This window comes from Coregonus clupeaformis, chromosome 6, assembly GCF_020615455.1.
Source record: "Coregonus clupeaformis isolate EN_2021a chromosome 6, ASM2061545v1, whole genome shotgun sequence".
NCBI lineage: Eukaryota > Metazoa > Chordata > Actinopteri > Salmoniformes > Salmonidae > Coregonus > Coregonus clupeaformis.
The window spans coordinates 14,819,116-14,891,204 of record NC_059197.1 but is presented as its reverse complement, the minus strand read 5'-3'; the positions used below and the strand labels follow the sequence as shown (position 1 = coordinate 14,891,204).

Here is a 72,089-nt window from a genome sequence, read left to right as displayed (position 1 = left end):
GTGTCTTATGAGGATATAAGAGTGTTGAAAGATAAGATCCTAAAAGTGAGATGTGTTTGTGGCCTATAATTTCCCCTGAGGAGAGTTGAGGCACGGACAGCTGTAGTTGTCAAGTAATTATAGTGGTTAATGTTGGGCTGATTTGAAGTCTGGGCTAACAGCCATTTGCTGTTTGCTGTAATTTATTGGTGAAAGGATGAGAGGAACACCTGGTGTGGAGAAGTAAAAGAGCAGCAGATGTATTCATGGACAGCATACATAGGCAATGAATAGACCGGGAAAGACACTAACTACAGTATGTTCAGAAAGTATTCACACCCCTTGACTTTTTCCACATTTTGTTACGTTACAGCCTTATTCTAAAATGGATTCAAAAAATAATAATCCTAATCAATCTACACACAGTAACCCCATAATGATAATGACAAAGCAAAAACAGGTTTTTAAAAATGCAAATTAATAAAAATAAACGGAAATATCACATTTACATAATTATTCAGACCTTTTACTCAGTACTTTGTTGACACACCTTTGGCAGCGAATACAGCCTCAAGTCTTCTTGGGTATGATGCTTCAAGCTTGGCACACCTGTATTTGGGCAGTTTCTCCTATTCTTCTCTGCAGATACTCTCAAGTTTTGTCAGGTTGGATGGGGAGCGTCGCCGCACAACTATTTTCAGGTCTCTCCAGAGATGTTCGATAGGGTTCAAGTCCGGGCTCTGGCTGGGCCACACCAGGACATTCAGAGACTTGTCCCGAAGCCACTCTTGCATTGTCTTGGCTGTGTGCTTATGGTCGTTGTCCTGTTGGAAGGTGAACCTTCGCCCCAGTCTGAGGTCCTGAGTGTTCTGGAGCAGGTTTTCATCTAGGATCTCTCTGTACTTTGCTCTGTTCATCTTTCCCTCGACCCTGACTAGTGTCCCAATCCCTGCCGCTGAAAAACATCCCCACAGCATGATGCTGCCACCACCATGCTTCACTGTAGGGATGGTGCCAGGTTTCCTCCAGACGTGACGCTTGGCATTCTGGCCAAAGAGTTCAATCTTGGTTTCATCAGACCAGAGAATCTTGTTTCTTAGAGTCTTTAGGTGCCTTTTGGCAAACTCCAAGCGGGCTGTCATGTGCCTTTTACTGAGGAGTGGCTTCCTTCTGGCCACTCTACCATAAAGGCCTGATTGGTGGAGTGCTGCAGAGATGGTTGTCCTTCTGGAAGTTTCTCCCCTCCACAGAGGAACTCTGGAGCTCTGTCAGAGTGACCATCGGGTTCTTGGTCACCTCCCTGACCAAGACCCTTCTCCCCCGATTGCTCAGCTCTAGGAAGAGTCTTGGTGGTTCCAAACTTCTTCCATTTAAGAATGATGGAGGCCACTGTGTTCTTGGGGATCTTCAATGCTGCAGAAATTTTTTGGTAACCTTCTCCAGATCTGTGCCTCGACACAATCCTGTCTCAGAGCTCTACGGACAATTCCTTCGACCTCATGGCTTGGTTTTTGCTCTGACATGCACTGTCAACTGTGGGACCTTATATATACAGGTGTGTGCCTTTCCAAATTATGTCCAATCAATTGAGTTTACCACAGGTGGACTCCAATGAAGTTGTAGAAACATCTCAAGGATGGTGAATGGAAACAGGATGCACCTGAGCTTAATTTCGAGTCTCATAGCAAAGGGTCTGAATACTTATGTAATTAGGTATTTCTGTTAATTTTTTATTTTTAATACATTTTCAAACATTTCTAAAAACCTGTTTTCGCTTTGTCATTATGGGGTATTGTGTGTAGATTGAGGATACAAATTATTTTAAGCAATTTTAGAATAAGGTTTTAACGTAACAAAATGTGGAAAAAGTCAAGGGGTCTGAATACTTTCCGAATGCACTGTAGCACCAATGTAGTAGACTAGACTTATAAACTAAATTAGTACTTAGTTTTAGCCACAGATGCCCACTGCATGCATGGCTTTAGACTGTCCCCTCATCTGTGTTCTAAAAAAGCCAGTCACTCAGGGTGTAGTTGGTGTCTGGGGAGGATGTAGCCTTGTAAATGTGGGATGGGAGGATGGAGGAGGATGATTTCCTGTTGAAATAATTGTTTTTATTAAAAGGGAAACAAATGGGTAGTAAAAGTTCATCCAGTATTGTGAAAACAAAAACCTCATGAAAGATACATACCTTATCTTGGATTTTTGTGAAGCCAGTGAAGGGAAAACAGAAGCATAATACATCTCTTGATCTTGTTTAATAGGGAAATATTTACTCACCGTCATTTGATAGCCGAAATAATTAGAAGAGATCTGCCCTATCTTGTATGATAGGGGGGGACTCAGGCTTTCAGTCAACAAATCCTAAGAAAACACATTCTCTATCACAAACACACACAGAGGCCCGAGTGGCTCAACTGAATACAGGGAAACTGACCTATTTGTATGCAAATCTGATAGATCTTTGCAGAATTATATTTTTTAACCAACCTTTTGATACATTACTCAAATTCGGTACACATTTGCCTGATTAAACATCAGAACCAGTCCTACTGGACTTTTTTCTTCTTCTTTAGATTAATAGAATAAACAGACTCAACCACCACACAAAATGAACAACTCCAGTTGAGTATTCAGAGTTTCTGGGCAGCTTACCACATAATCAGCCTTCATGTTGAAGTATTCCAGATTTCCTTTCTGATTATGCAACATCCCCTGTTACATGAGAACATTCTGGAGCCTTTGCAGGACATCTAGGATTAACATACCTGATAACTCTTCAAACCTTTTACTGCAGTGTGCTAAATCAGGGTCACACAGAATGTTTCTTGGTAGTCTTAAACAAATCTACTTTGAAACAAAAGTATACACCTCACACACATGGTTATGGTCTTAAAAAAAGAAGACACTTTATCTGACATGGAACAGGTATGTATTACATTTTGAGTTTGCATCCCAATATCACACTTTATATACATCACAGAAGACTGAAATATAAAACCGCTTGACATAGAAACAACGGATTTCGGCTGTTTAAAAAATATATGTTTATTAATTATGAAATTATGAAAAATATTAATAACATTCCACCGATGAGGCCACTAGAGGGCAAGTTGGTCATTTGACTGCAGGAAAGCTTGATGTGAGAACCTTCCACAGACTATACCTAACTTTGGCCCACTGCACAAATTAATGATCAATGGCTTTTCTGTTGGGTCATGCTTGGGCATACACCACCTGACCGGTGAATGCTTAACCAGTTGTTATACAACTACAACTGTTAAAGCAGAAATCAGCAGTTGAAACAATATCAAAGCTTTCGCGCCACCACTGTTTTGGTAAAAAGTGGTTGAAATGGGACTAGAGAAATGTTACCATTCTCAAAAGACACAGCTATAGATTCATGGACAGACCATCCATGATATCAAAATTATAGTTTTAACCATGTTTTTAGGCAATACAGTGTTTGTTTACATTTACTTTGTTTACAAACATTGGAGTAAGACAAGTTTATATTTTGTGTTCTGATGGGGTACAACAGTTGAACTAAACTCATGAGGCATTTATAAGTTATATTCTTTAAGTACTCAATGGGTACATTAATTCACAAGTAAAAAAAAAAAAAAATGGATGTAGCAACTGCTGATTGCCCCTTTAACCTTTGTCCAATTTCTATGTGTTGTGTGTGGGTACTCTGCTCTGCTCATTATGACAGTGTTGCTGCCAAGTGCACTAGGAGGTTTAGGAGCAGATCATTTACCTGCCCAAAGGACGCGGGTTAGGTGGGTTCAGGAACAAGTCCTGTGAACCACCAGCCTTCTTCTCAGTTAGATATCTAGCGCTGTGCAGTGAACAAGAAACTAGTGACAACAACAGAAAATAGAGGTATGAAGTGCATTTTCTGTTTTAGTTATTGCTTGGTTATTAAACTTATTTCAATGTTTTCAAGGTTTCTGAAGGAATAATTTAACTATTTTGCCGATGGCATTCCATTATTATTTGTGATACAGTAGTCATCAATGCGTGCCATTTGCCACACAGTACTTAATATGTGAATGTGAACTTTCTAATGGGTAGCTACTGGTGTCTCAGACATCTTAATCCAGAACTGTCTGCTTGGATGAGACCGATGAGGACTCTCCTAAAGACATACACTACCAGTCAAAAGTTTGGACACACCTACTCATTCAAAGGGTTTTCTTTATTTTTACATTGTAGAATAATAGTGAAGACATCAAAACTATGAAATAACACATATGGAATCATGTAGTAACCAAAAAAGTGTTAAACAAATCAAAATATATTTGATATTTGAGATTCTTTGCCTTGATGACAGCTTTGCACACTCTTGGCATTCTCTCAACCAGCTTCATGAGGTAGTCACCTGGAATGCATTTCAATTAACAGTTGTGCCTTCTTAAAAGTTAATTTGTAGAAATTCTTTCCTTCTTAATGCGTTTGAGCCAATCAGTTGTGTTGTGACAAGGTAGGAGGGTAGCCCTATTTGGTAAAAGACCAAGTCCATATTATGGCAAGAACAGCACAAATAAGCAAAGAAAAATTACAGTCCATCATTACTTTAAGACATGAAGGTCAGTCAATCCAGAAAATGTCAAGAACTTTGAAAGTTTCTTCAAGTGCAGTCGCAAAAACCATCAAGCGCTATGATGAAACTGGCTCTCATGAGGACCGCCACAGGAATGGAAGACCCAGAGTTACCTCTATTGCAGAGGATAAGTTCATTAGAGTTACCAGCCTCAGAAATTGCAGTCCAAATAAATGCTTCACAGAGTTCAAGTCACACACACATCTCAACATCAACTGTTCAGAGCGGACTGTGTGAATCAGGCTTTTCATGGTCGAATTGCTGCAAAGAAACCACTACTAAAGGACACCAATAATAAGAAGAGACCTGCTTGGGCCAAGAAACACAAGCAATGGACATTAGACTGGTGGAAATTTGTCCTTTGGTCTGGAGTCCAAATTGGAGATTTTTGGTTCCGACCACTGTGTCTTTGTGAGAAGCGGTGTGGGTGAACAGATGATCTCCGCATGTGTAGTTCCCACCATAAAGCATGGAGGAGGTGGTGTTATGGTGTGGGGGTGCTTTGCTGGTGACACAGTCTGTGATTTATTTAGAATTCAAGGCACACTTAACCAGCATGGTTACCACAGCATTCTGCAGCGATACGCCATCCCATCTGGTTTGGAGACTTAGTGGAACTAACATTTGTTCTTCAACAGGACAATGACCCAACACACCTTCAGGCTGTGTAAGGGCTATTTGACCAAGAAGGAGAGTGATGGAGTTTGGCCGGTGTAGGCCGTCATTGTAAATAAGAATTTGTTCTTAACTGACTTGCCTAGTTAAATAAAGGTAAAATAAAAAATAAAAAATGGGAGTGCTGCATCAGATGACCTGGCCTCCACAATCCCCCGACCTCAACCCAATTGAGTTGATTTGGGATGAGTTGGACCGCAGAGTGAAGGAAAAGCAGCCAACAAGTGCTCAGCATATGTGGGAACTCCTTCAAGACTGTTGGAAAAGCATCACAGGTGTAGCTGGTTGAGAGAATGCCAAGAGTGTAAAAAGCTGTCATCAAGGCAAAGGGTGGCTATTTGAAGAATCTCAAATATAAAATATATTTGGATTTGTTTAACACTTTTTTGGTTACTACAGGATTCCATATGTGTTATTTCATAGTTTTGATGTCTTCACTATTATTATACAATGTAGAAAATAGTAAAAAATAAAGAAAAACCCTTGAATGAGTTGGTGTGTCCAAACCTTTTACTGGTACTATATTTCTTTCTTCCCAGTATAAGCACTTTTAAAGATGAGACACATATTATAAGGACCTTGAGTGATGATGTCTCCACGTGCATCCTCACAACCATGAATAGTTTGTGTTGTAAAGTAAGAAAAAATGTATGAAGAAAATTTGGTCAAATCCATTGGGAGCACAAATAAAAGAGAAATTAGGGCTGTTGGTGTGTTGCAAGGAAAGCTTGAAGTGTTTCCAGAAACAAGAGTAACAAAGACAGCTAAGGGGCATTTTGAAAGGAAAACTATTTATTTGAATTCTAAAACTACATTTATGTCTGTTCCAAGGGTAATCTTTAATGTTAAGTTGTTCAGATAAGTGGCTTGAGTGAAGGAATACAGTTCAAAAACATGAACTGCTAACATGCGTCTACTAAAAAATAAAACATAAATTTAAAAAAAGGCAATTATGGCCACTAACACGTTTGTCATATTTATTTTGTATTTAATGTGTGTGTAGAGATTATGTTTATGCTTGATGTGTTTAACGCTAGCTGTATGCATTTATAGCTCCATAATGTATCCCTGTAATGTAGTGCATATCAATGTGACTCACAGAGCTTATTTACTGCCTGTAGTGTCTATGGAGCCCCGATCTCCTGTAGCTTATCAGGATGTTGCTCTGTTCACTGGATGATGCAGAGTGCTGTTAATGGCCCATATACTGTGTGTTTATTTTGGGTCACTGAGAATGATGTCCAATTAGCTGTACCTTTTCATTTGAAAAAAGGGAAGAAATTCGATTATTAGTCACGTATTCCATGTATCTCTCCATTTACCTTTTCAGATATACACTACATGGCCAAAAGTATCGTAGAACATCTAATTCCAAAATCATGGGCATTAATATGTAGTTGGTCCTCCCTTTGCTGCTATAACTGCCTCCACTCTTCTGGGAAGGCTTTCCAGTAGATGTTGGAACATTGCTGCGGGAACTTGCTTCTATTCAGCCACGAGCATTAGTGAGGTCGTGCACTGATGTTGGGCAATTAGGTCTGGCTCATAGTTGGCGTTCCAATTCATCCCAAAGGTGTTCGATGGCGTTGAGGTCAGGGCTCTGTGCAGGCCAGTCAAGTTCTTCCACACTGATCTCGACAAACCATTTCTGTATGGACCTCGCTTTTTTCTGTCATGCTGAAACAGGAAAGGGCCTTCCCCAAACTGTTGCCACAAAGTTGGAAGCACAGAATTGTCTAGAATGTCATTGTATGCTGTAGCGTTAAGATTACCCTTCACTGGAACTAAGGGGCTTAGCCCGAACCATGAAAAACAGCCCCAGACCAATATTTATCCTCCACCAAACTTTACAGTTGGCACTATGCATTCGGGCAGGAAGCGTTCTCCTGGCATCCGCCAAACCTAGATTAGTCTGTCGGACTGCCAGATGGTGAAGAGGGATTAATCACTCCAGAGAACGCGTTTCCACTGCTCCAGAGTCCAATGGCGGAGATCTTTACACCACTCCAGCCAATGGTGCGCATGGTGATCTTAGGCTTGTGTGTGGCTGCTCTGCCATGGAAACCCATTTCATGAAGCTCCCGACGTAAAGTTATTGTGCTGACGTTACTTCCAGAGGAAGTTTGGAACTCGGTATTGAGTGTTGCAACCGAGGACAGACGATTTTTACGCGCTACGCGCTTCAGCACTCAGCAGTCCCATTCTGTGAGCTTCTGTGGCCTACCACTTGGCGGCTGAGCCATTGTTGCTCCTAGACGTTTCCACTTCACAATAACAGCACTTACAGTTGACCGGGGCAGCTCTAGCAGGGCAGAAATTTGACGAACTGACTTGTTGGAAAGGTGGCATCCTATGACGGTGCCACGTTGAAAGTCACTGAGCTCTTCATTAAGGCCAATGTTTGTTTATGGAGATTGCATGGCGGTGTGCTCAATTTTATGTACCTGTCAGCAACGGGTGTGGCTGAAATAGCCATATCCACTAATTTGAAGGGGTGTCCACATACTTTTAGTGTATCTGAATACATTAGACGTAACATCTTTGTTTTGTATTTGTGTCCCCTCAGAGCATGATGGCGTTCCTCCTGTGTGTTAGCCTGTGGATGCTCCTGGCTGTCCATGGCCAGGCTGGAGCTGTGAAGAACTGCCACCCGGGTTGCCACTGTGAGGTGGAGAGCTTCGGCCTGTTCGACAGCTTCAGCCTGACCAGGGTAGACTGCAGGGGAGTGGGCCCCAGCACCAGCCCCATCTCCATCCCCCTGGACACTGCCCACCTGGACCTGTCCTCCAACTCCATGTCCCTGCTGACCGACACCATGCTCTCTGGGCCTGGCTATACCACCTTGATCAGCCTGGACCTCAGCAACAACCGCATCTCCATGGTCAGCCCAAAGGCCCTGTCCAGGCTGCGCTACCTGGAGTCTCTGGACCTCAGCCACAACTCCCTGGAGGGCCTGGACAAGGGCTGCTTCTCTGGCCTCCCCCTGGCCGAGGTGGACCTCAGCCACAACCGCTTCCAGGAGTTTGACCTGGACATGTTCATCACTAAAGGTCACGGAGAGCCAATCAGCGTGGATCTGTCTCACAACCGGCTGACGGTGATCTCCAGGAGTTCCTCTAGGAGCCCCTTGCTACATGTCCAGAGCCTGACTCTAGCAGCCAACCAGCTGACGGCCGTGCCCAAGCTAAAAGGCATCCCGCTGAGGGACCTAAGCCTGGATGGGAACAGCATCTCCCGCATTGAGGAGGGGGCCTTTGAGGACCTCAAGGACCTGGTTCACCTGTCCCTCAGTGGACTTCCTGAGCTCTCTGACATCCAGCCTAACCGTTTCAGAGGTCTACAGAGCCTTCAGGTCTTGGACCTGTCCAACAACGCCAAGCTAAAGACACTGAACCCAGCTGTGTTCAGTGGACTTGTGTCTCTACAGGAGCTCAATCTGTCCAACTCTGGAGTAACGTCATTGCCAAATAACATGCTAAGTCACTTGCCAAGCATCAAGAGTATTACCCTGGGCCAGAATATCAATTGTTGGAGGACTCAAAAGCAGGGCCAGTTTCACAGGCAGCTTGGACAGGAACAGAACCATGACGAGGTGCTGACCTGTGATGTTGAAGGGATTGTCTTGTGATTGTGTTGGGATCGTTGCCTTCAGTATGGACATCTAGCTAGCACATTAGTGCTAAAACTGTGCCTTATATCACTATATGCAAAGAACACTTTTTGTTATTGCCACCAAACATGATAATTACTATTTGAACAGTTTTGTTTAAATTTAAATTCAAAGATTAGTATTTTACTTTTATTCCAAAGACCTGAGGTATTTATATTAATCCACTGTTGATACTATCACGTCATGCTTGCTATGCATAAAGCATGTCTTTCAACTACAGTAACAAGCCAGCAATAGCATTGATGGATATTGTCTTAACCATTTAGCTTTTCCTCTTCCAATTTTGAAGGTGGTTTTAGGATCTGGAAATAAAAAAAGATACCTCAGCCACTAGGAAAAATATTGTTATATTCCATAACAATCATCAGATCTTTGAAGTATACACTATGCAAGGACCACTCTTATGTCAGACCGAAAGGTAAACATCCTATGTAGAGTATATAGTTACGTATGTCTAGCATAGGAGGCTGGTGGGAGGAGCTATAGGAGGACGGGCTCATTGTAACGGCTGGAATGGAATTAATGGAATGTAGTAAAACGTGGTTTCCATATGTTCCATTTATTCCATTCCAGCCGTTACATTGAGCATGTCCTACTATAACTCCTTCCACCAGCCTCCTCTGGTGTCTCGTTATCATTTCAATCAGATATTAAGTGGACGCATTCTCCTGCTATCTTGCTCAGTCATGTTTACATGGCCTAAGACCTGGAAGCCAACATTGCCTGTTCTGTTTCAAAGAGCAGTTACACAACTGAGGTTGAAATGTAATCTGAACAAATCAATGCAGAAACAAATTCATGAATGTCACCCAGGGGTTTTTCGCTGCTCCGTTATTGAATCAGTTTCCCATGACCGTGACCATTTATTTCAAAACATAAAATGGTCTCCCTGTACTTGTATTAGACACAGACATGTTTTGTACTGTATTTTAATCTCTTCTGACAGAGAAGTAAGTGTGTGTTTTAACTGAAACGCTATACGCCATGTAATTTGATACATTGTATTATTCACCCTACTTTGAAAGGTAAAAAATGTCGCAGCTATTCTACAGCATCAACTTTGGATCTACATTGGCCAAAATCTTTCAGATATTCTGTGCAACAACAACTGCATGTTTGAACACCTGCCTTGGTTGCTGTCCCTGTGGTATAATATGGACCGAAAGAGACAATCAGCCTCATAACTACACATGAGCTGTTTTGAATGTTAAACATCTGCGTAAAGATTTTATATTTCTTTATCAATAGTGTATACACTGAGTGTACAAAACATTAAGAACACCTTCCTAATATTGAGTTGCACCCCTGAACACCCCCCCCTCAGTTCGTCGGGGCATGGACTCTACAAGGTGTCAAGCGTTCCACAGGGATGCTGGCCCATGATGACTCCAGTGCTTCCCACAGTTGTGTCAAGTTGGCTGGATGTCCTTTGGGTGGTGGACCATTCTTGATACACACAGGAAACTGTTGAGCGTGAAAAACCCAGTAGCGTTGCAGTTCTTGCCTGGCACCTACTACCATACCCCATTCAAAGGCACTTACATATTTTGTCTTGCCCATTCACCTTCTAAATGACACATGTACACAATCCATGTCTCAAGGCTTAAAAATCCTTCTTTAACCTGTCTCCTCCCCTTCATCTACACTGATTGAAGTGGATTAACAAGTGACATCAATTAGGGATCATAGCTTTCACCTGGATTCACCTGGTCAGTCTGTCATGGAAAGAGCAGGCGTTCTTAATGTTTTGTACACTCAGTGTATAACTTAATAAATGTAAAATAAATGGATTATTCTCACACTGACAGCTGTCCAAATGGTTTTGTAATGTCTGTGTACTTTACATAAATGTATGACCTTTTTCAGACATTCCTTTTAACTTTGTTTACTAAGTACGGCATCTTACCCTGTCCCCAACACCCTGTGGCATTTCACAATTGTATATGAAAATATAAACATTTTCTGGGTTACAACACACACCACACTTAAAGCCCACTGTCGTCACACCAACAGGGTTTCTCAATTTCACAGAATTCCCTGTATTTCATAGAGCTGGATTCATGTGATTTCATTTTGTTTGCTGTACTGACTCACAGGGTGTCCTGTAACAATAGCACTTATGTCTTCCTCAGTGCCTAGCGCAGCATCTATTTACTTTCACATGCTGCCTAACATCCTTCCTTTATTTACTTTGAACTCTGCCTGTAAACACACACACACACACACACTAGTGGTCTCAAGAGGTCGTTAAACAGAAGCGGTCAGAGACACTAGTTCCAGGCAGGGAACCATGCGACTGTGGACTGATGTCTGAAGCCGATGAGAGGGAAAGAGAAGGGGAGTAGGAGGAGAGTGGCCTGACTTTGTGTAATGGAGGCTGGCTGTTACTCCACAGATCTCTGTGCTCTGAGAATGTTCCATTGTGTGCTCCTCCTCAGAGACACAGAGAGCATTCAGATATCCCCTCAGCCCCTTGCAGTGGTTGCCAAAGCACAGTACTTTGAAATTCTAAGAGACCCGTGTGCCAAAGACCGAGCCAAAAAAAGTCTGACTCCACAAAAGAAGGTTTCCTCCAGATTACACCTCCTATAATACAACATCCTGCTCAGGAAAAGTATGGCTTGCTAGGATCAACTAGACAGGATATTTCCTTAGTGATTTTGCTTCAGTTTATACTCTTAGATATATTTTGGCCAACCAAGGAGCAAAAGAAGTTGTGTGTGTGAGAGAGAGAGTGATAAAGAGAGAGAAGAAGAGCAAAAGGGATTTTCTTAGAGTTTGGCCCTCTGCGGATGGCCCCATTAGTAAACCAGTTCCAGATGTTTGGGCCATTCGTCCATCTTCTGGAGAGCAGGAATTTGGAGGTGGAGAGGTTGGAGGGCTGTCAATCACAGCTACCTCCCTCAGGTCAGCCTGCCAGGATCAACCTGAACGGTGTTAAATTACAAAAAAATCATTCACAATCCAAATACAACTAATGAGCTTAATAACATAAATGTATTTACCTTTTTGTAATCCAGTGACTCAATCTCTATGGTTACTTTATCTGTGGTTTTGGAATAGACTGATATCCACACTTCTCTCCAGGGCAATATAAAAGGTTCAGGTATATGAGGGGTCATGACACTCTCAGAGATACTGTATCAGGGTAGCCCATGAGAACAAAGAGCAGTGAGCCTAAGGCTCAACTCTCCTGAAGTGTTTTAATGCAGCAGTGGTTTGCTTACTGAACCCTCTGGAGACATGTTCAACATCCTCAGGCCACTTCATAATGGATTATAAGATACACTGTTCATTACACACACACACACAGCTGGCCATGGGCTCCATGCATTATGGATTCACTGGCTGAGAAAAATCAATGCTTCCCAGTAAATATAAAGATTTTCATTACACTTTCTCTGACAAAAAGAGTAACACATAATGTGGAATTTACAGAAAATGGTCATACTGTAACCTGGATGGCTAAGAGTGGTTGCTAATGTACAGTAGCTATCTGCATACATACAATATATCGTATCGGCATTTGTATTGCATTGAACTAGTGTCATGTTTTGTCAAACATATTTTAAAGACCACAGCAGCACCCTTATCAATAGCCCAGTTATCTACAGAATCCCTTTGCCTTTGGATCTGGCTTGATGAGGATTTTGATTGGCCGGTCCCCTGAGAGGAGGAAGTAATACCGATACGATATTGCCGATACGATATTGCCAGCAGTAGAGGGGACTCCCTAAAAACACGCCACTTCGAAACAGCTACGACTGGAAGTGACTTTTCCTAACCTTAACTTAATTCTCCTAACCTGCTACAAAAAAGTCACTTCCAGTGGTAGCTGTATCCAAGTGGCATGTTTTTAGGGTACCTCAGCAAGAGAGACCGAGAAGCATTCCCAAAGATTGTGGATGAATGAAGATGTCCCACGCAGGCTGTTTACCATTGAAAAAAATATTGTCCGAGTTCCAGTCTGCTTAAGCGGTGGCTCCAATGCATTAGCAGCTGGGTCTGGTCTGCTTAGTTAATTGACTGTATATGAATCAGATAAAAAAGGAGCGATTGAGATCTCGCTTCCTCTTCTGTCTCTAATATCATGTGAGTAGGAAATGTGATATTGTTAAACCCAGGGGTAGATCAGATCCAAGGAGCTGGCCTATTAATAATCACACATGAAGTGCCTTCTTTGTTCCCCTTTAGCCCGTGTGTTGATGGATGACCCAGTTTTTAATCTCCTCTTAGCCCTACTGTAATGACACAGTATGGTGGTGGGACTTTGTTCATATTCTCACATCTGTGTCAACAGAGATAATACAAAGAGGTTTACCTCATCAAAAACACAGCATGACATCCTTACTCTGTCTTACAGGAGAGCATTTCTTTGGTGTATCTGTACTTATGTTTTTTGGGGTATCTTACTTCACTACATTCCTAAAGAAAATAATGTACTTGTTACTCCATACATTTTCCCTGAGGCCCAAAAAGTACTCGTTACATTTTGAATGCTTAGCAGGACAGAAAAATTGTTCATTCACACACTTATCAAGAGAACATCCCTGGTCATCCCTACTGCCTCTGATCTGGCGGACTCACTAAACACACATGCTTTGTTTGTAAATAATGTCTGAGTGATGGAGTGTGCCCCTGGCTATCCATAAATGACAAAAACAAGAAAATGGTGCTGTCTGTTTGCTTAATATAAGGAATTTGAAATTATTTATACTTTTACTTTTACTTTTGATACTTAAGTATATTTGAGCAATTACATTTATTTTTTATACTTAAGTATATTGAAAACCAAAACTTTTAGACTTTTACTCAAGTAGTATTTTATTGGGTGACTTTCACTTTTACTTCAGTCATTTTCTATTAAAATATCTTTACTTTTACTCAAGTATGATAATTGGGTACTTTTCCCACCACTGGCTGAAGCGAAGAAACCACAAGAATACATTTGCCCTTTTTACGGTTACCTCTGCATGAAAGACCTGAAGGGTTGTTTTCTGTTTCCAGTGAGAGAGCTTGAGCGATACGATCAGAAACACAATCAGCCATCTCAAGACTTCAGATATGGTTACACTGCCCTATTTCATGTAGGATTGTTTATCACCTTTTGCACAATAATACAGCTACAACAAGGGAGGGAAGGATGAAAACAGGAGGGAAGGTCAAATAGAGGGGAGGAGGATTGGCAGACAAGATGCAAAACCATTCTTTCCACTCACACGGACTGTGGAAATGATACAGCACCTGAGCAGGTGTGTGCACAATTCCATCCACCTCTGACCTGCCCATAATACCTTATTATAGGGTAAGGGTTGTTATTATCCATATTGGTAATTTGGGTTGATTGAAATATGCCAGAGAGGTAATCATTTTGTCCTCCACAGGCTCCTGTGCCGCAGTAGTTTGGCTCTGAGATGTAATTACTACAAACGGAGGGAGCTTTTGGAGTGTGTAATTAGTTCAGGTATGCAAGACCAGGGTTTCTTTATTAACTTCTCCACGCTCGCTTGAACCGCTATCAGACAGATGCAATCTGACCTTAAAATGGACAGATCCTCTAGAGCAGAGAGTTATTGAAGCAGCTAATTCATTTTGCTCACATATCCTATTGCTCCATGGTTTTTTGAAAACGACAGGATTTGTATGGCCTCAGGCGATTGCCACAGTTCAAGGGAAAATTATATTTATTTCCTCATAAAGCTGGGTTTTGTTTACAAGTTTGTTTAGACAGCACAGGCCAACCTGATATTGTTTGCTGCCTGGCCGGAAACAGTGGGTGAATGAACACTATGTTTAGGGCTTCTAAGCAGGGTAACAATGGGAGCTGACACACAATGCTACGGGTCGTGAGGAGAGGCCATTGTCGTGTCAGACAACGACGACAGACCTCCTGGACTTCTCACGGGTCACATCGACGTGTGTGTTTTGCTTTCTGGTGTTGAATTCTGTGGCATTAGATACCTGTAGACTATGGTATCCAGTCATGACATGTACATTATGCTGATAATATTTTATTCGAAAATGAATTGTCTGGAGACCAATGCTCCATGTTGGAATGCAGCTCACATTGTTAGATGCCTCCAATCTAATCTTTTATTTTTTTTATATGGCCTTTATACATAGTTTTGCATAAGAGTATGCGGATGAGAATTTGTCTTCCAAATTCTTAGCTGAAGGCCGAAGAGCAGTTCACATGGATTTCAACCACAAATCCCCATGCAAGACACTTCCTTTTGTATAGTTTAAACTCGACTTGCCGTTATAGTAAAAGTGCTACAATAACTATTGTACAATAGCCTATGAAGATCCCTCTGATTTGAGTAACTGAGCCAATGAGACTCACCACTTTGTTAACCTTCTGTTCAGGATATTCTCTGATTGATGTGTCTGCGGCGAACATGCAAAGAACGTCGAATAATGTGTCTTTGAGAGTTTTAGGCCAGTGATTCTCCCTTCGCTGAAGGTTTTCTTTATCAACAGCAGTCACATCAGTAGACTGAACCAAGCTCTAGCTTTCAAACGGAGACGAACAAAAAGTATTGTATGTAGACTGTTTGGGTATGGTGACAAACGTGTTCTGCAGGATGTTATCATTTGCATGACAATGTCAGTAGTGTTATGACTTTGAACATAGGCAATGTTCCTCATGACCCTCTGAGTTTGTTACACAGGTGACTCGTTGCTGCCTGTGATCAGAGAATAATGTATTTGTGCATGATAAAGCAGAACTGATCATGCTAATGCTAATAAGGTAATCCACTTTGCCTCTGTGACTGAGCCATCTGTAACACCCTCTTCAGTTCAAGTCAAAAGTCAAAGCCCTTTTTTGGGGAAAAAATGTAATGTACAACTCACAATGTCTCTTTTCTGGCACTTCTCTATGGGTCTTATTCAGGGACAGCGTTTAAAATTGCGGTTAGAATTTCCCTCCAACTGGCCCCAGAGAGCATGACCTGTCCAGCTGGCTGGGCTGGGCCTGATGGGAAAGAGAGCTATTGGCTCTGTCAGCATCATATTAGAATGAACTATGTGTGAAGTAATCATTTTTTAGAATGGCATTTTATACATTACACCATCAGATATGTGTATTGGAGAATACAGCAGATGATAATCTCATTCAATTTACATGCACATTTACATTTTAGTCATCTAGCAGATGCTCTTATCCAGAGCAAATTAAAGTAGTGAGTGCATAAATGTTTGTACTTCTAATCCGGCTGTCTTTATTCAAATCTATACTGAACAAAAATATAAACGCAACATGCAATAATTTCAACGATTTTACTGAGTTACAGTTCACATAGAGAAATCAGATAGAAATAAATGTATTTGGCCCTAATCTATGGATTTCATATGACTGGGCAGGGACGCATAGGGACGCATAGGCCCACCCACTTGGGAGCCAGGCCCACCCACTGGGGAGCCAGGCCCAGCCAATCAAAATGAGTTTTTCCCCACAAAAGGGCTTTAGTACAGCCAGAAATACTCCTCAGTTTCATCAGCTGTCTGGGTGACTGGTCTCAGACGATCCTGCAGGTGAAGAAGAAGCCGGATGTGGAGGTCCTGGGCTGGCATGGTTACACGTGGTCTGCGGTTGTGAGGCCAGTTGGACGTACTGCCAAATTCTCGAAAAAGACATTGGAGGCGACTTATGGTAGAGAAATGAACATTAAATTATCTGGCAACAGCTCTGGGGGACATTCCTGCAGTCACCATGCCAACTGCACGCTCCCTCAAAACTTGACACATCTGTGGCATTGTGTTGTGTGACAAAACTGCACATTTTAAAGTGGCCTTTTATTGTCCTCAGCACAATGTGCACCTGTGTAATGATCATGCTGTTTAATCAGTTTCTTAATATGCCACACCTGTCAGGTGGATGGATTATCTTGGCAAAGGAGAAATGCTCACTAAAAGGGATGTAAACAAATTTGTTCACAACATTTGAGAGAAATAAGCTTTTTGTGCATATGGAAAAATTCTGGGATCTTTTATTTCAGCTCATGAAACATGGGACCAACACTTTACATTTAGCGTTTATATTTTTTGTTCAGTATATTTTATTTCCTGATAGGGAACTTGATGTGTGGTGACAGATTGGTACATACAAAACACATAACTACATAGAAGACAGAAACATGAACAAAACTTGTACTGTATGTGAAGAGGAGTTGATTTAATAGTTCAGACAAACTCATTACACAAGAGAGTTATGTTATGATGTGTTTGTTAAGAAGGTTTGTCATCTAGGAATTCCTCACACACTCTTTCCTAACCCTATCTAATCCAGCAGGCCTGATGCTTACTCACTCTCAAAATAATCAGATCCACCAACGGTGCTGTTTGGGAGGGAGTGTGTTGAAGTTTAAAGGGCTTGCGTCACTCTCAGTAGTGGTGGTCTGAGATGGGAGTTTTCCTAAGGAAAAGGGACATCCTGAAACTGTATGGCCTCTCTCTCTCTCTTTTCCTCCCATCTGGTTTCCATCAGAGGTGCCAAGACCGGAGCTACTCCCAGCAGGACACAATAGAATACATCCATGCAATTAATGGTTTGTGGGTCTTTACTCTGCCTGAGGGGTTTTCTTAACACAACTCATTCTCTCATTAGCATTTAAAAGTTATTTTCTTTAGGTGTTTCATTGTGTTATCGCGCTACATGTTACATTTCCAATTCCACAGTACATTGGGTTCACTGACAGACAGTAAATGGCCAATATCAGTCAGAATCAGGAGGGCAGCAATATGAAACCGGACCGGTTTTGTATCATTTTGAGGCCTAATGGATGTTTTCCTATATCTTCTGGGCTAGTTATGAGACCTGGGATGACTCCGCAGAGGTACGTACCACCTCAGAGAAATCAATGACGAAGCAAACGAGGAAATTAGAAGACAAGGGGCCTGCTTTTTAAGCTCATGAGCTTCATTACTATTTTAGTTTCAAGTCTTGGAGCCTGTCTGGGTCTCAGAAGTCTCATGCTGACTCACTGATGCATCACAGATACCCATTATCTTCTGATCAGTTCAGCTCATGAACATGTACTAAGAATATAACTAATATATTGAATCTCTATTGGCTCACTCTAACATACGTATTTGTATCAATAGACTTGATAGACTTTATACTATAGGTGTAGGCTATGGATGGCTTGACAGAAGGAACTAGAACAGTTGAGCAACATAGGCTGCTACAGTATGGCACTGATAGGGTTGTCAATATTCCCATAGTTGAGCTAAGAGGAATAGTATGTAGGTCTGTGGCTGTGTCTCAACACACAGCTTTTCTTGTAAGAATCACAACATTTAATGAGTGACACATGTTACTCAGAGTATCCCATTATTGTCTGGGAGGGGGGGGGGGGCTGAGCTCAAAGTAAACCACCATTCAGACTGAGCTCACAGTAAACCACCATTCAGACCAGAGGAGGCTGGTGGGAGGAGTTATAGGAGGACAGGCTCATTGTAATGTCTGGAATGGAATCAATGGAACGTGGTTTCCATGTGTTTGAATATGTTGAACTCTGTTCCATTCCAGCCATTACAATGAGCCTGTCCTCCTATAACTCCTTCCACCAGCCTCCTCTGATTCAGACTGCACTCACAGTTAACAACCATTCAGACTGAGCTCATGTAAACCGTGTTGACGTAGCGTCCTCTTGTGGTGTAAACATAGAACTGCTGTCCGGCCAATGACCATACAAGGATGTATCCATGTAAAAACAAGCAGGAAGGGTATGGAAAGTCATAACATACACCCGAATGGTAGAGCTGTGCCAATTCAGCTACCAAGTCATCCCTGTTACAGTATTGATGACAAAGTGGGAGTATTTTGTAGCATTTTGACAGTTGTGGCTGGTGCTGTGTAGGTGGTTTGTGTGTACTTGTGATTCATAAGCAGTCTTTAATGCAGTCTGCTCTATATATCTTGTTGACTTCCTGACCACAATGACCTTAGATGATCCAAGATCAACAGACTCTGTGGTAGCAGTGTAGAATGTGCTCCCAAAAATCCCATCTCTTCCCACCTCTATCACCATTTATTTCCAAACTGGGAAACATTAACAATTATTTGTATCTTGTTACAGAAAAATCGTATTTTGAGGATGAGTCCCGTGTAGCTCAGTTGGTAGAGCATGGCGCTTGCAACGCCAGGGTTGTGGGTTCGATTTCCACTGGAGACCAGTATGAAAAATGTATGCACTCACTAACTGTAAGTCGCTCTGCATAAGAGCATCTGCTAAATGACTAAAATGTAAAATGTAATGATGTAGGCCTACTTATAAATCTCACAATGTTTGTATAGAGTATTTGAATCACAAACACTCAGACAATACGATTTGCACTCATTATTTTATTCATGAAAATGTGTCATTAAAATTAGTAGTAAAAACATTCAGTCCATAAAATGCATTAGCTCCTACTCTAGATTTTGTTTCCTTGACTGCCACCTATTGGTGGATCTGCAACACAACAATCCAGTTTAATTTGCTAGAATCAATATTACTGTAACTTCCCCAAGTAACATTTATATCCAGAGAGAGATGCAATTACAGTATTCTACAGTTTATCAGGGTGGTTCCTATCCCACCCTTCAATATTACAACAAGTAATGTGAATATTATGCTACCATGAAGCAAGACCCTGTATATCTGCATTAGTTCGATGCATAAGCCAACCATTTTCCCATTCCCTATAAATATTCTACCTACTTCAGCCTTCAGACATGCATTTTACATAACATTTTCCAGCATCCTTTAAGATGATTTACAAATAACAATGACAAGCAGGTGTCCAGCACAAATGACCTATGGGCTACGTTTCCCATAAAATAACAGTAGTTCTCCACCAGTGGATCAGCAGTTGAGAAAAGAGTTTGTCCGAACAATCTGAATGACCTTCCTTGCACTGTAGCTGTATTCAAATTGTGTATGTTCATGGAAGAAATGCAAATATCCTGCAAGGAGAAAGAACGGGTGAATTTGTTAGAGAGAGCTATTTATTATATTTTCAAAGCAAACGCAACGGAAACTACATAATACAAATAATATTAAAATTAGTGATTTTGATATACCATATTGATATACGGCAGCATCCACCTCCTCTGCCATTCCAGGGAAATCCATCTCAATGGATCTTGGGAAGCCGCTGTCCATTGTGTTAGTCTTCTCATCATAACTGTCAATAAGACACAACCAAGACTATAACCTATAATGAACACAGTTATGTTTGCAGATGAGATCTCTCAACCAGACCAGGCCAGACCAGACCAGACCAGACAAGACCAGACCAGTCCAGACCAAGCCAGACCAGACCAGTCCAGACCAAGCCAGACCAGTCCAGACCAGACTAGACCAAGCCAGACTAGACCAAGCCAGACCAGTCCAGACCAGACCAGTCCAGACTAGACCATACCGTCCTACCTCCAGTAATGCTCCTCAGAGAACAGAAGGGTCTTGCCGGTGTCTGGGATGTACACAGCAGCATCCACCATCCTCACGGTCTTGGGGAGTCCCAGTTTATGGATGTATTTGGGGTAGCCCTCCACCAGGTTATAGCCATTCAGGGCCCACATTCTGATACCTGGAAAAACATGAAAATTAGTCAACTAAATTAACCTATGCCACTTGCACCGACATCAACTTTATTAGATATCTACATTATGTAAATGAGCAAAGCAGAACTGTAATTGCATAATCAGAACGACAGAGGACTATGTCAGAACAGTGTTGCCAGCATTAAACTCACCACTGAATATGAAGACCATGTCTTTCTCAGGGTACTCATAGGCAGCATCCACTTTGTTGGGGAGGGAGGGCCAGGTGGATTTGATCAGGGTTTGCTCAGGCTCTGCAAACTGGGGATGGAGACGCCAGTAGAACCTGCCATCAAATTGAATACATCAACACACATTCATTTAGTCTATTGTAAGCTTATAGTTTGTGCAGAAATGTTTTTTTTTCACGAATGGACATACTCCCTACCTGTCTTTGAAGATGATTGTTTCTCCTCTGAGCTCAGTAACAGCATCAAAACTCAACATGGGGTCACATTTGTTTGGGGCATCTGGCTTGGGCTTCACTTTCCTGTGACTGGGGTTTGGGCCTATGTTGAACCACATAATGAGATTGAACCACATAATGAACATTTTACAATATGACAACAGTGGGTGGAATTAAATGAATTATTTCATTTTCGGTCTCTACTTCTGTTTGGGTTAATAAGTGGAACACCGACCATATAGAGCTTGAATGCCAGTGATATCATCTTCAGACAGTGGGTAACCCTGGCCATAGGAGTAGACTGGGTACATCAGAGCCCCAGGATCAGTAGAATGGGACAAGCCAAGTGCATGGCCAAACTCATGGGTGGCCACCAGGAATAGGTTGTAGGCTACAGAGGAGGCAATATTTTAGTAAATAATCAGTGATTAAATGTCATACATTTTCCCTGATCCACCACATAAATAAATGCATAAATACCCACATAAATAAATACTGCTTTACTCATCTCATATGTATATACTGTATTCTATTCTATTGTATTTTAGTCAATGCCACGCCGACATTGCTCGTCCTAATATTTATATATTTCTTTATTCCATTATTTTACTTTTAGATTTGTGTATTGTTGAGAATTGTTAGATACTACTGCACTGTTGGAGCTAGGAACACAAGCATTTCGCTACACCCGCAATAACATCTCCTAAATATGTGTATGTGACCAATACAATTTGATTTGATTTTATTGGAAATGTACCAAATATTTACCTTCTGAGTCTTTTGACCAATGTTCATCTTCATCAAAGTGTGTGTCTCCTCCAATGTCTCTGCCAGGGGCATAGGCATGGGCTAAGAGACCGTCAGGGCCGTCAAAGGGGTTGAAGTCTCCATGTTCTAAAGACAAGGAAGGGGCAGGGAAAAAATTAGGTTTGAGGATGGTTTCAGTTAGTGTTGCCAGCAAGCCACCATTCAGTCAATTTCTTCTATGATGGAGTCTTGCACAAATCTAAACAATGATCACTGAATGTTAAACAAAACTACAGTAAGATGATCAAATTAATCAAGATATTCTCCAGAATAGAGAAATGGGTCTACCTTTTGTCCCAAATGCTATCATGATGTCAGCCTTCCCCTCATGCAGTTTCTTGAAGGTCAGAGGAGTGACGCCAGCCCAGATGTTGAAGGCATTTCGGATAGCTCTATCCACATCAGCCTTCTTCAGATCAGGAGTATAATTCACTATTCTGAAGGACCATTCAAGGAAGAGGAAACATATCTTAATTCAAGAGAGACTTGACAAGTTTTATCCAAATAAATGAAAGCTGATCATGTCCATTGAATCCAAGGTCAAGTGGTGTATGTGGATTAAATTAACATTATTACACCAATACCATAAATAATTAACAAATTAGGGTTATGAGACACTATATGACTGTTTGAGAAGCCTCACCTGAAGGTCAATTTGGTGTTCTCCCATTTTAGGTGTCGGGGGAAGTGATTGTATTCCCCCACGTCAGGGACACCACACCTGGCCATGCTCATCAGCTCCAGGGTGTTAGCGTCCAGGCTTCCCGTCACCTGGAGGTTGAAGAAGGACTGCATCTCCCTGATCTTAGCCTGCATGGCGTCTGAAGACCTGTGGGTCTTTGTTCCCTGAAGTCCAGCTCGAAGGTTGTAGAACCTGCGGAGGTATTTCTGAAGAGGAAAGCAATAACATAAGTTAACACCTTCATGATATGTAGCTGTTTATCATAGTACATGGAATTTATGTAATAAAAAAAAGTGGTAATTTAAGGAGCAAATTCACAAATGAAAGTGTTCAACTTGAGGGGTTATAGTATTTCAACATCTTCTGGCATTTTGTCTGCAACTAACAATTTTCTTTAAATAAAACAATGATATATTTGTTTATACTATAAATGATTGCATTCATACTTATTTAGAGTATGAGGATAACTGTAAAATCAATAATACCAATATTCAATATTCAGTGAACCAAACAGACATTGATAAACAGAAGGACATCAGACCTACAGCTTTAATTTGCTTACCTCGGCTAATAGCCAATTATCAGTCTCCTCCGGCGATGACAGAGGCATAGCAAATGACTGAGCAACCACCACAAGGAGCAGTAAACCTATGATTTCCATCTTGTCTTGTCTTGGTGGCGTCCTGCACAGTGACTGACTGGGGTCCAGGAGCCAAGACTGTATTTATACTGTACGTTTGAGTGTTTTTTTCAAGGGTGTGTGATTAATGTAAAAGTACCTAGCCACTTCCTCCTCAAAGACTGCTGGTAGGTCAGAAAATGGAGTGCTTGTGGTTCAGTAAACTGCTTTGAACATAGCTGAATATGCAGTGATGTCACATTTTTTAGCCAAGTGTTCATGACCAATATTTTTTGGAGTCAATGATAACATATGGCAAGTGACCAGTTCTTGTAACTTTTGTGATACTATTTTATGTTCTTCAAAAGAGAAATAGATCTAAATGTATATCTATAATTTCAAAAATTATCTTTGGCTCTACAGAAGAAAGTGAATTAAAGATTTGATCTTTAGATGGTAACGTACATACATCTCGATGAGTACACATAAAACTTTCAGACACCCATGACTGTGATACACTTCCAAGTTATTTTGAGCAAGACAGAGGATGACAGTTGGTGGCCATAGAGAAATCAGTTAAAGGGATAATCCACTCAAAATACAACCCAACCTAATTTTCCACGTGCTGGTACCTTGGCAGAACAGGATGTACGTACCTAGAACAGGATATGTATTTCACATTTGGTCATTAATAGTAGTTTATATATTACATTATATTGGATAAGGCCAGCCTTTGTTTTGTAGGAGCAGAGTTTAAGTACTGGCGGCAGGGCAGGTTAAGGCATGCCTTGTCACTTGTCTGCTGCCTCTGTGTGAGTGTGTGTGTGTCTGTGTGTGTCACCACTGGTGGTCATCAGTCTGCTATAACAATAGAATTCCTGAATCCAGACTCTGAGTCAAAAGGAGTATTTTATGGCAATTCACAAATAACATGACAATTAAGTAGCCTTACAACTAGCATGCAAAGAACAACCTTACCTGCAATTAACTCTACGTTTGGGACAGAGTTCATTGGGGTTAAAAGCTTGCCAAACATACAAAGTGCACCTCTTGGAGATGCTGTTAAAGTCTAATATTGGTATTTATGAACATTGGCTGACGCTATTATACCTATTTCACTGTTTTATCGCAGATACATATGGCTATGTTGAGAGAGAGCAATAGCTAAACTGTTTTAGACTGTTGGCAACACAGCCACTGAGCTGAGTCATATTGAGGGGAAGTTGGCTGGGGGATTTTTGCAACTAACTAAGATGGTCACCCACATTCACAAACACAAATAACAAGCACATACAGTTGAAGTTGGAGGTTTACATACACTTAGGTTGGAGTCATTAAAACTTGTTTTTCAACCACTCCACAAATCAAAATATATTTGAGATTTTAGATTATTCAAAGTAGCCACCCTTTGCCTTGATGACAGCTTTGCACACTCTTGGCATTCTCTCAACCAGCTTCATGAGGAATGCTTTTCTAACAGTCTTGAAGGAGTTCCCACATATGCTGAGCACTTGTTGCCTGCTTTTCCTTAACTTTGCAGTCCAACTCATCCCAAACCATCTCAGTTGGGTTGAGGTTGGGTGATTGTGGAGGCCAGGTCATCTGATGCAGCACTTCATCACTCTCCTTGGTCAAATAGCCCTTACACAGCCTGGAGGTGTGTTTTGGGTCATTGTCCTGTTGAAGAACAAATGATAGTCCCACTAAACACCATCCCATCTGGTTTGTGCGTCGCTGCAGAATGCTGTGGTACCCATACTGGTTAAGTGTGCCTTGAATTCTAAATAAATCACAGACAGTGTCACCAGCAAAGCACCATCACACCTCCTCCTCCATGCTTCACGGTGGGAACCACACATGCGGAGATCATCCGTTCACCTACTCTGCGTCTCACAAAGACATGGCGGTTGGAACCAAAAATCTCAAATTTGGACTCAACAGACCAAAGGACAGATTTCCACCGGTCTAATGTCCATTGCTCATGTTTCTTATCCAAAGCATGTCTCTTCTACTTATTGGTGTCCTTTAGTAGTGGTTTCTTTGCAGCAATTCGACAATGAAGGCCTGATTCACGCATTCACCTCTGTGTCTGTTACTTGAACTCTGTGAAGCATTTATTTGGGCTGCAATTTCTGAGGTGAAGTTAACTCTAATGAACTTATCCTCTGCAGCAGAGGTAACTCTGGGTCTTCCTTTCCTGTGGCGGTCCTCGTGAGAGCCAGTTTCATCATAGTGCTTGATGGTTTTTGTGACTGCACTTGAAGAAACTTTCAAAGTTCTTGAAATTTTCCAGATTGACTGACTTCATGTCTTAAAAAGTAATGATGGACTGTTGTTTCTCTTTGCTTATTTGAGCTGTTCTTGCCATTTGGACTTGGTCTTTTACCAAGAAGGAAATAAATTCCACAAATTAACTTTTAACAAGGCACACCTGTTAATTGAAATGCATTCCAGGTGACTACCTCATGAAGCTTGTTGAGAGAATGCCAAGAGTGTGCAAAGCTGTCATCGAGGCAAAGGGTGGCTACTTTGAAGAATCTCAAATATAAAATATATTTTGATTTGTTTAACACTTTTTTGGTTACTACATGGTTCCATGTGTTTTTTTTCATAGTTTTGATGTCTTCACTATTATTCTACAATGTAGAAAATAGTTTAAAAAATAAAGAAAAACCCTGGAATGAGTAGGTGTGTCCAAACGTTTGACTGGTACTGTATATATAAAAAATAAAAATAAACTTCCTCAAAAAAGCAGCTATCAGGAAAATCATTGCTAGACAAGTGTGAGTGTTAGTGCAAGAAGGACAAGTACAACAGTAGGTTGTTATTTTAAGGGGGGGTCAACCAAGATCTCCTTCTTCATCCTCTCCTCTTTTAGCCCAGGACAGAGGTACGGTGGAGACAGTTTCCACTCCTTCTCTGCCTCCATCCCCCTCCATCTTCTCTAAATCCCCTCACTCCAGATCCAAGCGGAGTAAGACTGTGTACTGGTTGGAGTCTGGTGAGGAGGTAGGAGAGGAGGGAGAGGGGGAGGATGAGGAGATGGAGGATAGGTGGAGGCGGAACACCTGTCCCTGGGGGTCTCTCCCAGACCCTCGTACTCCACCCGCATCATCATCATCAGCTGCAGCAGCAGCAGCTGCAGGAGGAGAGGAGGTAGTACCCTGAGAACATTCACACACCACACACAGGGAAACCCACTAAAGCTAAACATATACATGTGTTTCTGACACACACACAGAAACACAAATACAATTCAGATAGAAATGTACTGTGTAGAACAGACTGTTTTGTGTAGATCGCAGCCCAGCTCTCACCTTTCCTGTAGTCCAGGTCTGTCTGTCTGTCTGTCTGTCTTGTAGGTTTCTGTGGAGGCATGTTGAAGAAGGTGAGGACATACAAGGTGATGACACACCCCAGATATAGACAGTACATATGCATGTACACTGAGTGTACAAAACATTATGAACAAAACATAATGCTTTTTCCATGACATTGACTGACCAATTGAAAGCTATGATCCGTTATAGTTGTCACTTGTTAATGGTGAATGGGCAAGACAAAATATTTAAGTGCCTTTGAACGGGGTATTGTAGTAGGTGCCGGGCGCAACGGTTTGTGTCAAGAACTGCAATGCTGCTGGGTTTTTCACACTCAACAGTTTCCTGTGTGTATCAATGCTGTGGGAAGCATTGACGCCTTGATAAGTTCCTTTCCTGAGGATGGCTCACCCTTCACAGTCTTGGGGGATTTCAACCTCCCCACGTCTACATTTGACTCATTTCTCTCTGCCTCCTTCTTTTCACTCCTCTCCTCTTTTGACCTCACCCTCTCACCATCCCCCCCCCACTCACAAGGCAGGCAATACGCTTGACTTCATCTTTACTAGATGTTGCTCTTCTACTAATCTCACTGCAACTCCCCTCCATGTCTCCGACCACTACTTTGTATCCTTTTCTCTCTCGCTCTCCTCCAACACTACTCACTCTGCCCCTACACAGATGGTAGCGCGCCGCCGCAACCTTCGCTCTCTCTCTCCCACTACTCTCTCCTCTTCCATCCTATCATCTCTTCCCTCTGCTCAATCCTTCTCCCTCCAATCTCCTGATTCTGCCTCCTCAACCCTCCTCTCCTCCCTTTCTGCATCCTTTGACTCCCTGTGTCCCCTATCCTCCCGGCCGGCTCGGTCCTCCCCTCCAGCTCTGTGGCTTGATGACTCATTGCGAGCTCACAGAACAGAGCTCCGGGCAGCTGAGCGGAAATGGAAGAAAACTAAACTCCCTGCCGACCTGGCATCTTTTCACTCCCTCCTCTCTACATTTTCTTCATCTGTTTCTGCTGCTAAGGCCACTTTCTACCACTCTAAATTCCAAGCATCTGCCTCTAACCCTAGGAAGCTCTTTGCCACATTCTCCTCACTGCTGAATCCCCCCTCTGTGGATGACTTTGTCAACCACTTTGAAAAAGAAGGTTGACGACATCCGATCCTCGTTTGTTAAGTCTAATGACACTGCTGGTCCTGCTCACACTGCCCTACCCTATGCTTTGACTTCTTTCTCCCCTCTCTCTCCAGATAAAATCTTGCGACTAGTGACTGCAGGCCGCCCAACAACCTGCCCGCTTGACCCCATCCCCTCCTCTCTTCTCCAGACCATCAAATGTGACCTTCTCCCCTACCTCACCTCGCTGATCAACTCATCCTTGACCGCTGGCCATGTCCCTTCCGTCTTCAAGAGAGCGAGAGTTGCACCCCTTCTCAAAAAAACCAACACTCGATCCCACTGATGTCAACAACTACAGACCAGTATCCCTTCTTTCTTTTCTTTCCAAAACTATTGAGCGTGCCGTCTTTAGCCAACTCTCTTGCTATCTCTCTCAGAATGACCTTCTTGATCCAAACCAGTCAGGTTTCAGGACTGGTCATTCAACTGAGACTGCTCTTCTCTGTGTCACGGAGGCTCTCCGCACTGCTAAAGCTAACTCTCTCTCCTCTGCTCTTGTCCTTCTAGACCTGTCTGCTGCCTTTGATACAGTGAACCATCAGATCCTCCCTCTCCACCCTCTCCGAGCTGGGCATCTCCGGCGCGGCTCACTCCCTGGATTGCGTCCTACCTGACCGGTCGCTCCTACCAAGTGGCGTGGCGAGAAGCTGTCTCCGCACCACGTGCTCTCACCACTGGTGTCCCCCAGGGCTCAGTTCTAGGCCCTCTCCTTTTCTCCCTATACACCAAGTCACTTGGCTCTGTCATATCCTCACATGGCCTCTCCTATCATTGCTACGCTGACGATACACAACTAATCTTCTCCTTTCCCCCTTCTGATAACCAGGTGGCGAATCGCATCTCTGCATGTCTGGCCGACATATCAGTATGGATGACGGATCACCACCTCAAGCTGAACCCTGGCAAGACGGAGCTGCTCTTCCTCCCGGGGAAGGACTGCCCGTTCCATGATCTCGCCATCACGGTTGACAACTCCGTTGTGTCCTCCTCCCAGAGTGCGAAGAGCCTTGGCGTGACCCTGGACAACACCCTGTCGTTCTCCGCCAACATCAAGGCGGTGACCCGATCCTGCAGGTTCATGCTCTACAACATTCGGAGAGTACGACCCTGCCTTACACAGGAAGCGGCACAGGTCCTAATCCAGGCACTTGTCATCTCCCGTCTGGATTACTGCAACTCGCTGTTGGCTGGGCTCCCTGCCTGTGCCATTAAACCCCTACAACTCATCCAGAATGCCGCAGCCCGTCTGGTGTTCAACCTTCCCAAGTTCTCTCATGTCACCCCTCCTCCGCACACTCCACTGGCTTCCAGTTGAAGCTCGCATCCGTTACAAGACCATGGTGCTTGCCTATGGAGCAGTGAGGGGAACGGCACCTCCGTACCTTCAGGCTCTGATCAGTCCCTACACCCAGGCGAGGGCATTGCGTTCATCCACCTCTGGCCTGCTGGCTCCCCTTCCTCTGCGGAAGCATAGTTCCCGCTCAGCCCAGTCAAAGCTGTTCGCTGCTCTGGCACCCCAATGGTGGAACAAGCTCCCTCACGACGCCAGGACAGCGGAGTCACTCACCACCTTCCGGAGACATTTGAAACCCCACCTCTTTAAGGAACACCTGGGATAGGATAAAGTAATCCTTCTAAGTCGCTCTGGATAAGAGCGTCTGCTAAATGACTAAAATGTAAAAATGTAAGCATTGGCGTCAACATAGGCCAGCATCCAATATTAGGAAGGTGTTCTTAATGTTTTGTACACTCAAAAGTACACAGGGCTCTGATACACACAAACATTAATATCTGGTGTGTGTCACACTCTGATTTGTTTCACCTGTCTTTGTGATTGTCTCCACCCCCCTTCAGGTGTTGCCCATCTTCCCAATTATCCCCAGTGTATTTATACCTGTGTTCTCTGTTTGTTTTGTTTCATCAAGCCTACCAGCGGTTTTCCCCTTGCTCCTGTCTTTCTGAAGTTCCTGTTTTCTAGTTTTCCCGGTTTTGACCATTCTGCCTGCCCTGACCCTGAGCCTGCCTGCCGTTCTGTACCTTGTCACACCACCCTGGATTATTGACCTCTGCCTGCCCTGACCCTGAGACTGCCTGCCATTCTGTACCTTTTGGACTCTGATCTGGATTGCTGACCTCTGCCTGCCCTTGACCTGTCGTTTGCCTGCCCCCTGTTTTTGTAATAAACTTTTGTTACTTCGACACTGTCTGCTCCTGGGTCATCCCTAAAACGTGATAGTGTCTGTGTGTTTGTGTACCTGTGTTCTAGGTTTCTGTGGAGGCTGGAGACCAGGATGTTGATGATAAAGAATGTGATCTGTCGTATGTCCTGCCAGATCCAGAACCCTAATACACCCAGCCTGACACACACAGAGACAGACAGACAGACACAGAAAGAGAGACAAACAGACAGAGACAGACAGAGGAATCATGTCAGATTATGGGAGCTTCCGATCTTCGTGTGTTCATGTGTGCGTGTTACCTATGCGCGTTTCCAAGGAGGAAGCTGAGTGACAGGGTGAAGGGGAGGAGCAGGTATGACATCACACGCAGTGGGGTGTGGGTCCACAGCAACCCCATGATGTTGCATAGCAACGCTGAAACACCAATCACAGCCTTGTAACATGACACCTCTTTATTAAGATGAAAATAACAGTCCACAGTCTGTCAAGTATTCTGAAAATAAAAATCAAATCATCACTTGATTTGCATGATGTCACTCAGTGTGCGTGTGTACCGTACCTGTGTGTATCCAGGTGGGCAGGGCTAGGTACATGACCAGCTCTGGGGTTGCCAGATTCCAGGGTAGATCTCCTCCTTCAAGAGAGTAGTTTCTCTGATTGCCTCTGGACTCTGTCAGGGAGGACCACTCCTCTACCTCCTCTTCCTCCTCCTCTTCCTCCTTCGTTTGCTCCTCTCTCATCATCTTTTCCTGCCTCCTCTCTATTCTTTCCTCCTCTTCTTCCTGCTTTTCTTGCCACTCATTTTCCTCCTCCCTCTCCTCCTCCCAGTCTGTCTCCAGATCTGTTCGTCCGTCAGGAGGAGAGGAGTGAGGCTCTGATGGGGTGTTCAGAAGAGGCAGGACCAGGTCTGGTAGAGACAGGAGAGAGAGCAAGGAGAGAGATATATTATTATTATTATTATTATTATTATCTATTTAACTTGCTTTGGCAATGTAAACATATGTTTCCCATGCCAGTAAAGCCCTTTGAATTGAATTGAGAGAGAGTGACACACACAAAACTACATCACCTATTGGGAAACAAAAAGCAAAATGCATTGCTATCTGGCCCTAAATTGACAGAACACCATGGCAAAATATTTGACCATGGTTACTGATCAAAAACTTGACAAAGTGCAGACTTAGTGAGCACAGCCTTGCCATTGAGAAGGGTAGACACAGGAAAACCTGGCTCCATGTAGCGTAAAGGCTATGCAGTCACTGCATGCTGCAGAACTTGAGACAGAGCTGAATTTTATGACAAAATGTCAAAGATATAAAGCAATCAGAGAGTTGAATTTCCCCAACTTTGAAATCATTGAAGGTTTCCAAGACCTCTCTGATGAGAAGGCTACTTGTCCTGTTGGGGGAGGATGCAGGGAGCTGTGAGTTGGCAGCACACTACATTGCTGCCTGACATAAAATGAGGGACAGTGTCTGACAGACCAACCAACCTGCACGTCTTCGTGTTATTTACTTATTTTCTTACTGATTTCCATTCCTAATACAACCCCATCCCCTACCCTTGATTTTTGTTCTTACTGATTTCCATTCCTAATACAACCCCATCCCCTACCCTTGATTATTGTTCTTACTGATTTCCATTCCTAATACAACCCCGTCCCCTACCCTTGATTATTGTTCTTACTGATTTCCATTTCTAATACAACCCCATCCCCTACCCTTGATTGTTGTTCTTACTGATTGTCCTGTCTGTGACAATCTTGATCTTTTTTTTGTGATGATATTTATATTGTTCATGAATAATTACATTTCCAAAGTACGCTTTGGCAATATGTACATTGTTATGTCATGCCAATAAAGCAATTGAAATTGAGAGAGAGAGAGAGAGACAAACAAAGAGAGACAGAGAGAGACAGAGAGAGACAGAGAGAGACAGAGGTGGGCAGAGAGACAGAGAGACAGAGGTGGGCAGAGAGACAGAGAGAGACAGAGGTGGGCAGAGAGACAGAGAGAGACAGAGGTGGGCAGAGAAAGAGAGAGACAGAGGTGGGCAGAGAGACAGAGGTGGGCAGAGAAAGAGAGAGACAGAGACACAGAGAGAGAGGATAGAAAGAGACCGACACAATTGGATTTTGAATCACTAGCTATATGTCATAAAGAGACTCATCTATACAGAGAGCACATGACATGACCCACCATTGGTTTGTAGAAAGTGAAGGCCGTCGCTGTATCCACTGTGGTAGGCCTTGTCCAGAGCCTGAGGAGAGGTCAGATGTCATAGACACAAACACCCTGGACTATCATTGCTCCACATCCAACATACCTCACTTTACTGTTGAAATATAAAAATATGAGCTACCAAACCCATTCGCAGGGTTGGTTAACTCTTGAGGTCCCACTCATCTCCACAAATATTGGTAAATCCATCCTTAAGTTTTAACGCACCACAGATATGGAATACCTTACTAAACAAATTACACCTGCATTCCCTGCTGCTGATAGGGCAGTTTAAAACTGTTGTTAAATGAGTTAACTGAAGTGTGCCATTGTTTCAATTGATTATTAAAACTTGTTGTAATAACCTGAAGTAATGTATTTATAGCTGTCTTGTAGTTGATATTTTTGTTGTTGTTGTATTGATATATTTTTTGTCCTCAGGGCACCATTATAAATGAGACACTGACCAGGTTTACATGCGCACAGTATTCCGGATAATAGATTAAAGTCTTATTAGGGATAAGCTGGTTACATGCACCTTTGATATCCCACTCAGGAGTATCCACGAATAAACAGAATATGGGTTAAATTGAATAGTAACTGAAATCTGGACACTGACTGTAGGCCTCTCACATGTAGCGTAATATAATATTAACTCCTGCAGAATTATGTGTTCCTTGCAGTAAAATGATACCACACATTTTATTTTGTCTCCGGAACAGGAGTGGAGAAATATGATTTGTTTCTTTCAGCATCTCTTGAGAAAATGTGAATGTGCGTTTAAGTGTTATCTTTGACACTTATGCGAGCAGACAGTATTTCAACCACATAAAATATGCACCTAAGAAGAAATGAAGTCTTATCAGAAACATGTTTCATCGTTTTATCAGCTTTTTATTTCCTTAAAACTGGTCAAACTGATGACATTTAGGCATTTTTGCAAAGGAACAATCTTTCCACTGTTTGAGTTATTGCGTTTTCTCCCCGGTCCCTAAACGAACCAGACAATTGTATCAGTGTTAACTAGATTACTAATGCATTCATTCTATCGATGTAAGACATTATTCTGGTGAGCACTACTTTATTTAGTCTTCTAGGGCAACAAGTTATGACAGAAGAGAAGCTGCATGTATCTAACTATACATGACAAATGGCCTACCAAAAGTTGGAAATTATAATATGGCCTACCAAATGTCGGAAATTAAAAGCAGAAACGTATCTAAATTAGGGGTGAAAGTAGCCCAAGCCAGTAGGCTATACCATCCAATGCGGAGTATCAGCAAAGTAAATTATTATGGAATTATTATGGTGCATCGAACTGTGCAGGTAACCTACTTTTTGAAGTGATTTGTTTGACAATCACATGAAAACATCACATAGCTTTTTCTGACTATTGTAAACAGGATATGATGTTTATATGCATAAACTCAAAAACAGAATACTTGAGTATCCTGAATAATAACGGAATATTGGTGTGCATGTAAACAGTCACTGGTCTCAATTGGGTTCCCCTGAATTACAGTTTTTCCCAAAAGTTTGCACCCATAGAGATCCTATTACATTTCTAGAGGGGCCATGTCATAAACCCTCAAAGTTCCATAATGGGACGAGAATGGCAGCCATCTTGGTCAGGGAGAAATCCAAAACCAGTCTATTTTGAATTAATGGCAGTAGAGGTATAGGTGATGCATTTCCTGCTTCTACTTATGCAGGAAAATAAAAGGCATGTGATGCAACAGAAATTGTGTAATTTAATTATAGTCAACCTAAAATATTGTCATATATTGGGCAAAAAGGGTCAATGTCAAGGGATATCTTTATATATTTCCGGATATATGACATTTTATTAGATATAAGGAGTAGAAAACAGATGAGAAAACGAACTGGAACAAGCTAAGTAGCTACGTTGCTAGTTAGCTACTGTAGCTAGCTAAGTTAGTTAGCTTATTAACCAGAAATACAAAATACGCCTTTACATTTTAATATATTAGTTATCACCTTGAGGCTTTTTTTATGTGTATTTTGTATTTCTGGTTAATAAGCTAACTAGCTTAGCTAGCTACAGTAGCTAACTAGCAACTTAACTAACTGGAACAAGCTTTCTCGTCATGAATGAAGCCGGTAGAGTAGCTACCTTCTGGTATGGTTTTGTCGAATGACAATATTTTCTTGCAATATCGACACAATTTTGATTCATGCATTGGCAGTTTGGCGTGGATCACAGACCAACACTTTCACCACGTTGGGTCTGGACTGCGAGGCACCGCTGCTGACAACCCAATCTGCACCCATTGCATGAGGGTGTGCAAATTTTATTTTCTGTTGTATTCCATCCCCAAGGCTACCAGTTAGCGCTTTTAACTTGCGGTTTGCACCCGCCTTTATGCAGAGGGAATACAAAACGTATAGCTAGTGTCTAAAAGGATGATATGGATTTAATATTTGTCAAATTATTGAGCATGACCTCAAAACTATACTGAACAATAATATAAATGCAACAATTTCAAAGATTTTACTGAGTTACAGTTCATAATCTATGGATTTCACATGACTGGGAATACAGATATATATCTGTTGTTCACAGATACCTTTAAAAAAAAAGTAGGGGTGTGGATCAGAAAACCAGTCAGTATCTGGTGAGTCCACCATTTGCCTCATGTAGCTTGACACATCTCCTTTGCAGAGAGTTGCTCAGGCTGTTGATTGTGGCCTGTGGAATGTTGACCCACTCCTCTTCAATTGCTGTGCGCAGTTTCTGGATATTGGCGGGAATTGGAACACGCTGTCATACACGTCGATCCAGAGCATCCAAAACATGCTCAATGGGTGTCATGTTTGGTGAGTATGCAGGCCATGGAAGAACTGGGACATTTTCAGCTTCCAGGAATTGTGTACCGATCCTTGCGACATGGGGCCATGCTATATCATGCTGAAACATGAGTTGATGGCAGCGGATGGACCACAGGATCTCGTCATGGTACCTCTGTGCATTCAAATTGCCATCGATAAAATGCAATTGTGTTCGTTGTCCGTAGTTAATGCCTGCCTATACCATAATCCCACCACCACCATTGGGCACTCTGTTCACAACGTTGACATCAACAAACCGCTCGCCCACACGACGCCAGACACGTGGTCTGCGGCTGTGAGGCCGGTTGGACGTACTGCCAAATTCTCTAAAACAACACTGGAGGCAGTTTATGGTAGAGAAATGAACATGAAAGGAACAACCCTGGTGGACATACCTGCAGTCCGCATGCCAATTGCACTCTCCCTCAAAACTTGACACATCTGTGGCATTGTGTTGTGTGACAAAACTGTACATTTCAGAGTGGCCATTATTTTCCCCAGCACAAGGTGCATCTGTGTAATGATCAGTTTAATCAGCTTTTTGATATGCCACACCTGTCAGGTGGATGGATTATCTTGGCAAAGGAGAAATGCTCACTAACAGGGATGTAAACAAATTTGTGCACAAAATCTGAGAGAAATAAGCTTTTTGTGCGTATGTGTCACGCCCTGATCGAGAGAACTCTCATTGGTTGGGTCAGGGTGTGAGTTTTCTGTTGGAGATCTATGTTAGTGTATTTCTTTGTGGTAGATCTAGCTTGTGTTTCTATGTTTGGCCGGGTGTGATTCCCAATCAGAGACAGCTGTCGCTCGTTGTCTCTGATTGGGGATCATACTTAGGTAGCCTGGTTGCCTACCTTAGTTGTGGGATCTTGTTCCATTTAGGCTTGTATGTGTATAGCCTGAGGACTTCACATTACGTTGTTTCTTGTTTGTTTATTGAGTTAATAAACATGTACGCTTTTCACGCTGCACCTTGGTCCAACCCATCTCTCAACGATCGTGACAGAAGATCCCACCAAACGTGGACCAAGCAGCGTGGCCAGGAGCAGACATCCTGGACATGGGAGGAGATCCTGGATAGTAAGGGATCTTGGACATGGGAGGAGATCCAGGCTGGGATGGATCGCCGTCCTTGGGAACGGACAGAGGAAGCCCGGGTAGGAGAGGAGCAACGGCGACACCGACGGCGCCGGCCGAGGAGGAAGCCCGAGAGGCAGCCCCAATAACATTGGGGGGGGCTAAAGGGGTGGTCGGGAATCGAGAGAGAAGAGCCCCGACCACTGCACCCGGTGGGGTTCCAGTTGGAGTCCCTACGACCATGGGAACAGGAATGGGAACAGTTTTCCACGGAGGAGTCGGAGGATGATGACGACGATGAGGTTCTGTTCCCTAACTCGTGGGGGCTCCCGGAGGAGTCCTCACTGGAGGAGAATTGGTGAGAGAGAGAGAAGGACTGGGGCAGTCTGAGAGAGGAGGCCACCATGTTACGGGGGCTGTTAGCTCAGAGGGAGCAGGGGTTATCCGTTCAGAGGGAGGCGCTACAGGAGGCTCAAAGGGAGAAGGAAATAGGTGGAGGCACGGAGAGAGGAGCTGGTTAGGCAACAAAAGGAGCGTGTGTTCATTGAGGAACCTAGGTATGCGGAGATACGCACTGTGTCACCAGTGAGCATTCTCAGCCCAGTGCGTCCTGTGCCAGCGCCCCGCACGTGTCGTGCGAAAGTGGGAATCCAGCCAGGATGGGTTGTGCCGGGTCTATGCTCCTGGTCTCCATTGCACCTCCACAGTCCAGTATATCCTGCGCCAGTGCGCGTTCACAGCCCAGTGCGTCCTGTGCCAGCGCCCTGCACGTGCCGTGCAGAAGTGGGCATCCAGCCAGGACGGGTTGTGCCAGCTCTAAGCTCCAGACCTCCAGTGCGTGTATCCAGTCCAGTACGACCCGTACCTGCTCCCCGCACCAAACCAGTGGTGCATGTCGCCAGCCCGGTAAGCCCCGTACCTGCTCCCCGCACCAAACCAGTGGTGCGCGTATCCAGTCCAGTATGGCCCGTACCTGCTCCCCGCACCAAACCTGTGGTGCATGTCGCCAGCCCGGTACGCCCCGTATCTGCTCCCTGCACCAAACCAGTGGTGCGTGTCGCCAGCCCGGTACCTGCTCCCCGCACCAAACCAGTGGTGCGTGTATCCAGTCCAGTACGGCCCGTACCTGCTCCTCGCACCAAACCAGTGGTGCGTGTCGCCAGCCCGGTACACCCCGTACCTGCTCCTCGCACCAAACCTGTGGTGCGTGTCTCCAGTCTGGCCCGGCCCGTTCCTGCTCCTCGCACCAGACCAGTGGTGCGTATCCCCAGTCCGGCCCGGCCCGTTCCACCGGTGCCTGGTCCAGCTCCGGTCAGCAGCTCCACTCCGGAGTCAGAGCAGTCCGCTCCACCGGTGCCAAGTCCAGCTCCGGTCAGCGGCTCCACTCCGGAGCCGGATCTGTCCGCTCCACCGGTGCCCAGTCCAGCTCAGGTCAGCGGGCTCCACTCCGGAGCCAGAGCAGTCCGCTCCACCGGGGTCCAGTTCAGCTCTGGTCAGCGGCTCCACTCCGGAGCCAGAGCAATTCACTCCACCGGGGTCCAGACGTCAGCCGCTCTCCAGGGTCGGGTCCTTCCACAACAGGGTCCAGACAGGGCTTGGTGCATCGTGGGAGGATTGCCGATCCAGGCCCAGACGTCAGCCCCTCTCCAGGTTCAGGGTCTCCCACACCAGGGTCCAGACAGGGCTTGGTGCATTGTGGGAGGAAGGAGAGGGGAAGCATCGCGCCGAGGTCCAGACCAGACCAGGGGCGCAACGGGGAGGCAGAGAGGGAGAGGTCGTCACGCCCGGAGCCGGATCCGCCTCCGAGGACGAAGGCCCACCCGGACCCTCCCCTAATGAGTCAGGTTGGTGCGGCCGGAGTATGCACCTTTGGGGGGTACTGTCACGCCCTGATCGTGAGAACTCTCGTTGGTTGGGTCAGGGTGTGAGTTTTCTGTTGGAGATCTTGTTAGTGTATTTCTATGTGGTAGATCTAGGTTGTGTTTCTATGTTTGGCCGGGTGTGATTCCCAATCAGAGGCAGCTGTCGCTCGTTGTCTCTGATTGGGGATCATACTTAGGTAGTCTGGTTGCCTACCTTAGTTGTGGGATCTTGTTCCGTTTAGGCTTGTATGTGTATAGCCTGAGGTCTTCACGTTACGTTGTTTCTTGTTTTGTTGTTTGTTTATTGAGTTAATAAACATGTACGCTTTTCACGCTGCACCTTGGTCCGACCCGTCTCTCAACGATTGTGACAGTATGGAACATTTTCAGGGATATTTTATTTCAGCTCATGAGAGATGGGACCAACACACTTTAGAATAGATTTTTTTGGGGGGGTGTAAAATAAGCATTAGAAATGGTCATTATTTAGCATATCAAGATCCTGATATGGACCTCAGTCAAGAGCATAATGCTTTGTTACTGAAAATATATTATGTAGGCCTACCGTCAGTATTTGTCTCATATTGAGACAGTAAGATGTCCACATAAGCCTATCTCAGGATATCTAGTGAGTCAATATCAGCCCATACCAAGTATGATACCTGGAGGGAATCGAAAAAGTATTTGTGCATGAAAGAAAAATATGGATTTCATTTTCAAATTATTGAGCATGTGCTGAAAACTCAGACATGGATCAGAAATCGTATTTTCAGGGGTGTAGTGGGCAGTGCTGCAGGAGCGCAGAGCAAGTATGGGTAGCTACAGCCCAATATGTACATGCCAAAATCGCCACTGCCCATGAGTGACAGAACACTGAGCCAATCATGACAGAACAGCAGAAAATGTCCAATGCCTACACTCTGTGCTTTCGCTGGCAGCCCCTCCACCACAGAAAGCACTGAGCTAGGCTGAAACACCTGCATTATGGAGCTGCCTTACTCAAGAGACCAACTTTGTATGTGGCTTTATTAACTCAAGGATCTTTTTTTTTTTTTTTTTACATCGTTTGCAAACTGATATGTAACATGAATTAATGCCAAAATAATATGCTAAACAGGTAGGGCTTCCCAGTCTATTCTCCGGAGAATGATGAAGAACTGTAGCACCACAAAGCCCAAGGAGCCTGACCCTCTCTGGAAGTAGCTGTAGCCCTGCTTGGGATATTTCGTTTATATTGGCTCTTGGTTGAGATGCGGGGCCCGTTCTAGCTTGGTATGTCAGGGTGGGAAATTGTAAATGTGAATTGGGCAAAGTTGTAGGTAATAATGCATTTAGGTTATAGTTTATTGAGATGCATGAATACACCACACCAAAAGCTTGATTTTATGGCTGTTTTTAAATGAATTTCCTGCAAATCAATGATTAATGTCCACTACTTGGTCAATTGATTTGAAGATTAAATCTATGCAAATACATTTTACGAATTGATAGTTCACCTCTCTGTTTTATTTTATTCTGTAATAGGGTAGTAAAGTTAGATCAAAGCTGAATCAAGATCACATAATGATTTATAAGTATTTTACATAACAGAACTAAACTGAATATAATAGCATAGCATAATAGGTCTATAATGTTACTGTTAAACCAAAAACACCTAATGTCTAATGACATTTTAGGATGGTTAGCTGAAGAGTCAGATTTGTTTTGTTATGCACCAAAAGTCACCAGAGCCACTAGGCAGGATATAGCCTATGAAAGGCTAATAGTTGTTAACACCATCTGCTCTACTTGGCTCACTAAATAGTATTTCAAGAAGTTCGAAATGCATAGGCTATTTACATGAAACTGATTGAGAATAATCAAATGATTGGCTAGCAGATGCAGTTTCACCGGTAAAATGTGAATAATATTATAATTAAATTGACAGTGATGATGGCCAATTTTGAAATTAGGTATGCCTAACTTGATGTTTGGGGGTATTAAAAGTAAAACATTTTCTTGAGACAATATGTTTGGGCATCAGTGACGTGTATTCATGGATGCCAAGGGAAGCCAGGCTTCCCCAAAAAATTGACTATTAAGAAAATTTAAAAAAGTATCTTTGTGGTTCATAATTTTCCTTCAATTCGCAAGAGGCTGAATGTATCTCACTGGAGAAAGCATCCGAACGAGCGAAACAGCACCCCTCTGTCTCTGTAGGCTATCTATCTGATGCTGTCTGGTCAAAAAGAGTATGACACTGTTGCCGCCCGTAGCATTGAATGCAAGGGAAGCCAGCCAGCATTTGACTTCCCTTGATAATGTTTTTAAAGAAAATAATAGCCAATCAGCGTTGAGCTAAACTGAGTGAGCTCAACTGTGAATGGTCCTGGCTCACCCAAAAAAGTATCAAGGGAAGCCAGTTTGGATTTGGCTTCACTCCAATCAAATCTAATCAAGAGCAAAACGTAATTGACAGAAATAACTTGAATTGTTGCATCTTGTTGTCCCCCGGTGTCTAGCTAGCTCAAATTCTCTCCCTTTTCCTAAATTAGCCATGGATGGAGATAGGGATTTGGACTTGTGGTTTTACTTAGTTCTCCATGCTGGCCAATGATTATAACGGCAATTCTTATCCAATCATAAATTCATACATTGTGCCCCTGGCCTGAGAGGATGGAAGTTCAATATGTAGCTAGACGTAAAAGGCTAATGTTAGCTAGCTGGCTCATCGTTGCCCATGAAAGGAAGTTAGGCTAGCGATCAAGCATTTTCGCTAGGTAGCCTAGGACAAAAAAAAGAAATCATCTACTGTATCATCTACTGTCATAGACAGTTTCATCAACATGAAAGAGAGGAGGACATTGGCGTTTCTCTACAAGTAGGGTGAGTCAACATTTTTTTTTCTACTTGCACGAATGCTCGCTTACACACACAGAGAAATCAGAACCATACACAGCCACATCATATTTAGCTTACGTTGATTGGACTAAATTGTTTTTGGTATCTTTTAGTTGTCACTGTATTAGACAGAGCATAGGTGATTTGATGATGTTGAAATGTTGAAGTTGAAATGGTGCTGTAATAGTGGAGGCAGCTCCTGTTTTCTTTGCGACTTGCGGTAACTCTCCATCGTTCTAAATCAACAGTTGTTTAGTGGTCTGAAAATGTCGGAAACATTAACTTGCTTGACCATGCTGTAGGTCATGTAAGTGTGTGTTACTGTAAATGCAATATGCTTTGTGGACTTTACTGGACAGAGGTTGCTATCCGGTTTTGTGATTAAACAAAGGTGTGGTTGAATTTCTTCTGCCACTGTCTTTTTATTGTCTCGGCCTTTGGCCTATATATCAAGGTTGCAAGGCATATGAACTAACAGCAAACAACTTAATTATCACAAGACATAGGTTGTAATATGTTTTTCTGGGGGGCTTAGCTTCCCCAGTGATTTTACCCACGCACTGCTATTGGTGGGCATAAGCAGACGTTGCAATTGGAGAATGCATATTCTATAATAGGGCTCTCCAACCCTGTTCATAGAGCGCTACCATCCTGTAGGTTTTCATTCCAACCCTAATAGCTAACCTGATTCTAATAATTAGCTGGTTTATAAGATGAATCAGGTTAGTTACAACTGGGGTTGGAGTGAAACCCTACAGGATGGTAGCTCTCCAGGAATAGGGTTGGCGAGCCCTGTAATGATAGGCTATTCAATAGGCTACATCTGTCGGTACAAACTTTGATTGAGGAAATTACGACTTCATGTCAATGTTTTCAGATCTATGGGGAGGGGGTTGTTTTAAGGTCTAGGGGATGAGGGTAGGAGTAGAGGGCTGGGTGGAGGTGTAGAGGGCTGGGTGGAGGGGTAGAGGGCTGGGTGGAGAGGGTAGGTGTTGTTTTAGGGTCTTACCTCCCAGTTGTAGGGGTAGAGGGCTTCTAGCATCCGGTAACCATTGGCCACACTGCAGTGGAGGGGCATGCCACTCATGACGATGACATACAGGGAGGCAGGGTCTGGTGGGCAGAAGTACGCCTTGCCAGCAAATGGCGACACAGTGAGGGTTTGTCCATAGGGAGAGGAGTGGGTTGTCTGGATACTGGACAAACCACCGTCCACATAATGCTGTGGGACAACAGCTTTTATAGCATTCTTTTCCTAGTCCAGAGCTAGCACACCTGATTCAACTTGTCAACTAATCATCAAGCCCTTGACTACTTGAATCAGGTGTGTTAGTTCAGGGCTACCACAACATTTTAAAACATTTGCTGATAGCCTGACTGGAGTGTGTATGTCTTGCATACAGGTGTAAAGGTGTTTGAGGGTGTGCATTAAGTGAAAGTATATTAGGATTATTATTAGCCTACAGACAGTGAGCAGTGTGAGCACTCACCACTCCTTTGTAAGATGGTGGCTGTATACCATGGTACCCAGGGATAAAGCAGCTGCACAACAACGCCTCCATGTGGGGAAAAGAGAAATGCAGTTAAACATCACTGCCTAATATACAGTCAGTATGAACAAGTTCTTCACATGTTGATACTTCTATCTAGTTCAACTGAGATTTACATAAAAAATATTATCTTTCTCAAAGTAATAGTCTATAGCAAAGCACACACGCACGGAACTCTCGCCCAAACACCTGCACAACATCCTCTCGGGACGTGAACTCTGACACCACAGTGTTCTGTCCATCTGGGATGCGCGCGTAATGACAACGGCGAGGCATCCGCTGGCCCGGATGTGTGCGTCGTCCAGTAGGGAGCGGCTCAACAGACGTTCTACCCACACAAACACGTTCCCCGCCGGGTGCAGTGGCCCCCTCTTCTGCAGCGCAAACCTCAGCATCTCTTCACGCACCATGTCTGCATGACACACAGTCAACATGGCACACACACAGACACAGGCACAGAGAGACAGGCACAGACAGTCAGCATGACACACAGTCTGTATGGCACAGATGTAAGCTACACTTGCACGGGTCAGCTGTTTGTTCACCGGCACCCGCCCGCAATTGCTAATAACCCATCCTCAACCGTCTGACTATATGTGATAAAAGAAAAATCTGAGGCCACCACCCGACCCTAACCCGCAAATATAGAAAATGTGCTATAGGCTACAGTCAAAGACGGCAGAATGATTTCCAACTTGTTGTGTAATGTTTACGTCCAATGGCCGATGAGCACCGACACATTTATCTATAATTTCTCTTCATAATTTCTCTTCATATGACAAGGATTGAAAAGGATTTGCCAGTAGATTGCCGACTTGATTCATGATGATGCTTGCTAGCTAACATTTTGAAGGTATGATGTTGACATCATCAGTCTAATCAAAGCTGCTGTAGATATAAAGTGATTTGACGTCATTTTATCTGTTGCCAATGACCTTGAGCCTTCTTGGATGGACACTTCTAATGTAACTCTATGGCAGCACCCAAGGGGCTTGAATTTTCAAGCTCTCCCCGTAGATTTTGCGGTGACGTAGTGTCCCCATGAGTGACAGAACACTGAGCGAATTACGGCGCAACTAGAGAAATTGACCAACCCCTACACTCTGTATTTTAAGCTGGCTGCCCCACCACCACAGAAAGCACTGAGCTAGGCTGAAACACCTTCATTTTGGAGCTGCCTTACTCAAGAAAGCAAAAAAGAGACCATGTTTGTATGTGGCTTTATTATCTCAATTTTTTTATTTATTTTTTACATTGTTTGCAAACTGATATGTTACACACATTAATGCCAAAATAACATGCAAAACAAGCAACCCCCCCAAAAAATCTAAACAGCTCTGCCCCACCTGCTCTGAATGACCGTTCGCGACCGCATAGGCCTATTTGAAGTCCCATCTTGTGACTGTCAAATTTGTAAAGCGCATCACGATCATCACCAGCCTGGTCTCAGAGCATTTCGTATTATTCTGTACGTAAATCCGAGACACATTTGGTTACATTTGGTATGGTTACATAAGACAGATGGTTACTTAAGGAAAAAACGAACGTGCATATCTAGCAACCCAAAGATTGCCAGTTCAAATCAACTTTAGCATTTTAGCAATTTTTCAACTACTTCATACTTTTTAGCTACTTTGCGACTACTTAGCATGTTAGCTAACCATTCCCCTAACCCTAACCTTAACCCTTTTAGCTAACCCTTTAACCTAACTCCTAAACTTAACCCTAACCTTAACCCTAACTTCTAATCTAGCTAACATTAGCGATCTAGCTAACATAAGCTACCTAGCTAGAATTTGTAACACATCATTCATTTAGCAAATTCGTCACATATTGTACATTTTACAAATTTATAACATATAATACGAATTGTAATTAAACGGATCATACGAAATGGGTGATGGATATCAAGAAATTAATACATACCGTAGGAAACGTAACATACCATACTAAATGGAATGTCTCAGCTGGTAGAGCACGGCGCTTGTAACGCCAGGGTAGTGGGTTCGAACCCCGGGACCACCCATACACAAAAATGTATGCACGCATGACTGTAAGTCGCTTTGGATAAAAGCGTCTGCTAAATGGCATATTATTATTATTATTATTACTTACAGAATAATACGAAATGCTCTGAGAATGATGGGAAAAAAAACTTTGAGTACTTTAAATGAAATTATGGGCAGAAAGACAAATTCAACTCAATCTTTCATCGAATCAGATGGCTTATTAATCACAAAACCATTTGATGTTGCCAATTATTTTAATGATTACTTAATTGGCGTAACTTTTGATTTATACTGTATGTGTTTTTGTCACGTCTCCTCCTCCTCTGATTCGCCACGGCAGTCTGGGAAGGCGGTGAGGCCGTGGCGCTTCCCTACTCCACCTTCTTGCTCGGTTCAGGGCGGTGTTCGATCATCCCACGGAGGGAAAGGACGGGGTGAGCGTCTCCTCCGGCTACAACAGGGAGAGGGGGCCGTGTGCGAGTACGCCCTGAGCATTCGCACGGTGGCGGCGTCTTCCGGCTGGAATGAGCGTGCTCTGCGCACGGCCTTCTGGAGAGGCTCACAAGAGGACATCACAACGGAACTCGCATGTTGGGACGATGAGATGGACCTTGATACCCTCATCGCCACGTCCATTTGTCTTGACGACATGTTGAGAGACCAGTGCCTTCAAGAGGCTGACGGAAAGGTTCACCACAGCGCCCTTCCTAAAACACCAGATCCAGCTCGTCCTTTCATCCAGGAGGTAGACACATCTGAGGAAGGCGTGGGTGGGGTCCTCTCCCAGCGGTAAGGTAAGCCAGAGAAAATGTATCCCTGTGCCTTTTTCTCAAAAAAGCTTACCCCCGCAGAGGGGAACTATGGAGTTGGAGACAGGGAGCTGTTGGCGGTGGTCTTCACTCTGGAGGAATGGAGACACTAGCTGGAGGGTGCAGTCCATCCATTCCGGATTCTCACCGACCACCGGAATTTGGAGCACATACGGGCAGCGAAACAGATGAACTATTGTCAAGCCAGGTGGGCCCAATTTCTTACTCGCTTTCAGTTTATTCTGTCCTATCGCCCAGGATTCCAGAATGTGAAAGCTGACGCACTCTTCCTTCTGCTCTCCAGGTCGCTGAGGTCCTGTTCCAACAGGTCTTCCGGCATTATGGACTTCCGGAGGACATCGTCTCGGACCGTGGCCCCCAATTCACCTCCCGAGTGTGGAAGGCTTTCCTGGAGAAGATCGGGGCGACGGCCAGCCTCACTTCCGGGTATAGGCCTCAGTCGAATAGGCAGGTGGAGCACATGAACCAGGAGCTGGGGAGGTTTCTTTGTTGCCGCTGTCAGGACCGGCAGGGTGAGTGGGCGAGGTTTCTACCCTGGGCAGAATATGCCCAGAACTCCCTTGTTCACTCCTCCACAGGGCTCACTCCCTTCCAGTGCGTCCTGGGGTACCAGCCAGACCGATGCGCCCGCTGTCAAAGAGTGGTTCCGCAGGGCCGGACAGGTCTGGGAAACCGCCCATGTCCATCTCCAGAGGGCAATTCGTCGGCAGGAGGACCAAGCCGACCGCCACCGCAGTGAGGCCCCCATATTCCAGCCTGGTGATCGTGTCTGGCTGTCCACAAAAAACCTCCCTCTTTGCCTGCCCTGCAAGAAACTGAGCCCCTGGTTTGTGGGGCTGTTTAAGGTCCTCCGTCGGATAAATAAGGTATCGAACCGGCTGCTCCTTCCCCCTCACTACCGTGTCTCACCTACATTTCATGTGTCTCTCCTCAGGCCGTGGTTCCTGGTCCTCTGGTGGATGCCGTCCCCCGGGGTACGCCCCTCTGTCCCTGGACATTGATGGGAGTCCGGCGTATGTGGTGAGGAACCTGCTGGACTCCAGGTGGGGGACGACTCCGTTACCTGGTGGACTGGGAGGGGTATGGTCCTGAGGAGAGGAGCTGGGTTCCGGCTGGGGATGTTCTGGTTGCCTCTGAGAACAACATTGACATATACACGGACACGATGACTGAGTTCATCAGGAAGTGTATAGAGGATGTTGTTCCCACTGTGACTATTAAAACCTACCCAAACCAAAAACTGTTGATGGCAACAGTCACGCAAAACTAAAAGCACAAACCACCACATTTAACCACGGCAAGGTGACTGGAAATATGGTTGAATACAAACAGTGCAGTTATGCCCTCCGTAAGGCAATCAAACAGGCAAAACGTCAGTACAGTGAAAAAGTGGAGTCGCAATTCAATGGCTCAGACACGAGATGTATGTGGCAGGGACTCCAGACTATCACGGAATACAAAGGGAAAACTAGCCAAGTCGGGTACACCGACGTCTTGCTCCTGGACAATCTAAACACCTTCTTCGCCCGCTTTGAGGATAACACAGTGCCACCGACACGGCCCGCTCCCAAGGACTATGGGCTCTCATTCTCCGTGGCCGACGTGAGTAAGACATTTAAGCGTGTTAACCCTCGCAAGGCTGCCGGCCCAGACAGCATCCCTAACCGCGTCCTCAGAGCATGAACAGACCAGCTGGCTGGAGTGTTTACCGACATATTCAATCTCTCCCTATCCCAGTCTGCTGTCCCCACTTGCTTCAAGATGTCCACCATTGTTCCTGTACCCAAGAAAGCAAAGGTAACTGAACTAAATGACTGTCGCCCGTAGCACTCACTTCTGTCATCATGAAGTGATTTGAGAGACTGGTTAAGGATCATATCACCTCCATCTTACTTGACACCCTAGACCCACTTCAATTTGGATACTGCCCCAATAGATCCACAGACAATGCAATCGCACTGCACATACTTGCCCATAGGGCGGCAGGTAGCTTAGTGGTTAAGAGCGTTGTGCCAGTAACCGAAAGGTCGCTGGTTCTAATCCCCGAGCCGACTAGGTGAAAAATCTGTCGATGTGCCCTTGAGCAAGGCACTTAACCCTAATTGCTCCTGTAAGTCGCTCTGGATAAGAGCGTCTGCTAAATGACTAAAATGTAAATGTAAATATGGACAAGAGGAATAACTGTGTAAGAATGCTGTTCATTGACTAAAGCTCAGCATTCAAACCATATTACCCTCCAAGCTCCATTAAGCTTGGGGCCCTGGGTCTAAGCCCCGCCCTGTGCAACTGGGTCCTGGACTTTCTGACGGGCCACCCCCAGGTGGTGAAGGTAGGAAACAACACCTCCACTACGCTGATCCTCAACACAGGGGCCACACAAGGGTGCGTGCTCAGCCCCCTCCAGTACTCCCTATTCATCCATGACTGCGTGGCCACGCACGCCTCCAACTCAATCATCAAGTTTGCAGATGACACAACAGTAGTAGGACTGATTACCAACAATGACGAGACAGCTTAGAGGTGAGGGCCCTGGTGGAGTGGTGCCAGGAAAATAACCTCTCCCTCAACGTCAACAAAACAAAGGAGCTGATCGCGGACTTCAGAAGACAGCAGAGGGATCACGCCCCCATCCACATAGACGGGACCTCAGTGGAGAAGGTGAAAAGCTTCAAGTTCCTCGGTGTACACATCACTGACAATCTCAAATGTTCCACCCTCACAGACAGTGTGGTGAAGAAGGCGCAACAGCGCCCCTTCCAACTCAGGAGGCTGGAGAAATTCAGCTTGTCCCCTAACACCCTCACAAACTTTTACAGATGCACAATTGAGAGCATCCTGTCGGGCTGTATCACCGCCTTGGATGGCGACTGCACCGCCCGCAACCGCAGGGCTCTCCAGAGGGTGGTGCGGTCCTCCCAACGCATCACCGGGGGCACAATGCCTGTCCTCCAGGACACCTACAGCACCCGATGTCACAGGAAGGGAAAAAAGATCATCAAGGACATCAACCACCTGAGCCACGGCCTGTTCACCCCACTATCATCCAGAAGGCGAGGTCAGTACAGCTGCATCAAAGCTGGGCCCGAGAGACTGAAAAACAGCTTATTTTTCAAGGCCATCAGACTGTTAAATAGTCATCACTAGCCGGCTACCACCCGGTTACTCAACCCTGCACCTTAGAGGCTGCTGACATATGTACATAGACATGCAATCACTAGTCACTTTAATAATGTTTACATACTGTTTAACTCATTTCATATGTATATACTGTATTCAACTGTATTCTAGTCAATGCCACTCCGACATTGCTCGTCCTGGTATTTATGTATTTCTTAATTCCATTTTTTTTTTTTTTTTTTTGTGTATTGTTTTGAATTGTTAGATACTTCTGCACTGTTGGAGCTAGGAACAAAAGCATTTCGCTACACCCACAATAACATCTGCTAAATATGTGTATGTGACCAATACAATTTGATTGGATTTGAAACAAAGCATGTGTGTCCGTGTATGCTGATGATTCAACCGCATGCGCACCAGCAACCACAGCTAATGAAGTTACTGAAATCCTTAACAAAGAGTTGCAGTCAGTTTTGGAATGGGTGGCCAGTAATTAACTGTTCCTGAACATCTCTAAAAATAAGAGCATTGTATTTGGTACAAATCATTCCCTAAGTTCTAGACCTCAGCTGAATCAGGTAATGAATTGTGTGGCTGTTAAGGATCCTACATTACTTGGTGTTACCTTGGATTGTAAACTGTCATGGTCAAAACATATAGATTCAATGGTTGTAAAGGTGAGAAGAGGTCTGTCCATGATAAAGTGACAACACACTCCACAAAGCAAGTCCTGCAGGCTCTAGTTTTATCTTATCTTGAATATTGTCCAGCCATATGGTCAAGTGCTGCAAAGAAAGATTTAGTTAAGATGCAGCTGGCCCAGAACAGAATGGCACGTCTTGCTCTTCATTGTAATCAGAGGGCTAATATTAATACTATGAATGCCAGTCTCTCTTGGCTAAGAGTTTAGGAAAGACTGACTGCATCACTTCTTATTTTGTTTGCATAGTCAACTTACACACAGCACTGACACACACACTTACACCACCAGACATGCCACCAGGGTATTTTCACAGTCCCCAGGTCCAGGACAAATTCAAGGAAACATACAATATTATACAGAGCCAAGTGAGCAGCAAACCTGGTTACAAAAAAACAAATAAAGCAACACCTCACGGCACAACGCCTCTCCCCCATGTGACCTACTTGTTGTGTGTATGTACTGACATGTATGTGTAACCAGTGGCGATTTTAGCATGTAAATCTTGGTGGGGAAAACTTTCAAGGAAATTGGGGGATGCATGCCAGCAAAGCCACTACACAACACAACACATCCCTAAACAATACCTTAATTGCACAATTACAGTGACAAACTGTGCCCACAAACTGTTAGGGCCTACATCAAATCAAATGCACCGAACACAACAGGTGTAGACCTTTCAGTGAAATGCTTACTTACAAGCCCTTAACCAATGCAGTTTTAAGAAAGAATACCAAAACATAATTACAAAAAAATACAATATAAAATAATACGAAATAAAAGTAATAAATAATTAAAGAGCAGCAGTAGAAATAACAATAGTGAGGCTATATACAGGGGGTACCGGTACCGAGTCAATGTGCGCGGGCATCGTTTAGTCGAGGTAATTGAGGTAATATGTACATGTAGGTAGAGTTTTGTCATCAAACTTTGTCATCAAAGTCTGGTATTCTCTGGATTTATGGTGCTTTCAAGACAACTGGGAACTCGAAAGAAAACAAGGTTGAATCATGATGACGTCAGTGATCTTCAGGTCGTAGCTCTAGAAAGAGGCCAGAGTTCCAGATTTACAATTCCAAGTTGAATAACCGTTCAAAACGTCGGAGCTAGTTTTTATTTTTTTCTTGAACTCACTTAAATCAGATTTCCCAGTTCTGAATTAACTGTTGTTTTGAGCACGACAGAAATCATGCTGGATTGACAGCATGGCCAATGTTGAATGTTAATCATTTTAAGCTTGGAAAAGAGACCCTTAAACCCAGAATTGGGACCACACAGCCACTCCACTGAATAGCAGGCTAGTGATTGCTTTGTAATGCTTGCAGATAGCCACTGATTCCTTCCAAACCACTTATTGTTGAATTTGCGTTTTCCAACTTGTTGTGTAATGTTTATGTCCAATGGCCAATGAGCACCGGTACATTTTATCTATAATTTCTCTTCATTATTTATCTTCATATGACAAGGATTAAATAGGATTTGCCAGTAGATTGTTGACTTGATTCATGATGATGACTGCTAGCTAAGATTTTGAAAGTATGATGTTGACATCATCAGTCCAATCAGATCAGTCATTTTATCTGTGGCCAATGACCTTGAGCCTTCTTGGATGGGCACTTCTAATGTAACTCTATGGCAGCATCCAAGGGGCTTGAATTTTCGAGCTCTACCCTTAGATTTGGCAGTGACGTAGTGTCCCCATGAGTGACAGAACACTGAGCCAATCACGGTGCAACTAGAGAACATTACCAAACCCCACGCTCTGTGTTTTCCACTGGCTGCTCCACCACCACAGAAAGCACTGAGCTAGGCTGAAACATCTGCATTTTGGAGTTGCCTTACTCAAGAAAGCAAAAATTAGACCATGTTTGTATGCGGCTTTATTAACTCAATGATTTGTAGTTGTTTTTTTTACATTGTTTGCAAACTGATATGTGATACGTATTAATGCCAAAATAACATGCAAAACAGGCAACCCCCCAAAAAATTATTGTTTTCTTTTTTTACAAATAAAATAGCTCTGCCCCACCTGCCCTGAATGACAGGTCGCCACTGTGTGTAACTAATAGATGACACACACACACACACACACACACACACACACACACACACACACACACACACACACACACACACACATACACACACGCACACAATATACATGTTAATGTTTTTAAAGTATTTTGTCTGTAATGTATTTTTTGTTGTGCCGGACCCCAGTAAGACTAACTGTCACCATTGGCGTCGGCTAATGGGGATCCTAATAAATCAAATCAAATCCTAGACTCCACCCTCTTATTTGACCACCACATAAGACAGACTGTCAAATCCTCATTCTTCCACCTCCGCCAAAGTCAGGTCCTCCCTCTCCCGTCCTGCCACTGAAACCCTCATACAAGCTTTCATCTCCTCCCATCTTCACTACTGCAACTCACTACTCTACGGCAACTCAATCTCTCTCCATAAGCTCCAAATGGTTCAAAACTCTGCAGCCCGACTCCTCACCCACACTAAGTCCTGGCAGCACATCACCCCTGTCCTCCGTGAACTCCACTAGCTCCCTGTCTCCCAACACAAGATCCTCCTAATGATCCTCCTAATGACCTACAAAGCCCTTCATCACCTTACCTCTCAGACCTTCTTCTCCCATACCAACCCACACGCGCACTTCGTTCCACCACAGCAGGCCACCTTGTCACACCCAGGTCGAGGCTCCTGAGCTTCTGCAACATGATCTTCTCCATGGTTGCTCCTAGGCTCTGAAACTCCCTTTCTTTCAGTCCCTCCTAAAGCCACACCACTTTACAAGGCCTACCGAAAGGCTGCAGAAATGGCAAACAACCGGACTCGACTTTCACTGTCTTTGGTGTCCAAAGAGAGGAGAGGAGAGGAGTGGAGAGGATGTCTGGCTAGTCTTCTTCTCAACCTCTATGGGGTTTCAGTCCAGTAGATAGGAAGTGTATCAGTCCGCACTAGTTCAGTCTGATGACAGGGATTAGCAGCCCCTGGCTCACTAGGTGGAAGGTGTGCCGTCCTCAATTTTGCACATCATAGACAATCAATCAAATTAGATTAAACACAATCAGTTGGAGGCCTCTTCTCTCCCCGTGTGTGTATGTGTCTCTCTGCTGTGTCGTGAATTAATAGTCTACTCTGCTGTCTCTCTGTACTGTACGAACAGGAAGCTGGTCTACGTAGCCATGGTAATCAGATCCCAGGGCCCTATTCACAAACCTCTGAGAATTACTGCTGATCTAGGATGAGCTCCCCTCTTTTATTCATTATAATGTAAAAGGCTAAACTGATCCTAGATCAGCACTCCTACTCTGAGATGCTTTGTGAATACGGCGCCATGTGATGTTCTAAAGTATCAATCTGCCATTGTTTCAGCACCTCACTGAGACTGATCTGATTTCCTCCCTGCATCACAACTTGAACCAGGGTGCCCTGCTGCGTACACATACATAACAGGGGTGTATTCACTAGAAACCAAACAGAAGCAAACAGAAGCAAACAAAACAAAACTGGGCGGGATCTACCTTAATCCGTCCAATGGAAACATTCCATTGCTATTTTTCTTTTGTTAGGAGTAAACAAACAGTTTCCATTTCTAAATGTTTTGCTACTATGTCTGATTAATACATACACCACTGATCAGGGTGCCCACCCCCACAGGGTCTCAAAGACTGGAGTCTGTGTATTGTGTGGTTTAGGGATCAACTCTGCATTAACTCTGCATGTGTTGCTTGTTCAGTTCAGTGATATAACAGAGTATCATAACTACAGTCATACACAACCACCGGTTCAGGAACATCACAGAGGAAATAATTTGAGAACAAAACATTAGAATTGAAACATTAAAGGATAATCTGGGATTCAAAAACAATAAAATGGACACCCTGCCACTTTCTTTGGTAAACAGCTGAGGGACGGGGCGGGAGAAATGTGGATGTACCAATAATAGATTACCCCTTTAATACACTTTCTGAAATTGGCCAGCAGACAGGACACAGGAGCTTTATTTAACAAACAGTATTTTATTGCTTCTTCAACAATGGCACAAAGGACACGGTTTCAGAAAGAAAACTTATCAAAGATACCAAACAGACTCCTGCTTCTTCTCCTCCTTTTTCTCTTCTGCTGAAAGAAGAGATGAAAAGATTAACATTCACGAGAAAGTCTAGTCCACATGATGACCATTCATTTCACAACTGGTCATTTCATTTATTTCCACTAGATGGCAGCAGTGTATAATGTAGATGGGACCATTGTTACTGGCTGGTATTTGCTCAACACAGTGAAAAACATGGAGACTATTACACTGACATTCACAATCAATAGCTATTAAAGAACCATAAAACGTCCTCAAATAAAAAAGTTATTGTGCAATTTTTTATGTTATATGTTATTTTAGTACATCAATAAGACCTGAGAGGGTGTGAAACTGTGTATGGTGTGATATACAGTGCATTCGGAAAGTATTCAGACTGCTTGACTTTGTCCACATTTTGTTACATTACAGCGTTATTCAGAAAAATAATCCTCATCAATCTACACACAATACCCCATAATGACAAAGCGAAAACAGGTTTTTTAAATGTTTGCTAATTTATAAAAATTTAATAAAATATGAAATACCTTATTTACATAAGTATTCAGACCCTTTGCTTTGAAACTCGAAATTGAGCTCAGGTGCATCCTGTTTCCATTGATCATCATTGATGTTTCATGATGGCACCGACGGAGATGGCGGCCTTGCGACTAGCTCTTAGGAAACTTTGCGGTATTTTGTTTTTTTATGTATTATTCTGTACATTATTAGCTCAGGAAATAGTCTGTGTCATTACATACAGCCGGGAAGAACTATTGGATATCAGAGCGACAGTAACTCACCAGAACTACCAGCATTACGACCAGGAATACGACTTCCCCGAAGCAGATCCTTTGTTCGAACTCCCCAGAGCAATTGAACTGATTCCAGAGGCCGACCCAAAACATTGCCGGCGGAGGAGAGGCACTCGAGGCGGCCTGCTGGTTTGACTTAGGAGGCGCGCACACCACCCACCGCTTCCGAGTATATTACTCGCTAATGTTCAGTCTTTGGATAACAAAGTTGATGAGCTCAGGGCAAGGATTTCCTTCCAGAGAGACATCAGGGCCTGTAACATACTTTGTTTCACGGAAACATGGCTCTCTCTGGATACTCTGTCGGAATCGGTCCAGCCAGAGGGATTCTCAGTTCATCGCGCAGATAGGAATAAATATCTCTCTGGGAAGCAGAAGAGCGGAGGTGTGTTTTTCATGATTAACAACTCATGGTTTAATTATAGTAACATACAGGAATTCAAGTCCTTTTGTTCACCTGACCTAGAACACCTCACAATCAAATGCCGACCGTATTATCTCCCAAGAGAATTTTCCTCCGTTATAGCCACGGCCGTTTATATCCCCCCTCAAGCCGATACCACGACGGCCCTCAAAGAACTTCACTGGACATTATGCAAACTGGAAACCACATATCCCGAGGCTGCATTTATTGTAGCTGGGGATTTTAACAAAGCAAATTTGAGGACTAGGCTGCCGAAGTTCTATCAACATATCGACTGTAGTACTCTCGCTGCTAAAACACTGGACCACTGTTATTCAAACTTCTGCAGTGCTTAGAAGGCCCTCCCCCGCCCTCCTTTCGGCAATGCTGACCATGACTCCATTTTGCTTCTCCCTTCCTATAGGCAAAAACTCAAACAGGAAGTACCCGTGCTAAGGACTATTCAACGCTAGTCTGACCAATCGGAATCCACGCTTCAGGATTGTTTTGATCACGTGGACTGGGATATGTTCCGGGTAGCTTGCGAAAATAATTTTGACGAATACACCGATACGGTAACTGAGTATATCAGGAGTGTATTGGAGATGTCGTACCCACTGTGACTATTAAAACCTACCCTAACCAGAAACCACGGATAGATGGCAGCATTCGCACGAAACTGAAAGCGCGAACCACCGCATTTAGCCATGACAAGGTGACTAGGAATATGGCAGAATACAAACAGTGTAGTTATTCACTCCGCAAGGCAATCAAACAGCCAAAACGTCAGTATAAAGACAAAGTGGAGTCGCAATTCAACGGCTCAGACACGAGACGTATGTGGCAGGGACTCCAGACAATCACGGACTACAATAGGAAAACCAGCCATGTCGCCGAGTCTGACGTCTTGCTTCCGGACAAGCTAAACACCTTCGCCCGCTTTGAGGATAACACAGTGCCACCGACGCGTCCCGCTACCAAGGACAGTGGGCTCTCCTTCTCTGTGGCCGACGTGAGTAAAACATTTAAACGTGTTAACCCTCGCAAGGCTGCTGGCCCAGACGGCATCCCTAGCAGCGTCCTCAGAGCATGCGCAGACCAGCTGGCTGGTGTGTTTACGGACATATTCAATCTCTCCCTATCCCAGTCTGCTGTCCCCACATGCTTCAAGATGGCCACCATTGTTCCTGTACCCAAGAAAGCAAAGGTAACTGAACTAAATGACTGTCGCCCCATAGCACTCACTTCTGTCATCATGAAGTGCTTTGAGAGACTAGTCAAGGATCATATCACCTCTACCTTACCTGCCACCCTAGACCCACTTCAATTTGCTTACCGCCCCAATAGATCCACAGATGATGCAATCGCCATCACTCTGCACACTGCCCTATCCCATCTGGACAAGAGGAGTACCTATGTAAGAATGCTGTTCTTTGACTATAGCTCAGCATTCAACACCATAGTACCCTCCAAGCTCATCATTAAGCTCGCGGCCCTGGGTCTGAGCCCCACCCTGTGCAACTGGGTCCTGGACTTCCTGACCGTCCGCCCCCAGGTGGTGAAGGTAGGAAACAACACCTCCACATCACTTATCTTCAATACTGGGGCCCCACAAGGGTGCGTGCTCAGCCCACTCCTGTACTCCCTGTTCACCCATGACTGTGTGGCCAAGCACGCCTCCAACTCAATCATCAAGTTTGCAGACGACACAATAGTAGTAGGCTTGATTACCAACAATGATGAGAGCCTACAGGGAGGAGGTGAGGGCTCTGGGAGTGTGGTGCCAGGAAAATAACCTCTCACTCAACGTCAACAAAACAAAGGAGATGATCATGGACTTCAGGAAACAGCGGAGGGTGCACCCCCCTATCCACATCGACAGGACCGCAGTGGAGAAGGTGGAAAGCTAAAGGTTCCTTGGCGTACACATCAATGACAAAGTGAAATGGACCACCCACACAGACAGTGTTGTGAAGAAGGTGCAACAGAGCCTCTTCCACCTAAGGAGGCTAAAGAAATTTGGCTTGGCGCCTAAAACCCTCACAAACTTTTACAGAGCACAATTGAGAGCATCCTGTCGGGCTATATCACCACCTTGTACGGCAACTGCACCGCCCGCAACCGCAAGGCTCTCCAGAGGGTGCTGCAGTTTGCACAACGCATTACTGGGGGCAAACTACCCGCCCTCCAGGACACCTACAGCACCCGATGTCACAAGAAGGCCAAAAAGATCATCAAGGACATCAACAACCCAAGCCACTGCCTGTTCACCCCGCTATCATCCAGAAGGCGAGGTCAGTACAGGTGCGTCAAAGCTGGGACCGAGAGACTGAAAAACAGCTTCTATCTCAAGGCCATCAGACTGTTAAACAGCCATCACTAGCACGTTAGAGGCTGCTGCCTTTAGACATAGTCTAGAAATCACTGGCCACTTTAAGAAATGGAACACTAGCCATTTATATCATGTTTTACATGCTAAATGGCATATTATTATTATTATATTATATCTTGCATTACTCATCTCATGTGTATATACTGTATTCTATACTATTCTACGGTATCTTAGTCACTTTAATAATGTTTACATGTCTTGCATTACTCATCTCATATGTATATACTGTATTCTATACTATTCTACTGTATCTTAGTCCATGCCCCTCTGCCATCGCTCGTCCATATATGTATATATTCTTAATTCATTCATTACTTAGATTTGTGTGTATTGGGTATCTGTTTTGAAATTGTTAGATATTACTTGTTAGATATTACTGCACTGTCGGAGCTAGAAGCACAAGCATTTCACTACATCCACAATAACATCTGCTAAACACGTGTATGTGACCAATAAAATGTTATTTGATTTGACTTAATTGGTGTCCACCTGCGGTAAATTCAATTGATTGGACATGATTTGGAATGGCACACACCTGTCTACATAAGGTCTCACAGTTGACAAAGCATGTCAGAGCAAAAACCAAGCCATGAGGTCGGAGTAATTGTCCGAAGAGCTCCAAGACAGGATTGTGTTGAGGCACAGATCTGGGGAAGGGTACGAAAAAATGTCTGCAGCATTGAAGGTCCTCAAGAACACAGTGGCCACCAAGACTCTTCCTAGAGCAATCGGGGGAGAAGGGCCTTGGTCAGGGAGGTGACCAAGAACCCGATGGTCACTCTGACAGAGCTCCAGAGTTATTCTGTGGAGATGGGAGAACCTTCCAGAAGGACAACCATCTCTGCAGCACTCCACTAATAAGGCCTTTATGGTAAAGTGGCCAGACGGAAGCCACTCCTCAGTAAAAGGCACATGACAGCCCGCTTGGAGTTTGCCAAAAGGCACCTAAAGGACTCTCAGACCATGATAAACAAGATGATCTGGTCTGATGAAACCAAGATTGAACTCTTTGGCCTGAATACCAAGCGTCACGTCTGGAGGAAACCTGGCACCATCCCTACAGTGAAGCATGGTGGTGGCAACATCATGCTGTGGGGATGTTTTTCAGTGGCAGGGACTGGGAGTCTAGTCAGGATCAAGGGAAAGATGAACAGAGCAAAGTACAGATAGATCCTTGATGAAAACCTGCTCCAGAGCGCTCAGGACCTCAGACTTGGGTGAATGTTCACCTTCCGACAGGACAACGACCCTAAGCACACAGCCAAGACAATGCAGGAGCGGCTTCGGGACAAGTCTCTGAATGTCCTTGAGTGGCCCAGCCAGAGCCCGGACTTGAACCCGATCTAACATCTCTGGAGAGACCTGGAAATAGCTGTGCAGCAACGCTCCCCATCCAACCAGACAGAGCTTGAGAGGATCTGCAGAGAAGAATGGGAGAAACTCCCCAAATACAGGTGTGCCAAGCTTGTAGCGTCATACCAAAGAAGACCCGAGGCTGTAATCGCTGCCAAAGGTGCTTCAACAAAGTACTGAGTAAAGAGTCTGAATACTTATGTAAATGTGATATTTCCGTTTTTTATTTTTAATACATTTGCAAAAACAATTTAATCAATTTTAGAATAAGGCTGTAACATAACAAAATGTGGAAAAAGTTAAGGGGTCTGAATACTTTTCCAATGCACTGGATACTGTATAGGCCAAACATACTGTATAAGGTGTTATTACTGTATAGGGCAAACACACTGTATAAGGTGTTATTACTGTATAGGCCAAATATACTGTATAATGTGTTATTACTGTATAGGCCAAATATACTGTATAATGTGTTATTACTGTATAGGCCAAACATACTGTATAATGTGTTATTACTGTATAGGCCAAACATACTGTAAAAGGTGTTATTACTGTATAGGCCAAACATACTGTATAATGTGTTATTACTGTATAGGCCAAACATACTGTATAAGGTGTTATTACTGTATAGGGCAAACATACTGTATAAGGTGTTATTACTGTATAGGCCAAACATACTGTATAAGGTGTTATTACTGTATAGGGCAAACATACTGTATAAGGTGTTATTACTGTATAGGCCAAACGTACTGTATAAGGTGTTATTACTGTATAGGGCAAACATACTGTATAATGTGTTATTACTGTATAGGCCAAACATACTGTATAAGGTGTTATTACTGTATAGGCCAAATATACTGTATAATGTGTTATTACTGTATAGGCCAAACATACTGTATAAGGTGTTATTACTGTATAGGGCAAACATACTGTATAATGTGTTATTACTGTATAGGCTTATCATATACAGTGTCCCGGCCCCAGATTAAGCCTAGTCCAGGACTAGACTTAATCACTGTCTGGAAACCAGAACAAAGTGTTTAGGCTTGATTATCACATTTACTGTAAACTACACCAATGGAGGCTGCTGAGCGGCGCACAGCTCATAATAATGTGTGGAACGGAGTACATGGAATGGCATCAAACACCTGGAAACCATGTGTTTGATGTATTTGATACCGTTCCACTTATTCCACTCCAGCCTTACCATGAGCCTGTGCTCCCCAATTAAGGTGCCACCAACCTCCTGTGCTACAGACATCCTGCATCACTGATATACCCGCTGCTTACATTATTGATGTAAACATTGTGAAGAGGTTCACTTGTTCTCTACTAACTACTGTAGGCCTATATCATGCTAAAGTAGCCAAACAACACACAAAAACACATATAATAACACACAACATTTTGGTGGCATTTACCTGTATTTGGAGCAGGTAATGATCGTTTCTTTTGAAAATAACTTACTCATCAGTAATCCATTCCATTCAAAATGTTCTTTAACACAATCGTACAACTACAATGGAGCAGCCGAGCACACAACATAACAGTATTCTGATTTAGCCTTAGGCCTTTCCATTGGAGGCATGCACAGGGTGCAGACAGAGAGGCACCAGCGGAGGGCAGCAAAGCACTGCTGAACAATGACAACACTCCCTGAGCCATGTTCCTGTTCTAGGGTGGCCCAAACAGAATGTGTGAGGTGACAAGTGAGTCACATGTTTTTTTGTGTCACAGAACATCATATGAAATATCATTAGTGATCAGGTTTTATTTGGATTAGACATGAAACTTAGTGGACTAAGACCAAGTTACACAAGACATGTACAATGTGAATTTCTGAATTTTTTAAAATCCCCAACTGTAACAACAGTGAATATTGTATAACTGCAATGGATATAATTATGAAGCTACTGAGAATGGTTTGTTAGTTAATAGTATTTTGATAAAGTGGTGACATTTTGTTCCAGTGGTGTAGTTTATTGTGTTGACATTTTTGTTTTGGTGGCAAGTGGTTGTGTGGTGAGTCTGAGTTGTGCAATGTAAGCAGTGTGCTTAGGGCACTTGCATACCCACTCTGGCTCATCTGCTTTAGGCTATGGATTGTGAAACCCCTTAGTCGCAGAAAACATTCTGATTGTGAAGACATCAGAGGCACGACAGTAGGGTTTTGTTCTTAGTTCGTACACATAAACACTGCACGTGCACTACAGTTTAAAGTAAATGATATGCCTATGAAACTTACTGTAGAAACACAGTCGTCTTATAGCCGCCATCTCTCTGACAGACCATGAGAGAACTTTTACCCCTAGGGATATATTTCCTACCTGAGAGAACACAACCTCGCTAAGAACCAGGATTCAATACAGGCACAAAGGCCCAAAAACCCTGATCAGCTTTTTTTCTTCTAAATACTGATCGGAGGAGTAAAAATGTGCTGGGCACAACATAATGAGTAAAACTGTTATGATCTTGCCTCACAGGCCAATTAGAAAATATAATTCCTCATTAAATATAAAATATATAAGATTTGGAATAGGACATTTCTCATAGGGGATTTTGTCTAATTTCAGAACAAATTTGGCAATGGTTCTGTTCTGGCAACATGACTCTGGGAAAGGAAACTCACTGCTCCTGCTTGTTTAATTACCCTCCTCAGTCTACACGCTCTCTTAGCGCGTTTCCTCTCTACCTCAATCTGGGGGCCCAAAAATTACTTCAAACCATCAAACCATCTCAGCCTATGCTACCCTCCAGTCCCTCGACTTCTTGGCGCTGACGGAAACATGGATTACCACAGAAAACACTGCTACTCCTACTGCTCTTTCCTTGTCTGATCATGTGTTCTCGCATACCCCGAGAGCATCTGGTCAGCGCGGCGGTGGCACAGGAATCCTCATCTCTCCCAAGTGGACATTCTCTCTTTTCCCCCTGACCCATCTGTCTATCTCCTCATTTGAATTCCATGCTGTCACAGTCACTAGCCCATTCAAGCTTAACATCCTTATCATTTTTCGCCCTCCAGGTTCCCTTGGAGAGTTCATCAATGAGCTTGACGCCTTGATAAGTTCCTTTCCTGAGGATGGCTCACCCCTCACAGTTCTGGGTGACTTTAACCTCCCTACGTCTGCCTTTGACTCATTTCTCTCTGCCTCCTTCTTTCCACTGCTTTCCTCTTTTGACCTCACCCTTTAACCCCCCCTACTCACAAGGTAGGCAATACGCTTGACCTCATCTTTACTAGATGCTGTTCTTCTACTAATCTCACTGCAACTCCCCTCCAAGTCTCCGACCACTACTTTGTATCCTTTTCTCTCTCGCTCTCCTCTAACACTACTCACTCTGCCCCTACTCAGATGGTAATGTGCCGTCGCAACCTTCGCTCTCTCTCTCCTGCTACTCTCTCCTCTTCCATCCTAATATCTCTTCCCTCTGCTAAGTCCTTCTCCCTCCGATCTCCTGATTTTGCCTCCTCAACCCTCCTCTCCTCCCTTTCTGCATCTTTTGACTCTCTATGTCCCCTATCCTCCCGGCCGGCTCGGTCCTCCCCTCCTGCTCCATGGCTTGACGACTCATTGTGAGCTCACAGAACAGGGCTCCGGGCAGCCGAGCGGAAATGGAGGAAAACTAGACTCCCTGCGGACCTGTCATCTTTTCACTCCCTCCTCTCTACATTTTCTTCCTCTGTTTCTGCTGCTAAAGCCACTTTCTACCACTCTAAGTTTCAAGCCTCTGCCTCTAACTCTAGGAAGCTCTTTGCCACCTTCTCCTCACTGCTGAATCCTCCTCCTCCTCCCCCTCCCTCCTCCCTCTCTGTGGATGACTTCGTCAACCATTTTGAAAAGAAGGTTGACGACATCCGATCCTCATTTATGAAGTCAAACGACACAGCTGGTCCTGCTCACACTGCCCTACCCTATTCTTTGACTTATTTTTCCCCTCTCTCTCCAGATGAAATCTTGCGAGTTGTGACGGCCGGCCGCCCAACAACCTGCCCGTTTGACCCTATCTCCTCCTCTCTTCTCCAGACCATTTCCAGAGAACTTCTCCCTTACCTCACCTCGCTCAACAACTCATCCTTGACCGCTGGCTATGTCCCTTCCGTCTTCAAGAGAGCGAGAGTTGCACCCCTCCTCAAAAAACCTACACTCGATCCCTCCGATGTCAACAACTACAGACCAGTATCCCTTCTTTCTTTTCTCTCCAAAACTCTTGAGCGTGCCGTCTCTAGCCAACTCTCCTGCTATCTCTCTCAGAATTACCTTCTTGATCCAAAACAGTAATGTTTCAAGACTGGTCATTCAACTGAGACTGCTCTTCTCTGTGTCACAGAGGCTCTACGCACTGCTAAAGCTAACTTTCTCTCCTCTGCTCTTATCCTTCTAGACCTATCTGCTGCCTTTGATACTGTGAACCATCAGATCCTCCTCTCCACCCTCTCCAAGTTGGGCATCTCCGGCGTTGCTCACTCTTGGATTGCGTCCTACCTGACAGGTAGCTCCTACCAGGTGGCATGGCGAGAATCTGTCTCCGCACCACGTGCTCTCACCATTGGTGTCCCCCAGGGCTCAGTTCTTGGCCCTCTCCTATTCTCTCTATACACCAAGTCACTTGACTCTGTCATATCCTCACATGGTCTCTCCTATCATTGCTACGCAGACGACACACAAATAATTTTCTCCTTTCCTCCTTCTGATAACCAGGTGGCGAATCGCATCTCTGCATGTCTGGCAGACATATCAGTGTGGATGTCGGATTACCACCTCAAGCTGAACCTCGGCAAGACGGAGCTACTCTTCCTCCCGGGGAAGGACTGCCCGCTCCATGAACTCGCCATCACTGTTGACAACTCCATTGTGTCCTCCTCCCAGAGTGCAAAGAACCTTGGCGTGACCCTGGACAACACTTTGTCGTTCTCCGCTAACATCAAAGCGGTGACCCGATCCTGCAGGTTCATGCTCTACAACATTCGCAGAGTACGACCCTACCTTACACAGAAAGCAGCACAGGTCCTAATCCAGGCACTTGTCATCTCCCGTCTGGATTACTGCAATTCGCTGTTGGCTGGGCTCCCTGCCTGTGCCATTAAACCCCTACAAATTATCCAGAACGTTGCAGCCCGTCTGGTGTTCAACCTTCCCATGTTCTCTCATGTCTCCCCGCTCCTCCGCACACTCCACTGGCTTCCAGTTGAAGCTTGCATCTTCTACAAAACCATGGTGCTTGCCTACGGAGCTGTGAGGGGAACGGCTCCTCCTTACCTTCAGGCACTGATTAGACCCTACACCCAAACGAGGGCACTACGTTCATCCACCTCTGGCCTGCTAGCCCCCCTACCTCTACGGAAGCACAGTTCCCGCTCAGCCCAGTCAAAACTATTCGTTGCTCTGGCTCCCCAATGGTGGAACAAGCTCCCCCACGACGCCAGGACAGCGGAGTCACTGACCACCTTCCGGAGAAACTTGAAACCCTACCTCTTTAAGGAATACCTGGAATAGTATAAAAGTAATCCTTCTACCCCCCCTCCCCCACCCCCCCATTAAAAAAATAAAATAAATTGGGTGGTTGTCCCACTGGCTATCATAAGTTGAATGCACCAATTTTTAAGTCACTCTGGTGAGAGCGTCTGCTAAATGACGTAAATGTAAAAATACTGTATGTTCCCCCACAAAACAACACCGAACAAACAACCTATTAAACTATAAACTCAGCTCTCATTATCGTAACTCTAAAATAAATAAATATACACAATGTATAGAAATGTTTGTAGACACCACTTCAAATTAGTGGATTCGGCTATTTCAGCAACACTCATTGCTGACAGGTGTATAGAATCGAGCACACAGCCATGCAATCTCCATAGACAAACATTGGCAGTAGAATGGCCTTACTGAAGAGCTCATTGACTTTCAACGTTCAACTTGGCACCATCATAGGATGCCACCTTTCCAATAAGTCACTTCGTAAACTTTCTGCCCTGCTAGAGCTGCCCCGGTCAACTGTAAGTGCTGTTATTGTGAAGTGGAAACGTCTAGGAGCAACAATGGCTCAGCTGCGAAGTGGTAGGCCACACAAGCTCACAGAACGGGACCACCGCGTGCTGAAGTGTGTAGCACGTAAAAATCATCTGTCCTCAGTTGCAACACACTACAAAGTTCCAAACTGCCTCTGGAAGCAACGTCAGCACAATAACTGTGACAAAAATGTCAATGTAATACGAAATGCTCTGAGATCAGGTTGGCCACAAAGGGCAGAGAAAAATCCATGTAGGTAGAATGAGGATGTTGCGTAGCAGTGGAATGTTGCTGACGCTATAATGCTCAGCTCAGAAGCACCCAATCAAGCCTAATTGTAGCCTAAATTTGCCATGGCACCACTCAGCCTACTGTAGGCATTCTGGCAGGCGGCCATATTCTTTTTTGAAGGCCCAAAGCCAACCACAGCTGCAACAGTTACAATTACAGCCAGTTTGAGTTCGTTTTTAGATGTTCTTTCATAGAAAAGAGTTACATGGATTTGCTAAATCAGGACAACAATTAACTTTAAACTGTATTTCAGGAGACACTGGAATGCCTTGGTGGACAGTACAGCTATTTTGGACTTGTCAGTTCACATGCAATACAAAGTGAAAGTAGTTACCAGAAATTATGAAGGTTCATAATTTCATTGTGGAAGAATAGCATTTTCTGTCTACTGGCAAATATATTTAGCAGATCATAGGATAATTGCGAAAACATCTGCTTTGTTCATTAATTCAGCAGTTTTATCATTTCTCTGGGGTTATCTTTGGGTTAGCAACTTATTTCACAAGCTGTCGACAGAAATGTGGGTCTTAGGGACTTATCCACGTCACAACATCAGCACAGTCATGGACATAGCTTGACAGAGACTATCCTCAAGGCCCAATCATGTAGTCAAAGTTGATGAAAAACACTCCCATTTATATCAATTTCAATGTCCCAAGGGGAAAACATAACATATGATTATATGATATACACAATTAAACATTACATTTGATATAATTTTGCATGCATTTTTTCTCTCCCTTTACTCCAACTAAACCCCTCCCTAATTCCATACTGCTATCTGAGGCTTTCTTGGCTTTGGCAGAGTCAGTATGACTCCCAATATCCAGTTAAATGGCTTTCCCATTAACCAGGACTCTATGCAAACTAGCCCCACTTCAATCCTGCATGGTTACTATTAGAAATGCATCTTCTGTTCTGTTGGACCTGTGTTCTGGTCTTGGTTCTAACTGGTCCATGTTCTACAGCTCCTACATCTATTCCTGAAGAAGAGGTTACTGCACTCCTCACAGGACAGACCCAGAATGACCTGAAGCTGGCCACAGTAAGTGTCCTGTATAATTGAATTAGTTCAACTACTAAATTATATTATTTATTTGACAGCGACTGCATGTTACATTGTTTACAGTACAATGTAAACAATGCTCATTTTGATGCGGAAAAACGTAGAGTCATCAAAAAAGGGTGCTTGCTAGCAAGCTGTATACTGTAACTGCACTGTGTGAGATATTGTGATAATATCTTTTGATCCTTTTTATTGTCTAGGCGGGGGGTGGAGGTGAACACAATTACCTCAGAATGTACATGCCCTCAAAATCAAGAATAGATATGTTCCAAGTTCATGTCAAGGAAAGGCTCCTAAATTTTTTTTGAAAAATTTAGAATGTCAATGTGATATGCACTTTTGGACCATGCTGCAGGATAATTGTGGTTATTTCAAAGTTGCTTTTGAACACACCCTGTAATTATTTGATGAATTTGAGCAAACAATGCATTATTGCTGAACAACAGATGTAAATTATGCTTGAACATGAATGGTTCTGCTATGCCAAATCTCACGCTCGTATGTCTCTGTGGAGCACCAGTTGTGATGGAATCACAGACACTGGAAAGAAGTTAGAACGGGGAAAATAATGTGAACCTGTAGTATCTGAACAATTTATAGCTTTGGCTGAGGTTTTCATATGGTTGGTTAAATGAACTCTACTTTTCTGAAACATCTGGAAAGCATTACTATAGGGGCCCCCTGAAATAGAGGACACTTGGATATGTGAGAGGCCAGGGATTGGTCTATCTAAAACCACCCATCTTATGTTACATAGGATATATATACCAGGTTTTGAACAAAGGAGGGGGAGAATAATCATATTTGAGATTGGGTTAGTTGTTCTCCAGACTCTGCAAAAGTCTGTAAATTGACGCTGAAATCTTTTGATATAATAAACCTTTATAATCAAAGTACAGTGTCAGAGGATTTCTTATCAACACAACATATCAGCATAGTTGTCTCGACACCACAGGAATTGGCGACGAGGATTTTGGGACGTGTTGCGTCTATTTCATCATCATGGGCTCCGAGCTGACTCTCGCTCCAGAGTCCGGCGGATAAGGGTGAGCTTTCTCACCACTTTGGGCACTGGTCAGTTCGTGTGGCTGTGTGTGTGCGTTGGGGGATGCACCGTTGAGAACTTGTGTGTGCGCCTTGCTGTTTTTTGCTGTGTGATAAGATTCCGTTCTAAATTTCTAAAGTTGTTTGCGTTGAAAACAACGCAAACAGGGGGGAGTGAGAATATAATACAGGATAAAAGTGTCTATAGGAATTGATAACACTGGGCCCAGGGAAATTGGCTTGAATAAAATTAAAGGGAAAAGGAATAGAATGAAGGAATAGGACAAGGAACTAAGGAAAAATGTATACTGTTAGGACGTCGCTGATCTACGGAAGCCCTCAAACGAGGCGATCATTAAGATGGGCCACAAATCCTGGAGAGTCACTAGGTGAATTTTCAGGTCAGTTCAAGGAACTGTGAGATTGTAGAATATACATTCAATTGTTTGTTACCTCTCGGTATATAGTTGACGAGGTATACAGTGGGGAAAAAAAGTATTTAGTCAGCCACCAATTGTGCAAGTTCTCCCACTTAAAAAGATGAGAGAGGCCTGTAATTTTCATCATTGGTGCACGTCAACTATGACAGACAAAATGAGAAAAAAAATTCCAGAAAATCACATTGTAGGATTTTTAATGAATTTATTTGCAAATTATGGTGGATAATAAGTATTTGGTCAATAACAAAAGTTTCTCAATACTTTGTTATATACCCTTTGTTGGCAATGACACAGGTCAAACGTTTTCTGTAAGTCTTCACAAGGTTTTCACACACTGTTGCTGGTATTTTGGCCCATTCCTCCATGCAGATCTCCTCTAGAGCAGTGATGTTTTAGGGCTGTCGCTGGGCAACACAGACTTTCAACTCCCTCCAAAGCTTTTCTATGGGGTTGAGATCTGGAGACTGGCTAGGCCACTCCAGGACCTTGAAATGCTTCTTACGGAGCCACTCCTTCGTTGCCCGGGCGGTGTGTTTGGGATCATTGTCATGCTGAAAGACCCAGCCACGTTTCATCTTCAATGCCCTTGCTGATGGAAGGAGGTTTTCACTCAAAATCTCACAATACATGGCCCCATTCATTCTTTCCTTTACACGGATCAGTCGTCCTGGTCCCTTTGCAGAAAAACAGCCCCAAAGCATGATGTTTCCACCCTCATGCTTCACAGTAGGTATGGTGTTCTTTGGATGCAACTCAGCATTCTTTGTCCTCCAAACACGACGAGTTGAGTTTTTACCAAAAAGTTCTATTTTGGTTTCATCTGACCATATGACATTCTCCCAATCCTCTTCTGGATCATCCAAATGCACTCTAGCAAACTTCAGACGAGCCTGGACATGTACTGGCTTAAGCAGGGGGACACGTCTGACACTGCAGGATTTGAGTCCCTGGCGGCGTAGTGTGTTACTGATGGTAGGCTTTGTTACTTTGGTCCCAGCTCTCTGCAGGTCATTCAATAGGTCCCCCCGTGTGGTTCTGGGATTTTTGCTCACCGTTCTTGTGATCATTTTGACCCCACGGGGTGAGATCTTGCGTGGAGCCCCAGATCGAGGGAGATTATCAGTGGTCTTGTATGTCTTCCATTTCCTAATAATTGCTCCCACAGTTGATTTCTTCAAACCAAGCTGCTTACCTATTGCAGATTCAGTCTTCCCAGCCTGGTGCAGGTCTACAATTTTGTTTCTGGTGTCCTTTGACAGCTCTTTGGTCTTGGCCATAGTGGAGTTTGGAGTGTGACTGTTTGAGGTTGTGGACAGGTGTCTTTTATACTGATAACAAGTTCAAACAGGTGCCATTAATACAGGTAACGAGTGGAGGACAGAGGAGCCTCTTAAAGAAGAAGTTACAGGTCTGTGAGAGCCAGAAATCTTGCTTGTTTGTAGGTGACCAAATACTTATTTTCCACCATAATTTGCAAATAAATTCATTAAAAATCCTACAATGTGATTTTCTGGATTTTTCTTTCTCAATTTGTCTGTCATAGTTGACATGTACCTATGATGAAAATTACAGGCCTCTCTCATCTTTTTAAGTGGGAGAACTTGCACAATTGGTGGCTGACTAAATACTTTTTTTCCCCACTGTATGTCCGAAGTAGCCTCTCATTGAATATCTGCATCTCAAGGTAGCACAAATTTAGGAAGGAATATAAAGGAAATAGGAGCGACGGAAGCATGCGGTATGAATGGATGCATTCTTGTTGATTATGTGTGTGTGAGAAAAAGAGAGCGTGTGTTTGTGTAAATAAAGAGGTCTCTGCAGTGTTTCAGCTGTGTGTCGACTCATGCTATGATAAGATTTATGTTAGAGATATACAAATGTTTTGGTTGAGAACAGGGGTTTTAGTTTTGGTAAGGAAATATGTTAATTACGGTTAAAACCTTATGAGTCTCCATTTGAGAGAACGTTTTCAAAAGTGTTAAAAAACTATGAGCCCCGGCAGGACGTTATGATTGTATAGAGAGGATTTGTAATGGATAAGAAAATAACTATACATCTGCAGATTACAGTAGAATAAGTGAAGATAGTAAAGTTTAAAAACTTCGAAGTAGGATTTGTGTTCTATGTTTTGTGTTGGTTTGTGCGTTTTGTTCAGTGTTACTGTTTGTCTGTGTTGGAAAGAACGGCGGGACAGCTGGTCTGTCTGCTGTCTGACTTAGAGAAAAGTTACTGTGGGAGAGCTCCTCTCACCTTGAAATCGAACTAGTAAATGAGCTGCGCATGTGTGGGATTTTATGAGTTTAGAGTTGCATAGAGCGAATAGGCCACTCCCCTGCCTGCACTGAGCTGCTGGGAGACGCAGACTTATAGCTGAAAAAAGAAAGGGGGAGACTTTGAGTACACACAATAAAGTATTCTGTTTGTTAAGTGACTGTTGCTTAACTATGAAACTATTTGATTGAGATCCATTGAATTTATAAATGAGAGTTATGTTGACGGATTAAAAAGAAAGAAAGAAAGAAAGAAAGAAAAGAAAATGTTATTGCGCTATTTATAATATTCCTGAGTTAAGCTGTTTGCTTATTTCTTAGCGTGAATGTGAACATAGGTATGTCTAAAAGGGTATTGTATGGTTGAAATAACCCAGTGAGTGCATAAAAGACTAAATTCTTGTCTGTTTCTTTTGTTCTCCTGTGATGTGAGAAACGAGAAGGAGGAGACAGAGAGAGAGGAGGTGCTGACAAGTGCGTCACGCGACAGCGTGTGCTGCCCCGGATCCAGTCCAATTAAGGCCAGTACTGTTCTATCCACAAACTTACTTTCCCTTACAGGATATAATAGATACATTGTGTATGCATAGAATATTTCATGTTGTGACCATTTGGCAGGGACTTGGCAACAGACTGATCAATTGATGTAATTGAGAATTGCACATTAGGGTTTTTTTGTGCATGGGTTGTTTTGATTAGAGTTGTGTTGGAAATCCAGCACTGAGATTATTCTGTAAAATTAAAGTGATTGGGTGCTTATTAAGCAATTGGCTTGTGGGTGCTGTAGTGTTGCTGGATTACAGGTCTTTCTTTTTTTGATTGCTTTGAAGTTGACTAGTTTCCTTTACTTTTCTTTATCGGATGTGGTAAGATTGCCACTAATCAATAATGTGGTAGAAGAAAAAAATATAAAAAATAGGAGGGAATGATGAGCTACATAGCTTAAAGTATTTTTTGGTTTACAAATTAATTCGTTTAAAATAATAACAATAATACAATAATTCACAATAAAGGAATATAAAAGAGTTGTTACAATGGGGAAAAAGGACATCAAAACTATGAAAGTAATTACTCCTGTTGATGTAGTACAAAATAGTAATCCATTAGTTAATGGTATTGCAAGGTTATCTGGAAAATGGAATAAATATTGGCCTGACATTGACAAAAAACTGATAAAAGATACAAAAGATAAAAGAGACAGAGGTACAGAGAAAATGGCAAAAGAGGCGAAGATAACAGAAAAACTAATGGCAGAAGTCAATACACCTTTCTCACATAAGGATTCAGCAAAAAGACCCCCACCTTACGAGGAAGAAGTAGAGTTTAAGGACGTCTATCCTCAACTTCCAATGATCATTCAGGAGGGTGATTATTGCATCAGAGGTGAAGATGAACGAATAATAGAGAGAGGACAAGCAGAAACGACCATAAAGATGAATCCAAACTCCAAAAGTAAGAAGAAAACGACATGTCTGGAAACTAAGGGTAGAGTGAGGTTCAGGAGGATGGAATTTGAAGATGATGATGATGATGATGATCAGAGTGATTCAGAAGAGATCATGGGTGGATATGACCCTGTGATCAGACGGAGGTTGGCCAGAGCGGAAAGAAGGGGTGATGGAAGTTGGAAGAAGAAGGATACAAGAGATTCGATCTCTGATGAAAGGGAAGATGGAGACAGCGATGAAGATTTGGAGATTAAAGGTGCTTCATGTTCAAGAGGATTTTATCCTACAATGAGGGAGCACAAGTAAGAAGATGATGCCAGTGATAATTCGAGGACAGAACCTGGAGTATAAGCTTTTGAAGAATACCGATATGTCAGATATACCCGAGAAGCTGCCTACTCTTCAAGATGGAGCATATCCTTGGATTCCAAAGTTGGAAGAAATTACGGTGGGAACACAGTCTGCCATAGGAGACATTAAGAGACTTTTGGCTAATCTCCTTGGGATTCCAGGTATGGAAGACATTATTCAGAGAGCTGGACTTAATCGATATATGGGGACTGCGGTGAATGATCCTGAGTTGTTAGCTGCAAGTAGAAATCGGCTGTGGAGAGCACTGAAAGATACGTTTCCAACAAATGTGCATCCTGACAACATTCTGATTGACCCACTAGGACAACAAGAAAATCCGAGAGCCTATGTGTCAAGAGTTCATCAAGTGTGGAGAAATATTACCGGAAATGATCCAGATGTGAGTCAAATAGAGCAGTCAATTTTGCGAGCTAAACTGCAGATGGGGCTGCCCTCACCAGTAAGGAGCAAACTGGCAGAGGTGGTTGGACTTGGAAGCATGACAAAAGGTGTCTATATAGATCATATAGCCCATCAAGTGGTTCTATACAGGAAAAAGGAACACAACCAGAAAGAACAGGACCAAGAAACTCTCAGAAAACTCAATCAAATACAACTGGTGGAGAATAGGAAGACAGAGAAGAAACAGGCTTTGGTTATGTAGAATCAGTGTTCATCAAATCAACAATCACTGCTACAGCTTCAACCAAACCAGTTCCAACTGCAATTGTCCCAGCCACCGCTAGTGGGACCAGTTGTTTCATATCCACAGCCAGTTTCTGGACAGACACAGAATTGAAGAGGAAGAGGACGAGAAGGCTTAGGAAGAGGAAGAGGAGGAAGATTTAATCCATACTTCCAGCAATCTTCAGAAGTGTGTTATAATTGTGGACAGGTTGGTCACTTTGCCCGTGAGTGTAATGGGCCAGGAGGAAACATCAGAGGGAAATTTCAGAGGAAGATACAGGGACCGGTGAACCCTTATAGGGGCCCGGAGCAAGGATTCTAGAGGTGCCCAGAAGATCCGAAAGGGGGGTGTCAGCTGGTAGCATCAGGACCGGAAAAATATCCAACAATTGAGGTGAAAGTAAACAACCGACCATTGGAAGTGATGGCGGATAGCGGAGCTGCTTTCAACTGTGTTAGGCCTGAAGATGCTACACATCACACTATGTCCAATCAACTGATTTGGACAATCAGATTTGAGGGAGTGAAACAGCTGATTCCTCTTACAGAACCAATTGAGTTCTGCTATAAAAATCAGAAAACTATAATACCCATACTGGTATAGGAACATAC

General features: G+C 43.7%; 3 protein-coding genes across 4 annotated transcripts in view; 1 reads left to right on the top strand and 2 right to left on the bottom strand.

Annotated features, from left to right (window-relative positions):
* LOC121567760 (tsukushi) overlaps nt 1-10,254 on the top strand; it is a 13,471-nt gene extending 3,217 nt beyond the window's left edge. The window contains exons 1-2 of one of the 2 annotated variants that reach the window (XM_041878015.2): nt 3,706-3,864; nt 7,827-10,254. In XM_041878015.2, the coding sequence (XP_041733949.1) occupies nt 7,830-8,888 (1,059 nt within the window). In that variant the 5' untranslated portion in view covers nt 3,706-3,864; nt 7,827-7,829 and the 3' untranslated portion in view covers nt 8,889-10,254. Of the gene's footprint in view, nt 1-3,705; nt 3,865-7,826 lie in introns of those variants that run through there. The other variant, XM_041878016.2, reaches the window with a different exon arrangement.
* Nucleotides 10,255-19,272: 9,018 nt separating this feature from the next.
* Nucleotides 19,273-23,090, bottom strand: LOC121568344 (collagenase 3). The gene is made up of 10 exons (XM_041878897.1): nt 22,978-23,090; nt 22,377-22,621; nt 22,022-22,170; nt 21,695-21,820; nt 21,162-21,317; nt 20,909-21,029; nt 20,673-20,806; nt 20,348-20,507; nt 19,999-20,102; nt 19,273-19,881 (listed from the first exon to the last, which is right to left on the bottom strand). The coding sequence occupies exons 1-10, from the start codon at nt 23,074-23,076 to the stop codon at nt 19,781-19,783; spliced, it is 1,395 nt and encodes a 464-aa protein (XP_041734831.1). The 5' UTR covers nt 23,077-23,090; the 3' UTR covers nt 19,273-19,780.
* A 2,898-nt stretch (nt 23,091-25,988) lies between these two features.
* On the bottom strand, nt 25,989-41,698 carry LOC121568112. Its single transcript, XM_041878698.2, has 7 exons — nt 41,617-41,698; nt 31,915-31,975; nt 30,276-30,623; nt 30,016-30,130; nt 29,792-29,893; nt 26,253-26,260; nt 25,989-26,158 (listed from the first exon to the last, which is right to left on the bottom strand). The coding sequence occupies exons 1-7, from the start codon at nt 41,692-41,694 to the stop codon at nt 25,989-25,991; spliced, it is 882 nt and encodes a 293-aa protein (XP_041734632.2). The 5' UTR covers nt 41,695-41,698.
* Nucleotides 41,699-72,089: the final 30,391 nt, after the last annotated feature.

What these genes read in the sequence shown, in the direction of transcription:
- LOC121568112 (XM_041878698.2), bottom strand. Translation starts at nt 41,694, where the DNA reads ATGAGTGGCATGCCCCTCCACTGCAGTGTGGCCAATGGTTACCGGATG. An exon ending in TCTACCCCTACAACTGGGAG is followed by an intron (nt 31,976 to 41,616) that starts GTAAGACCCTAA and finishes ACCTCTCCTCAG; the next exon opens with GCTCTGGACAAGGCCTACCA. An exon ending in TCACTTTCTACAAACCAATG is followed by an intron (nt 30,624 to 31,914) that starts GTGGGTCATGTC and finishes TGTCTCTACCAG; the next exon opens with ACCTGGTCCTGCCTCTTCTG.
- LOC121568344 (XM_041878897.1), bottom strand. Translation starts at nt 23,076, where the DNA reads ATGGAAATCATAGGTTTACTGCTCCTTGTGGTGGTTGCTCAGTCATTT. An exon ending in TGGCATTCAAGCTCTATATG is followed by an intron (nt 21,030 to 21,161) that starts GTCGGTGTTCCA and finishes GGTTCAACATAG; the next exon opens with GCCCAAACCCCAGTCACAGG. An exon ending in CATGGTCTTCATATTCAGTG is followed by an intron (nt 20,508 to 20,672) that starts GTGAGTTTAATG and finishes ATGTTTTTCCAG; the next exon opens with GTATCAGAATGTGGGCCCTG.